Below are 72,089 nucleotides of genomic sequence, written 5' to 3' on the forward strand. Positions count from 1 at the left end.
GGCCACAACAACACCTAAGGCCCAAATTTCTGCTGAGTATATAGGGCAGCCCCTACTTTCAAACATCCAACTTACAAAGGACTCCTACTTGCAAACGGAAGGAGACAACAGGAAGTGAGATGAAATCTACCCCAAGGAAGGGAAATTCTCTCCTGTAAGAGTTAATATGGGAAAAACGTTTCTCCTTTCCACTGATGCTTTATCACCAAATTTTCAAAAAACATTTGTCATTGGGACAAAAAATGAAGTGAAATCTTCTGAAGAGGAGCACAGACAGTAAAACAAATGTCATAGGGGTGATAACCCTTCCCTATGTTTTCCAAAAAGCTTAAAATAGATTTTTTGGCTGGAGCTAAACACGTTAAAAATGTACCAGTTCAAAATTACAAACAGATTCTACTTAACAACAAACCTACAGTCCCTGTCTTGTTTGCACCGCCTGTATACTGCTGTTCAGAGTATATAGGGCCTGGTGGCCCCACCACGCCTTTCCTTTTTTTAATTTAGGTGCGGGGTGCCCCCAAAGGGCCTGGTAATGGACTGGGGGGTACCCCTGCTGTTTGTCTCACTGATTTTCATCCATATTGCCAGGACCCGACATTACATTAAAGCCGAAAGCATTTTTAAATGACTTTTTTTCCTTTAAAAATAACATTTGTGCAGGGACTGTTCTAAGCACGGGAAACACGCGCCACTTTACAGGCATACTATAGACACCCCCCAGGTACGATATTTAAAGGAATATTTTACTTTTTTTTTAACTTTAAGCATCATTAAAATCACTGTTCCCGGAAAAATGGCCGTTTTTAAAAGTTTTTTTGCATTGATACATGTCCCCTGGGGCAGGACCCGGGTCCCCAAACCCTTTTTAGGACAATACAATGCAAATTAGCCTTTAAAATGAGCACTTTTGATTTTGAACGTTCGAGTCCCATAGACGTCAATGGGGTTCTAACGTTCGTGCGAATTTTCGGTCCGTTCGCAGGTTCTGGTGCGAACCGAACCGGGGGCTGTTCGGCTCATCCCTACTTGGGAACCTGAGGGCAATATTCATGCTGAGAGAGCAGCAAGTTCACCCCTCTAGAAGTACTCCAAAGTGCAGAAGAACACTTATTCCCTTTGCTCATAGGAAATGAGCATTGGTGCATAGAAGCGCGCATGCGCAAACCAGCGCGCAAACAGAAGCTGTCGCACATTGTGTGACGCTGGCGCCAAAACAGTCTATTTAAACCCAGCCAGTGCCTGCCTCCAGTGCCGCTTCATCTGCAGCTCCTGTGTACTTTGTTACCTGTGAAACCTGTGTACTGATCTCTGTGTTTACCCGCCTTGTTTTGACCATCCCTTGAACTCCACCTGCATTGACCTCGGCTTGTCCTGTGACCCTTCTCCTGCCTTCTGCCTTGGCTCCTGTTTGCACTCATCTGGTTCCAGACCTGGCTTGCCTCCTGACTACATTCCTGCCTGCACCCTGCATCTGACTGTCTTGCCGTGTATGACCCAGCCTGCCTGACCTTGCTATCTGTTGCTGTCACCTGCACCAGCTGCCAAGACCTTCCAGTGTCTTCTCCAGCCATCCAGGACATCCACCCTGCTGCCTGCAAGATTCCTTGGCACTCGTGCAACTCTGCACTCCGACGCTTTCTGTTCACATTATCAGAGGCCCTGAGTCAGGAGGTGTAAGGGAGGCCTTCCTCGTCCAATCAGGCTCTACTACCAGGTACGTGATAGCAGGTAGGCAGGTTATTCAGTTAGCTGCAGTGTATTTAATATATACAGTATATACAGACAGTCTCGTGTGTATATATATATATATATATATAGACACAGACACACAGACACACACACACACACACACAGTCTTGTATATATATAGATCTCTCTCTCTCTCTCTCTCTCTCTCTATATCTATCTATCTATCTATCTATCTATCTATCTATCTATCTATCTATCTATCTATCTATCTATCTATCTATCTATATATATATATATATATATATATATATATATATATATATATACAGTAGATAGATAGATAGATAGATAGATATCTATAGATATATATATCTATAGATATATATATCTATAGATATAGATATATATATATAGTCAGGTCCATAAATATTGGGACATCGACACAATTCTAATCTTTTTGGCTCTATACACCACCACAATGGATTTGAAACGAAATGAACAAGATGGGCTTTAACTGCAGACTTTCAGTTTTAATTTGAGGGTATTTACATCCAAATCAGGTAAACGGTGTAGGAATTACAACAGTTTGTATATGTGCCTCCCACTTTTTAAGGGACCAAAAGTAATGGGACAGATTAACAATCATCCATCAAACTTTCACTTTTTAATACTTGGTTGCAAATCCTTTGCAGTCAATTACAGCCTGGAGTCTGGAATGCATAGACATCACCAGACACTGGGTTTCTTCCCTGGTGATGCTCTGCCAGGCCACTACTGCAACTGTCTTCAGTCCCTGCTTGTTCTTGGGGCATTTTCCCTTCAGTTTTGTTTTCAGCAAGTGAAATGCATGCTCAATCGGATTCAGGTCAGGTGATTGACTTGGCCATTGCATAACATTCCACTTATTTCCCTTAAAAAACTCTTTGGCTGCTTTTGCAGTATGCTTTGGGTAATTGTCCATCTGCACTGTGAAGTGCCGTCGCCGAGTTCTGAAGCATTTTGCTGAATATGAGCAGATAATATTGCCTGAAACACTTCAGAATTCATCCTGCTGCTTTTGTCAGCAGTCACATCATCGATAAATACAAGAAAACCAGTTCCATTGGCAGCCATACATGCCCACGCCATGACACTACCACCACCATGCTTCACTGATGAGGTGGTATGCTTTGGATCATGAGCAGTTCCTTTCCTTCTCCATACTCTTCTCTTCCCATCACTCTGGTACAAGTTGATCTTGGTCTAATCAGTCCATAGGATGTTGTTCCAGAACTATGAAGGCTTTTTTAGATGTTGTTTGTCAAACTCTAATCTGGCCTTCCTGTTTTTGAGGCTCACCAATGGTTTACATCTTGTGGTGAACCCTCTGTATTCACTCTGCTGAAGTCTTCTCTTGATTGTTGACTTTGACAAACATGCACCTACCTCCTGGAGAGTGTTCTTGATCTGGCCAACTGTTGTGAAGGGTGTTTTCTTCACCAGGGAAAGAATTTTTCGGTCATCCACCACAGTTGTTTTCTGTGGTCTTCCTGGTCTTTTGGTGTTGCTGAGCTCACCGGTGCGTTCTTTCTTTTTAAGGATGTTCCAAACTGTTGATTTGGCCACAACTAATGTTTTTACTATCTCTGATGGGTTTGTTTTGTTTTTTCAGCCTAATGATGGCTTGCTTCACTGATATTGCCAGCTCTTTGGATCTCAAATTGAGAGTTGACAGCAACAGATTCCAAATGCAAATAGCAAACTTGAAATGAACTCTTGACCTTTTATCTGCTCCTTGTAAATGGGATAATGAGGAAATAACACACACCTGGCCATGGAACAGCTGAGCAGCCAATTGTCCCATTACTTTTGGTCCTTTAAAAAATGGGAGGCACATATACAAACTGTTGTGATTCCTACACCGTTCACCTGATTTGGATGTAAATACCCTCAAATTAAAGCTGAAAGTCTGCAGTTAAAGCACATCTTCTTCATTTCATTTCAAATCCATTGTGGTGGTGTATAGAGCCAAAAAGATTAGAATTGTGTCTATGTCCCAATATTTATGGACCTGACTGTATATATATATATATATAGATATAGATATCTATATCTATATATAGATATAGATATAGATATAGATATAGATATAGATATAGATATAGATATAGATATAGATATAGATATCTATATCTATATATAGATATAGATATATATATATATCTCCACTGCATACAGTTTAGCTATATCTGACTGCAGGCCATTCCTGGTGTACTTTTTCTAATATACTTCAGGCGGTGTACACAGTACACAGTATCGTGCACCCCTAGTGCAGTTGCTACTACTTTTCTGGTGGTGTACACAGTACACAATACAAACAGTGCACCCATAGTTGCTTTTAGACTTCTGCTGGTGTACACAGTACCGTGCACCCCTATGCAGTTGCTACTACTTTTCTGGTGGTGTACACAGTACAGTACACCCATAGTTGTTATTACACTTCTGTTGGTGTACACAGTACCGTGCACTCCTATGCAGTTGCTACTACTTTTTTGGTGGTATACACAATACAGTACACCCATAGTTGTTATTACACTTCTGTTGGTAAACACAGTACCATGCAGCCCTAGTGCAGTTGCTACTACTTTTCTGGTGGTGTACACAATAAAGTACACCCATAGTTGTTATTACACTTCTGTTAGTGTACACAGTATAGTGCAGTTGCTACTATTTTTCTGGTGGTGTACACAGTACACAATACAGTGTAGTGTGGTGTTGCAAAACAAAATCCCCATCATGTCCGGAAGGCCAACAAGGAGAGGCAGACGCTCACAGGCCACTAAAAGAGGGCAAGCAGGCCCTGTGTCTACAGTCCACAGTGCTGGTCATGGACATGGTGCATCTTCTGCAGCTGGCCGTGGGGCATGCTTGTCCTTTTTTCTGCTGCTGGGACAGGGGCAGAAAAATTGGACCTTTGGTGGTGGTGGTGCCACAACACTGTAACCCCTCACAGATACTCTTGTTGGGCGCAGGAACGGGCCCTGCTGTGAAATATTAAATCAAAAATTGTAATTACATGCCCCAGTTAAACAGGGACAGAAAAATTGGGCCTTAGGCAGTGGTGGTGGTGCCCTAAACCAAAAAAAATTGTTGGAAGCAACCGAAGCATCATCAAGATTGAGGAGGAATAGGATAATCACTCAGCATGGACAGTCTTCAAGGGATCCCACATCCATAGAAAAATCAGTTACGTCAGCATTAGGTGCTTGATAGCTGCTGCTGATCCAAGACTGATTCATTTTTATGAATGTGAGCCTATCAACAGAGTCTGTGGACATGCACACTTTATGATCCGTTACAAACCCTCCAGCAGCACTGAATGTGCGTTCAGAAAGAACGCTGGATGCAGGACAGGCTAGTAGCTCAATCGCATATTGAGCTAGTTCTGGCCAGTGGCAAGACCCAGTAACCCGATGGATGCTCTGTTGGAAAGGTCTCCAAGTCTGCTCTTGCCCTTAGATATTCCTGCACCATGTAATACAGACTCTGGCGATGGTTGCTTGAACCGATCAGACCTTGGCGCTGAGGACTGAAAAATTGTCTAAAGGCATTGTCAGCTGGCTACCTTCTCCACTGCTCTTCCTCTGACTGAACGAAGCCTCAGCAACTCGTTGTCAAGCACCAGTATATTGTAACCTCACAGGGTCTGGAAATGCATTGCACAAACCTTTCTTCAAGGCCTCCTGAAGATGTTTCATCCTCTGCTCCCTCTGCGAAGGCAGGATGAGTTCTGCAACCTTACCCTTGTAATGTGGATCAAGAAGGGTTGCCAGCCAGTAATGATCCCTCGCTTTGATACCACAAATCCTAGGGTCCTTACGCTGCATGGCCTTCCTGATTCTGCAAAGCCTGCGAAAGTTGGCAGAGGCTTTTGATTCTGAGTCCTCTGGGTCACTAAGGATCACATGATCCGTAACAACCTCCTCCCAGCCACTTACAACACCTTGGCTTTCTGGGGACTGAAAACCATCCCTTGAAGACTGCTGCTGAGTGCTGAGTGTTATCCTCCACATCCATGCTGATACAATGCTCCTCCTCCTCCTCCTCTTCTTTCTGTGTATTTGGTGGGCCTGCAGGAATAAGATATGGATAAAGGGGGCCTTGAGAGGTAAGGAAGTCCTCCTCTTCCTCCCGCTGTTCTGCTCTAGTGCCCTGTCCATTATTCCATGAAGAATGTGCTCCAACAGGAAGACAAGAGGGAGAGTATCACTGATGCATGTATTGTCGCTGCTCACCATCCTTGTGGCCTCATCAAATGGTGACAGGACAGTGTATTCATCCTTGATCAGTAGCCACTGGTGTGGAGAAAAGAAGCCAAGCTCCCCTGACCCTGTCCTGGTGCCATACTCACACAGGTAGTTGATGGCCCTCTGCTGCATGTGCAGTCGCTGCAGAATTGCCAATGTTGAGTTCCATCTGGTGGACATGTCACAAATGAGGCGGTTGGTGGGCAGGTTGCATTCTCTTTCAATGTTAGCCAGCCGAGCACTGGCATTGTATGACCATTGAAAATGACCACAGACTTTTCTGGCCCACCTCAGGAGATCTTGTAAGCCTGGGTACCTGCTCAAGAACCGCTGCACCACCAAATTCAGGATGTGTGCCAAACATGGAACATGGGTCAAGTGTCCCTGTAGGAGGGCGGAGAGAAGGTTGGTGCCATTGTCGCATACAACCATTCCTGGCTGAAGCTGGTGTTGCGTCAACCACCTCTGAGCCTGCCCCTGCAGAGCTGACAGAATCTCTGCCCCAGTAGGGCTCCTGTCCCCTAAGCAGTGGTTTAACCTTAAACTACGTAGAGGGTTCTTTATAGTAAGAGCGGCAAGGATGTGGAATTCCCTTCCACAGGCGGTGGTCTCAGTGGGGGGCATCGATAGTTTCAAGAAACTATTAGATAAACACCTGAATGACCGCAACATATATACAAGGTAATACTGACATATAATCACACACATGGGTTGGACTTGATGGGCTTGTGTCTTTTTTCAACCTCACCTACTATGTAACTATGTAACTCATGCAACGCACGGTATCTTTTTGCCTGAGTGCTTGCATAGACCCTTGAACACTTACGGAGCACCGCTGGTTCAGAGAACAAATTTGCAGAAGAGGCCATAGAGGAAGAAGAAGAGGAGGGGGTGGAGGAGAGAGCTGTGGCAGAATCACCGCTAGCATTTTGGAGGCATGGGGGCGGAACAAGCTCCAACAATGCTGAACCCTGTCCTGCATCCTTCCCAGCTGCCAGCAGAGTTACCCAGTGCGCCATGAAGGAAAGTTAACATCCCTGCCCATGCCTGCTCAACCATGAGTCTGCGGTAATATACAGCGGGGACAGAAAGTATTCAGACCCCCTTAAATTTTTCACTCTTTGTTATAGTGCAGCCATTTGCTAAAATCATTTAAGTTCATTTTTTTTTCCTCATTAATCTACACACAGCACCCCATATTGACAGAAAAACACAGAATTGTTGACATTTTTGCAGATTTATTAAAAAAGAAAAACTGAAATATCACAAGTATTCAGACCCTTTGCTGTGACACTCATATATTTAACTCAGGTGCTGTCCATTTCTTCTGATCATCCTTGAGATGGTTCTACACCTTCATTTGAGTCCAGCTGTGTGTGTGATTATACTGATTAGACTTCATTAGGAAAGCCACACCTGTCTATATAAGACCTTACAGCTCACAGTGCATGTCAGAGCAAATGAGAATCATGAGATCAAAGGAACTGCCTGAAGAGCTCAGAGACAGAATATGTGGCAAAGCACAGATCTGGCCAAGGTTACAAAAAATTTCTGCTGCACTTAAGGTTCCTAAGAGCACAGTGGCCTCCATAATCCTTAAATGGAAGACCAGAACCCTTCTTAGAGCTGGCCATCCGGCCAAACTGAGCTATCGGGGGAGAAGATCCTTGGTGAGAGAGGTAAAGAAGAACCCAAAGATCACTGTGGCTGAGCTCGAGAGATGCAGTCGGGAGATGGGAGAAAGTTGTAGAAAGTCAACCATCACTGCAGCCCTCCAGCAGTCGGGGCTTTATGGCAGAGTGGCGAAGCCTCTCCTCAGTGCAAGACACATGAAAGCCCGCATGGAGTTTGCTAAAAAAACACCTGAAGGACTCCAAGATGGTAAGAAATAAGATTCTCTGGTCTGATGAGACCAAGATATAACTTTTTGGCCTTAATTCTAAGCGGTATGTGTGGAAAAAAACAAGCACTGCTCATCACCTGTCCAATACAGTCCCAACAGTGAAGCATGGTGGTGGCAGCATCATGCTGTGGGGGTGTTTTTAAGCTGCAGGGACAGGACGACTGGTTGCAATCAAGGGAAAGATGAATGCGGCCAAGTACAGGGATATCCTGGACGAAAACCTTCTAAAGATTGTTAAGGACCTCAGACTGGGCCGAAGGTTTACCTTCCAATACAATGACCCTAAGCACACAGCTAAAATGATGAAGGAGTGGCTTCACAACAACTCCGTGACTGTTCTTGAATGGTCCAGCCAGAGCCCTGACTTAAACCCAAATGAGCATCTCCTGAGAGACTTAAAAATGGCTGTCCACCAAGGTTTACCATCCAACCTGACAGAACTGGAGAGGATCTGCAAGGAGGAATGGCAGAGGATCCCCAAATCCAGGTGTGAAAAACTTGTTGCATCTTTCCCAAAAAGACTCATGGCTGTATTAGCTCAAAAGGGTGCTTCTGCTAAATACTGAGCAAAGGGTCTGAATACTTAGTATCATGTGATATTTCAGTTTTTCTTTTTTAATAAATCTGCAAAAATGTCAACAATTCTGTGTTTTTCTGTCAATATGGGGTGCTGTGTTTACATTAATGAGGAAAAAAATGAACTTAAATGATTTTAGCAAATGGCTGCAATATAACAAAGAGTGAAAAATACTTTCCGTCCCCACTGTACACCATACTGCTGACCGCCCTGTCCAACAAGACAAAAACATTGCCTTCCACATGCTGGTAGAGAGCTGGAATGGCCTTCCGTGAAAAGAAATGGCATTTTGGAACCTGCAACTGAGGTAAAGCACATTCCACAAATTCACGAAAGGGGGCAGAGTCAGCTGAAAAGGCAGTAGTTGCAGTGTTAGCAATTTGGCCAAGCTAGCATTCAGACGCTGAGCATGTGGATGTCTGGGATCAAATTTCTTTTTACAGTTTAGCAACTGGGGTAGGGAAATTTGCCTGCTAAAATCACATGGTGGTGTACTGCTAGTAGATTGGCTGCAAGTACTTGGGACACCTATTGCTATACCTTCATTCCTCTCAGTGCAGGTTTTCGAGAGGACTGGAGGTATAGTAGGGTTGGAGATCCCAGATGAGGAGCAAGGAGAAGTCCGCCTTTTTCTCTGATGTGGGTCTTTCAAATGCTGTTGCCAACGGACTTGTTGCCTTATGAGTTTATGTGAAATCTACATTAATAGCTGTAAAATATTGACATTATGAATATATTTAATATAGATTTTATCTATGTAGGGCGGAACATATTATCTTCACAGAAATCTCTGGTAGACCAGACAAGTCAGTGCCTAGGCTTGTGTATACAAACAATGGGATCCAAACCTCATTGTTTTACACATACTCACTTCAAAGAATCCCATGATGGGATATGCAATGAAGGGAGGCCAACCCATAATCAAGACTTAACTTCCCGGGAAAATTCAAGCTAAGCTCCTGCTCAGAATAGTCACAGGGATTTGCATTAAAGGGGACTGCCTTATGCAAAGTATAGGGATTGGAGATGTAGCCAGTCTTTAACCAGGAATAGGGAAGCTCACCAATCAGAGCCACGCTATGCCAACCAATTAGGTATCAGTATGTAATGACACACAGACTAGATGGGAGGGAAACACACACTTTTATGGGAGAGCAACCATCAGAATGGAACCTTGGTGCAAAGGGTAATTATGGGAAAGGTCTGCATTTTACTTGTAACTAAATATGTTTGTAGATTAATGTTTTCAGGCATATACTCTGTATTCCTTCATGTAATTCTCTTATTTTAACCTAATGTTTTCTTCCTTGTGTAGACTATATATAGATTAGATAGACTTTCAACTACTCACCAATAAATGTTGTTATTGTGTTAAAGCTTTCACTCATGGTCAAAGAACTCTCATTTAACCCAAATCATATCTGAGTGATATTAAATCTCAAATATAATATATGGGAAAAAGACTGCATGGGAGGTTGTCATATGTCTGGTCAAGCATGTGGTGCCCAAGCGGCTGCTGTTGTGGCCACACTTGATCCACTGCAAACAGCAACGGTGAGGTCTGCTGCACACATGTCCAAAAAGGCCCACACAAAGGAACTTTTCAAAATCAGCGGGGAGTCAGCAGCACCCTGCACCTGCGGAGCTCTGCGGTGTGATGCAGTAGGGTGGCTGCCCTTAAGCTGCCCCCTAGAGGACATCCTGCCTCATTGGAGTTGTGCCTCCTCCTTCTCCTCTATTCTACCAGGCACCCAAGTAGAGTCAGTGACCTCATCATCCCCTCCCTCCTCGTCACTGAAGAAAATTTGGCACTATGCTGCAGCTGGGGGAACATGACTGCAAGTTTCTTGTCCTTTTTGGGCACCCCCGCTCTCTAGGCTCACAGTACTCCCTTCCTCAACCTGGGAACCAACATCAGAGCCTTCAAATCGCTGCGCATCCTCCAGCAGCATGTACCCGACACTGTGGTCGAACAGTTCGGGGAATTCCTCCGTGCATGATGGTGGGGCTAGAGAAGGAGTGACTGTGGACAAGGAGCCAGTGGAATAGGCCGCTTTGGCAGCTGCATAGGAAAGAGGATGAGGAGGGCTTTGTTATTCACTCCAAAAACTCTTTTGCATGTTCTGGCTCAATAACACGGCCAGCAGCAGAAAAAAAGGGCAATTGTGCCCCAAGGCCACCGGCAGAGGATGCACCATGTCCATGACCAGCACTGTTGACTGTAGACACAGAGCCTGCTTGCCCTCTTTTAGTGGCCTGTGAGTGTCTGCCTCTCCTTTGTGTCCTTCTGGACATGATGTATATTTTGTTTTGCAACACCGCACTACACTGTATTGTGTACTGTGTACACCACCAGAAAAGTAGTAGCAACTGCACTACGGCTGCACCGTATTGTGTACTGTGTACTCCACCAGAAAAGTAGTAGCAACTGCACTACGGCTGCACTGTATTGTAATTACAATTTTTGATCTAATATTTCATAGCAGGGCCCATTCCTGCGCCCACCAAGAGTATCTGTGAGGGGTTACAGTGTTGTGGCACCACCACCACCACCACCACTGCCTAAGGCCCAATTTTTCTGCCCCAGTTTAACAGGGGTGTGTAATTACAATTTTTGATCTAATATTTCACAGCAGGGCCGTTCCTGTGCCCACCAAGAGTATCTGTGAGGGATTACAGTGTTGTGGCACCACCACCACTTAAGGCCCAATTTTTCTGCCTTTGTTTAACAGGGGCATATAATTACAATTCTTGATATGATATTTCACAGCAGGGCCCGTTCAGCGCCCACCAAGAGTAACTGTGAGGGCTTACAGTGTTCTGGTACCACCAACACCTAAGGCCCAATTTTCTGCAGAGTGTATAGGGCAGGCCGTATAGTATATACAGGCGGTCCCCTATTTGCAAACATCCGACTTGCAAACGGAGGGAGACAACAGAAAGTGAGAGGAAATCTACCCCTAGGAAGGGAAATTCTCTCCTGTAAGAATTAATATGGGAAAAAGGTGTCTCCACTGATGCTTTATCACCAATCCTTGTTTCCCTAATAACCCAAAATTTTCAAAATTAAATTGTCATTGGGACAGAAGGTGAGGAGAAATCTTCTGAACAAGGACACAGACAGCAAAACAAATGTTACAGGGGTGATAACCCTTCCCTATATTATCCAAAAAGCTTAAAAATAGATTTTTGGGCTGGAGCTACACTTAAAAAATTGACCTGTTCCAAATTACAAACAGATTCAACTTAACAACAAACCTACAGTCCCTATCTTGTTTGTAACCAGGGGACCACCTGTATACTGCTGTTCAGAGTATATAGGGCCTGGGGGCCCCACGCCTTTATTTTTTATTTAGGTGCGGGGTTCCCCTTAATTACCATACCAGACCCAAAGGGCCCGTTAATGGGCTGGGGAGGGGGGGGTAACATTACATTACAGCCGCAAGCAGTTTTAAATGACTTTTTTCTTTGGAAATGTTATTTTGTGCAGGGACTGTTCTAAACATGGGAAAAATGTGCCACTTTACAGGCATACTATAGACACTCCCCAGGCACGATATCTAAAGAATTATTACACTTTTATTGTTTCACTTTAAGCATTCTTAAAATCACTGCTCCCAAAAAAACGGCCATTTTTAAAACTTTTTTTTGCATTGATACATGTCCCCTGGGGCAAGACCCGGGTCCCCAAACACTTTTTATGACAATAACTTGCATATTAGCCTTTAAAATTAGTACTTTTGATTTTTCACGTTCGAGTTCCATAGACTTTAACGGTGTTCGAATGTTCGCGCGAACTTTCGGCCCATTCGCATGTTCTCCCGCAAACTGAACCGGGGGGGTGTTCGGCTCATCCTTAGTGATTATATGTCAGTATTACATTGTATATCCCTGTATGTTTCGGTTGTTCAGGGCTTATCTAATAGTTTTTTTTAAACTATCGATGCTTCCCGTTGAGACCACCGCCTGTGGAAGGGAGTTCCACATCCTTGTTACTCTTACAGTAAATAACCCTCTACGTAGTTTAAGGTTAAACCGCTTTTCTTCTCATTTTAATGAGTGCCCACGAATCTTGTTAAACTCCCTTCTGCAAAAAAATGTTATCCCTATTGTGGGGTCACCAGTACGATTGAAACCATATCCTCTCTCAAGCATCTCTTCTCCAGAGAGAATAAGTTCAGTGCTCGCAACATAACTAATATCCTCCAGACACTTTATTAGCTTAGTTGCCCTTCTTTGTACTCGCTCCATTTCCAGTACATCCTTCCTGAAGACTGGTGCCCAGAACTGGACAGCATACTCTAGGTGTGGCCGGATGAGAGTCTTGTAGAGCGGGAGAATTATCATTTTATCTCTTAAGTTGATCCCCCTTTTAATGCATGCCAATATTCTGTTTGCTTTGTTAGCAGCAGTTTGGCATTGCATGCCATTGCTGAGCCTATCATCTACTATGACTCCCAGGTCCTTTTCCATCCTAGATTCCCCCCAGAGGATCTCCCCCCAGTGTATAGATTGCATTCATATTTTTGACATCCAAATGTATTATTTTAAATTTTACTACATCAAACCTCATTTGCCATGTAGTTGCCCACACCGTTAATTGGTTCAGATCTTTTTGAAAGGTTTCCACATCTTGCGGAGAAGTTATTGCCCTGCTTAGCTTAGTATTGTCCGCAAATACAGAGATTGAACTGTTTACCCCATCCTACAGGTGGTTTATGAACAAAATAAATAGGATTGTTCCCAGCACAGAACCCTGGGGGACCCAACTTTCCACCTCTGACCATTCCGAGTACTCCCCATTTATCACCACCCTCTGAACTCGCCCTTGTAGCCAGTTTTCAATCCATGTACTCACCCTATGGTCCATGCCAAGGGACCTTACTTTGTACAGTAAACGTTTATGGGGAACTGTATCAAATGCTTTTGCAAAATTAAGATATACCACGTCTACAGGCTTTCCTTTATCTAGATGGCACCTCACCTCCTCATAGAAGGTTAATAGATTGGTTTGGAAAGAACGATTCTTCATGAATCCATGCTGATTACTGCTAATGATACCTTCCTCATTACTAGAATCCTGCCATATAGTCCCTTATCATGCCCTCCAAGAGCTTGTATACAATTGATGTTAGGCTAACTGGTCTGTAATTCCCAGGGATGTATTTTGAGCCCTTTTTACATATTGGTGCTACATTGGCTTTTCTCCAATCACCTGGTACCATTTGTTTTTATTTATTGATCCTTTAAAAAAAAAAGGTTACAGATAGCAAAGTGAATTGATCGCTTTGTTTGTCTTAAAGTGATTGTAAAGGTATTATTTTTTTCATAAAATAATAAAGATGTTTATTTATTTACCTGCTTGTGTAATGGTTTTGCACAGAGCAGCCCCAAACCTCCTCTTCTGGGGTCCCCACTGGTGCTCTCTGCTCCTCATCCCTTCTGAGTGTCCTCATAGCAAGCCACTTGCCATGGGGGCACTTGTGCAGACTCGATCCCAAGCCGAGTTGTAAGTGTCTATTAGGGATGAGCCGAACACCCCCTTGTTCGGTTTGCACCAGAACATGCGAACAGGAAAAAAGTTTGTTTAAACACGCGAACACCGTTAAAGTCTATGGGACACGAACATGAATAATCAAAAGTGCTAATTTTAAAGGCTTATATGCAAGTTATTGTCATAAAAAGTGTTTGGGGACCTGGGTCCTGCCCCAGGGGACATGGATCAATGCAAAAAAAAGTTTTAAAAAGGGCTGTTTTTTCAGGAGCAGTGATTTTAAAAATGCTTAAAGTCAAACAATAAAAGTGTAATATCCCTTTAAATTTCATAGCTGGGGGGGTGTCTATAGTATGCCTGTAAAGGGGCGCATGTTTCCTGTGTTTAGAACAGTCTGACAGCAAAATGACATTTCGAAGGAAAAAACCCATTTAAAACTACTCGCGGCTATTGCATTGCCGGTCCGACAATACACATAGAAGTTCATTGATAAAAACGGAATGGGAATTCCCCACAGGGGAACCCCGAACCAAAATTTAAAAAAAAAATGACGTGGGGGTCCCCCTAAATTCCATACCAGGCCCTTCAGGTCTGGTATGGATATTAAGGGGAACCCCACCAAAATTTTTTTTAAAAATGACGTGGGGGTCCCCCTAAATTCCATACCAGACCCTTCAGGTCTGGTACGGATTTTAAGGGGAACCCCATGCCAAAAAAAAGAAAAAACGGCGTGGGGTCCCCCCAAATATCCATACCAGACCCTTATCCGAGCACGCAACCTGGCAGGCCACAGGAAAAGAGGGGGGGATGAGAGAGCGCCCCCCCTCCTGAACCATACCAGGCCACATGCCCTCAACATTGGGAGGGTGCTTTGGGGTAGCCCCACAAAACACCTTGACCCCATGTTGATGAGGACAAGGGCCTCATCCCCACAACCCTGGCCGGTGGTTGTGGGGGTCTGCGGGCAGGGGGCTTATCGGAATCTGGAAGCCCCCTTTAACAAGGGGACCCCCAGATCCCGGCCCTCCCCCCTGTGTGAAATGGTAAGGGGTACTTACCCCTACCATTTCACTAAAAACTGTCAAAAATGTTAAAAATGACAAGAGACAGTTTTTGACAATTCCTTTATTTAAATGCTTCTTCTTTCTTCTATCTTCCTTCATCTTCTTCTGGTTCTTCTGGCTCTTCTGGTTCTTCCTCCGGCATTCTCATCCAGCATCTCCTCCACGGCGTCTTCTATCTTCTTCTCCTCGGGCCGCTCCGCACCCATGGCATGGGGGGAGGCTCCCGTTCTTCTCTTCATCTTCTTCTCTTCTGCTTTTCTTCTCTTCTTCTCTTCTTCATTTTCTTCTCCGGGCTGCTCCGCATCCATGCTGGCATGGAGGGAGGCTCCCGCTGTGTGACGGCGTCTCCTCGTCTGACGGTTCTTAAATAATGGGGGGCGGGGCCACCCGGTGACCCCGCCCCCCTCTGACGCACGTTGACTTGACAGGACTTCCCTGTGACGTCACGGGGAATGCCACAGGAAAGTCCCGTCATGTCCTGTGCGTCAGAGGGGGGCGGGTCACCGGGTGGCCCCGCCCCCGTTATTCAAGAACCGTCAGACGAGGAGACGCCGTCACACAGCGGGAGCCTCCCTCCATGCCAGCATGGATGCGGAGCGGCCCGGAGAAGAAAATGAAGAAGAGAAGAAGAGAAGAAAAAAAGAAGAGAAGAAGATAAGAAGAAGATGAAGAAGATGAAGAGAAGAGCGGGAGCCTCCCCCATGCCAAAAGAGGGGGGACGAGAGTGCGCCCCCCCCTCCTGAACCATACCAGGCCACATGCCCTCAACATTGGGAGGGTGCTTTGGGGTAGCCCCCCAAAACACCTTGTCCCCATGTTGATGAGGACAAGGGCCTCATCCCCACAACCCTGGCCGGTGGTTGTGGGGGTCTGCGGGCGGGGGGCTTATCGGAATCTGGAAGCCCCCTTTAACAAGGGAACCCCCAGATCCCGCCCCCCCCCGTGTGAAATGGTAAGGGGGTACTTACCCCTACCATTTGACTAAAAAACTGTCAAAAATGTTAAAAATGACAAGAGACAGTTTTTGACAATTCCTTTATTTAAATGCTTCTTCTTTCTTCTATCTTCCTTCATCTTCTTCTGGTTCTTCTGGTTCTTCCTCTGGCGTTCTCGTCCAGCATCTCCTCTGCGGCGTCTTCTATCTTCTTCTCCTCGGGCCGCTCTGCACCCATGGCATGACGGGACTTTCCTGTGGCATTCCCCGTGACGTCACAGGGAAGTCTTGTCAAGTCACCGTGCGTCAGAGGGGAGCGGGGTCACCGGGTGGCCCCGCCCCCCATTATTTAAGAACCGTCAGACGAGGAGACACCGTCACACAGCGGGAGCCTCCCTCCATGCCAGCATGGATGCGGAGCGGCCCGGAGAAGAAAATGAAGAAGAGAAGAAGAGAAGAAAAGAAGAAGAGAAGAAGATGAAGAGAAGAACGGGAGCCTCCCCCCATGCCATGGGTGCGGAGCGGCCCGAAGAGAAGAAGATAGAAGACGCCGTGGAGGAGATGCTGGATGAGAATGCCGGAGGAAGAACCAGAAGAGCCAGAAGAACCAGAAGAAGAAGATGAAGGAGGATAGAAGAAAGAAGAAGCATTTAAATAAAGGAATTGTCAAAAACTGTCTCTTGTCATTTTTAACATTTTTGACAGTTTTTTAGTGAAATGGTAGGGGTAAGTACCCCTTACCATTTCACACAGGGGGGAGGGCCGGGATCTGGGGGTCCCCTTGTTAAAGGGGGCTTCCAGATTCCGATAAGCCCCCCGCCCGCAGACCCCCACAACCACCGGCCAGGGTTGTGGGGATGAGGCCCTTGTCCTCATCAACATGGGGACAAGGTGTTTTGGGGGGCTACCCCAAAGCACCCTCCCAATGTTGAGGGCATGTGGCCTGGTACGGTTCAGGAGGGGGGGATGCACTCTCGTCCCCCCCTTTTTTCCTGCGGCCTGCCAGGTTGCGTGCTCGGATAAGGGTCTGGTATGGATTTTTGGGGGGACCCCACGCCATTTTTTTTTTTTTTGGCGCAGGGTTCTCCTTAAAATCCATACCAGACCTGAAGGGTCTGGTATGGAATTTAGGGGGACCCCCACGTCATTTTTTTTAATTAATTTTGGCCGGGGTTCCCCTTAATATCCATACCAGACCTGAAGGGCCTGGTATGGAATTTAGGGGGACCCCCACATCATTTTTTTTTTTTTAATTTTGGTTCGGGGTTCCCCTGTGGGGAATTCCCATGCCGTTTTTATCAATGAACTTCTATGTGTATTGTCGGACCGGCAATAGTTTTAAATGGGTTTTTTCCTTCTAAATGTCATTTTGCTGTCAGACTGTTCTAAACACAGGAAACATGCGCCCCTTTACAGGCATACTATAGACACCCCCCCGCTACAAAATTTAAAGGGATATTACACTTTTATCGTTTGACTTTAAGCATTATTAAAATCACTGCTCCTGAAAAAACGGCCGTTTTTAAAACTTTTTTTTGCATTGATCCATGTCCCCTGGGGCAGGACCCAGGTCCCCAAACACTTTTTATGACAATAACTTGCATATAAGCCTTTAAAATTAGAACTTTTGATTCCTCCCATAGACTTTTAAAGGGTGCTCCGCGGATTCGAATTTGCCGCGAACACCCCAAATTGTTCGCTGTTCGGCAAACTTGCGAACAGCCAATGTTCGAGTCGAACATGAGTTCGACTCGAACTCGAAGCTCATCCCTAGTGTCTATTACCACACATAACATGGCTCAGCCAACACCCCTGCTCCATCACAGGTGTCACGTACCTTACAGCGGAGTCCGAAATGAGGAGGGCGGCCTCTTGCATGGACATGCCAATTTCAGATTTACTATTGAGAGCCACACATGGTGGCCAACCTTCAAATCCAGTTCCCCTCTCCTCCTCCTGTCGAAGAATCTTTTGTTGTCTTCTTGTACCCTAGATATGGTCTCTCTCAGCACCTGGTTATTGGTAGCAAAGAAGTTCAATTTGTCTTGGACAGCTGGTAAAGGAGAATCTGGAATTAGTGTTGGTAAGAAAGAGGGATGAAACCCATAGTTGGAGAAGAAGGGTGATTGGTTGGTGGCTGCATGGGCAGAGTTATTAAATGCAAATTCTGCCAAAGTTTGGTAACCTGGACGGGTAGTCAGTACAAGCCAGAGAAACAGGAGTCCAGAGATCAGTGAAGTCGGGTGCAGCAAACAGGATGAGGAACCAGAAGGGAAGTCAGCCAAGCAAAAGTCTTTCACAGGAAAACACAGCAGAGAGAGTCTGGATATGTTGACCAAGACAAAGGCACGGAAGATCTGATCCAAGAAGTTTATATAACCAGCAGCTCTAACTGACGAGCAGGAATCAAAGACCAGGTGAGTCACTGTGGAAGGAAGAGTCTTTGGCAATTAACTGACAGCTGAGCACAGAGCTTTGAGAAGGAAGGGCTGGGCCCAGCCCTGACATCTCCCCTCAGCTTTTATGCAGCTGAGAACAGAGGGAATGTGATCACTTATAAAAAGGGAAAAAAAGGTATTTATAATGTTTTTTTTTATATCTATACAGAAATGTTTTTCCTTTCATTTCTATCTTAAACTTAATGGATTGTTTTACAAGGTTAAAAAAAACTTTAGCCTTTAGAACCACTTTATTGGTATTTCTGCTGGTCTCTTCGATCACTTGCGGATTTTAGGCTGGGGACTTTTGATAAATATTGTTTGAATATTGAAAAATGATTCAATGAACATTAACAACATCACAGCATTCCACTGTAGGTACAGAAATAGTCACTGATGATAGACAAAATTGTACTCATTTGTCAAAAACGATTTTCAAGCCTTAGGACTCCATGAAGATGTATTGTTTATATAATAGATTTATATTATGTGGACTCATAGTGGATATAGGTCGATACCCTATATTTTAGGAGGCGTATTGCAATTCTTTTTATTAAATAGATATATATTGTTTTGTACTGTTCCCCAAGTGGTTATTTGAAAAAAGTCTCTTTGTCTTATTGAATCTTTAATCATGTCAGAAAATTTGTTCTCTGTAAACCATCATTTATAGAAACATCATTGCAAGCAGGCATTTACTATATTATTTAACTACAGTGTAAAATATATTTGTGGGCTTTTAATAATATTGTGATTATAAATATTAAGTTAATCTACAACAAAGTGTGCTATTTATGACCATATTTTAAATAGCTTGGATTTTCCTTCACGGGCTTTATCTTTGCTAGAAACTTAGTTTTAGGCATAAATAGCAATGTAAGAAAAATAATAAAATTATCAATCAAAATATCTCCATAGTAGTATGGCAGATTGCAAGGAGCCAAAAAAACTGTAACAGATTCAGAAGTCAAATATCAGTAATTAAAACATGGTTAAAAAAGTAAAATGTTTAAAAATGTAATTCTCAGAATTTAGAGATGTACAGTATCTCACAAAAGTGAGTACACCCTCACATTTTTGTAAATATTTTATTATATCTTTTCATGTGACAACACTGAAGAAATGACACTTTGCTACAATGTAAAGTAGTGAGTGTAAAGCTTTTATAACAGTGTAACAATAACAGTGAAACAATCAGCGCCACAAGTAAAAAATATTGTGATGTTTAAATAAGATAACCTAATAATAAACGCGCACAGCTGCTAAACATTCCAAGTGGTACACCACACTAATTTCAAAATGGATAGTAAATAAATAAATGTAGCGCTATGTGTAAAATTCTAAATACAAAGGGTAAATCTCTAAAATAAATAAATCCTACATATAAATGAATAGTCCATAAAATAAAAAAAATGAAGAAACAAAACATGAAAAACTCTTCTTGTGACCAGTGTATCCACACAATTCCACCACAGTGATTGTTCATCCTCAAAAGGAATGTACACCACCACCAGTAAAAATGTGCGCTCACCTCCCAGATGAGTCAAAACTTATATGCGGATCTCCCCACAAGCTCTTTGCTCTCACTTCCTCTTCCCAATCAATGGTGGGTAATCCAGATGGCTCTTTTCTTAATGGTAACTCAGCTCATTGATATCCAAAGAAACGGATCATCTCCCAGCTTGGCTCAAGATTCCATGAGTTCAGGACATGTATATAATAAGTATAGAGACCATAGTGTTCTCCGTATACAAATTTATTCAAAGCCCCCAAACAGACAGGTTGCACTTACAAGATAAAAACTTTTAAAATCACATAAAAACCTCCAGAGTAGCACCGCTGTGTCCACATACACAGTGCCTGGCTGAACGTGACTATCAGCTCCTCCCTTCTAGACGCGTATCGGCCAATCACAGGCCTTCCTCAGTGGGCTGATCCCTCTAAGCTAATTTGTAGTGTATCGTTGCTATAGCAACCCTCTGGGTGTCACCACAGCTCAGTCTACAGTACAGAAAGAACCTCCCTCTGCTTGTGTCTCCAGGACACACAAATACCAAGACCAGGAAGTGTGTCTCTCTCACTGCTAACTTGCAGTAAGAAAAAAAAATTCTCTTGTATTTCCTACAAAGTTATGTACATGTCATGAAGGGTTACCTAAAATCACCCATGATAGATGAAACAGTTCAGATCGAAATCAATATTGAGCCCCCTGAGTGTTAAAACCTGGGTCTCATACATCCAAGCTGATTCACGTTCGCTTAATTGTCTTATGAAATTACCCCCCCTCCAGTGATGTTTTACCTTTTCTATGGCCCAAAACTTTAACTGACTGGAATTTCTATCATGGACTTCCCTAAAGTGTTTAGAGACACAATATTCTTTTTTTCCTTTTTTGATCGTGTTGATGTGCTCTCGCACCCTAACCAGCAGAGGTCTAGATGTTGGACCTACATAATGTAGTTTGCATGAACACTCCAACATATATACAACTACTTCAGAAGAACAAGTGTTAAAATCTTTTTTCTTGTGTACTTTACCCGTGGCCACAAATTCACATTTCTTTTTTGGATTACTTCCTTTAGTTGTTCTGCAGGCCAAACACTTCCCACAGGCATAAAAGCCCGTGAGGAAGGGAGTTAAGGTCCCTACAGTATTATTATGTTTGTTGGGGGGGTGTAGGGCTCCCGAAGCTAAAATATCTCTTAAGTTGGGTGCTTTTTTGTATACAAATGAGGGGTGCTCAGGCAGAACACCACCCAATAATTTATCTTGTAATAATACACTCCAGTGTCTCCTAATAATATTCTCAATTTTATTCTTTTGAATATTATAACTCAGCACAATTCTGTATTCATCTCCCTCCTTAGGTACCTTTTCTTTAGTAATTAGTAACTAATTTCTGTCCATATTTCTCACCTCTTCTAGTTGTCTCTTCACTAATTCACTATCATAACCTTTTTGTAAAAATTTCTCCTCAAAAATAGCAGCTTGTTCCTCAAAATCCTCCGCCTTGGAGCAATTCCTTTTGAGTCTAACAAATTGACCCCTGGGTATATTCAACAAACAGGGTCAATGGCTATATAGCCGTTTCTATCTGTGAGCTTACTATAATTTTTTGTGAAGATCTTCCCCTCTTGTACATATATTTCCACATCTAGGAATACCATTCTGTTTCTATCATAGTTCCAAGTTAATTTGATATTCTTCTCATTTAGGTTCAATCTATCCATGAAGGGTTCCAAAGAGGAAGTTTTAACAGAGGAGAATTTAATGCGAGAAGACCCTATAGATCAGGACAACAGGCATATGGGACATTATCTCCATATCATCCAGTACAATCTAATTATAGAACACCCCATTTTTATAATTGACCCAAACAGGGTTATAATAGACCGCAGGAGGGTTACTATGGATCCCAACAGGAAACAGGATGGCAGAATAGATATGCACCATTAGATGGATATGTGGAAGCTGACCAAGATTTTTAGGACTTTAGGACAGGGAGGTGCCCCGGGGAGGGGGTACAAGAGGAAACATACAATGACATGGCGGTGCTACTCTGGAGGTTTTTATCTTGTAAGTGCAACTTGTCTGTTTGGGGGCTTTAAATAAATTTGTATACGGAGAACACTATGGTCTCTATACTTATTATTTACATGAACTCATGGAATCTTGAGCCAAGCTGGGAGATGATAAGTTTCTTTGGATATCAATGAGCTGAGTTACCTTTAAGAAAAGAGCCATCTGGATTACCCACCATTGATTGGGAAGAGGAAGTGAGAGCAAAGAGCTCGTGGGGACATCCGCATATGAGTTTTGACTCATCTGGGAGGTGAGCGCGCATTTTTACTGGTGGTGGTGTACACTCCTTTTGAGAAATCAAATCACCAAAATCACTGTGGTGGAATTGTGTGGATACACTGATCACAAGAAGAGTTTTTCATGTTTTATTCCTTCATTTTTTATTTTATGGACTATTCATTTATATGTAGGATTTATTTATTTTAGTGATTTGCACTTTATATTTATAATTTTACACATAGTGCTACATTTATTTATTTACCCTTAAAATAACTTAACACAAAGCCATTAATGTCTAAACTGCTGGCAACAAAAGTGAGTACACCCCTAAGTGAAAATGTCCAAATTGGGCCCAATTAGCCATTTTCCCTCCCCGGTGTCATGTGACTCATTAGTGTTACACGGTCTCAGGTGTGAATGGGGAGCAGTTGTGTTAAATTTGGTGTTATCACTCTCACTCTCTCTTATAATGGTCACTGGAAGTTCAACATGGCACCTCATGGCAAAGAATTCTCTCAGGATCTGAAAAAAAGAATTGTTGCTCTACATAAAGATGATCTACTGTAGGCTATAAGAAGATTGCCAAGACCCTGAAACTGAGCTGCAGCACGGTGGCCAAACCATACAGCGGTTTAACAGGACAGGTTCCAATCAGAACAGGCCTCGTCATGGACGACCAAAGAAGCTGAGTGCACATGCTCAGCGTCATATTCAGAGGTTGTCTTTGGGAAATAGAAGTATGAGTGCTGCCAGCATTTCTGCAGAGTTTGAAGGGGTGGGGGGTCAGCCTGTCAGTGTGCAGACCATATGCCACACGCTGCATCAAATTGGTCTACATCAGTGGCGGCACATACACTGTGGGTGCACGGGCACTGCCCCCCTCATCCATGTGCCCAGCCCCTTTCAGAATGCCGGACGCATGAATTCCTATGGCGGGGTGGGAGGGGGTGGTGCTTTTTGAAGCACCTGGTTAGAGCCAGAGGCTCTAATAGGCTTTAAAATAGGGTGGGCTTGGGGTGCAGATTTCGATATTTTCACACTAACCTTCCTCCCCCCAATCAGGAGGCATGGTGTCAGACCTGTTTCTAGATTGGCCAAAGTGCAAGGCCACCCTATTGGATGCCTGGCTCTTAGGAAGAGGAGTGGACTCAGAGGAGGAGACACACGCCGCTGCTCTGGTGCACTCACTGCACTGAGAGGAGCTGCTGCCTGGCGGTAAGGGGGGTCTGTCAGAGCCGAAAGCCCCGCAAGTGGGGGGGGGCCGTGGGCACAAGTGGCTGCATATACTGGGCACAAGTGGCTGCATTTGATGGGCACAAGTGGCTGCATATGATGGGCACAAGTGGCTGCAATAAATTAGTTAATGCATAACACAGGAATTGGTGAACCAAGTCTGCAGTCTGAGAAGCCTGTTAAAATGACCCAGTCACTGTCTAGTTACTGGTAATATATATAATCTGAGCTTCTATTACCATAACTGTTAAGAAATGTCAAGTCTCAGACAAGGGAAATGCATATTTGAAATTTCAAATTGATGTTTAACAGTACTATTATTATTTCATGCCACCTCTCCAATTATTGTTTTCCCCCATAATTAATACCTTTCCTGCTGCCCATGCTGTGGAATGTCTCCCAATTCATGAAAAATTGTCCCCGGAAGTCCACTGGGAAACCAATACTTTCACATTTGTGGATCTCCTATGTCTATTGCAACTCCTCCTGCTTACTTCCATGTCACTAAATTAGACAGTGGTGATGTGAAGAGCTGAAACACACCCAGGAGATCAACACTCTTATGCCACGTACACAGGAGTGGACTGGCCAACGGGCTAAACTCGGTCGGCATTTCCGAGGAAAAGATTTATAACATGTTCTATATCTGAGTCCGTTGGAAATGCTGACAGAAAAAGTCCGATGGGGCATACACACAGTCGGAATGTGCGACCAAAAGCTCCCATTGGACTTTTTCTCTCGAGAAGTCCGGCCGTGTGTACATGGCATTAGAAGTTTTGGCTTCCCTGTAGAGGAGGAGATAATTTATCAGAGTCAGAGTGGTATGGACAGTAGGAAAGGTGAGTATTTAGTCTTCTTGTACAGGTGTTGTATGTTGTGTCTTGAAAATCCAAATAATAAAGAGTCTATTAAACAAATATTTTTTTTTATTTTACCTTGTGTATAATATTTTTATTTCTCCAATAATACAGGGTACACATATGCCACATGATTCATACGGTATGTATGGGCTTTCTGAATGTAAAACATTGCAAAAGCATTGTTTGTCTTTAGACTTGTACTTCCAGGGCTGATCCTGGGCGAGTGCGTGGGGTGCAGCGCACCTGGACGCCTCAGAGGTGGGGGCACCGAAGCTCCAGAGTGCTCCCCTCCCTCCTCCTTTCCTTGTCTGTGTCCAGAGGCGGCTCACTCAACTGACAGGAGCAGATCAGAAGAGGAGAGACTGTGCCGCCGATGCCACTGTTAGCAACAGAAAGGGGGCTCTCTGTGTTTTCTGCCCAAACCCATCCCCCTCCCTCCTCCTGTCAGAGGAGGAGAGCGAAGCAGCCGGAGATCGGAGTGGCTGTCTATGTGTGGAGAGAGACCAGCCACCAGCTCTTCTTTCCTCCCCTCCCTCGCCCTCGCCCTGCTGTACTAGTGCGCGGCGCTTGCCACCACAGCTGCCCACTATGTTTCTTCCCCCGCCTTCATATCGGCCAGGGAAGAAATAGAATAAAAAAGGAGCAGAGAAGAGGATTGTGGGACATATAGTCCTGAGGACTGGCGACCCCACTGTAACACGGAAACTGCAGCCCACACGGAATGCCCAACTGAATGGTGGCAATTCAGAGTGAGCTGACTCCTGATCAGAGGAACCGTTGTTTCTGTATCGTTGGGTCAGGTGAGAGAGCCAATCTGCCATCATCTACTAATGTCCATAGGAACTGCAGTCTCTGATCATCTTCTGTATTATATCTGCAGTCTCTGACCATCTCCTGTAATATGTCTGCAGTCTCTGACCATCTCCTGTTAAATGTTTGCAGTCTCTGACCATCTCTTGTATCATGTTTGCAGTCTCTGACCATGTCTTGTATCATGTCTGCAGTCTCTGAACATCTTCTGTATCATGTCTGCAGTCTCTGACCATCTCCTATGCTATGGCTGGGGGCTCTTTCTAACAGACTCTCTAACAGAAGCCCTCTCTGTGTGCATCAGAGAGACTTCCCTCCAGGTCTCAGTGTACGCTCTTCCTGTATTTTCTTTATTGTTAAAAGATCATGGAAGGATCCCAGGGTAACGAAGACCTCTTAGGGGAGCATCTCTGTGTTTGAGTCATTGCCATAGAAACATTTGTAAAGGGGAGGAGTTGGTAAGATAACCATGCCCGTGTAGGGGCGCTAGAAATATTTCTGCACCCAGGCATCTGTGACCCTAGGATTGGCCCTGTGTACAACCCCATGTGAACACAGAAGACCAGGAGTGAAGGGAAATGACTCACTTGGTTGACTCACACAGTTGTGTTTTCATTTTCCCTTGAGCTCTTTAAACAGATTTTTTTTAACAAAACCAGTGAGTGAGGGAGATGATCTGAATCTTTGCTGTGCATGACGCAGGTATAGGTTTCAGACGCTTGGCCACTGTGTCAAACTTTGCTCAGGAACTGACAAACATAAGCTCACACACATAGAAAGCCATACGAATATTTGAAAATCTCAGCTCTGAAGTCAAACCTCAAGTGATGTATATTTAATAAACATCATCTTATGTGTATAAAGCCAAACAATATAACTTCTACTGCGCATTTATATGGGAATATGACACGGTACAATAATATGCATTATGACCGTTAGCAGTACAGTGAGTTATTTATTATCCCTCTATAAAATATTAACCTTTTGAAAATTCACTTACTATGTAGATCAGCAGTCTTGGGTTGAGTAATGCCAGCAGAGAACACAGAGAATAACAGAAAAAATAAGTGTATTTTTGTTGTAATTCGACTGAGGGTCCATGAAAAAGTGCTAGTCATTAGTTGCAGAGACACAATCAATAACAATCAGCAGTGGATGTTTAAGCAAACATGATGGATTAGAAGGGAAGTACTTTATCTAAATGCTTAAACATACATAATGTTTCTGTCTCTGTTCCAAATTGCACTTTGCACTTTAATTTTTAATTGTGCATATTTTTGCAGTAAACAGAAAGTACAGACTATTCCCAGGGTATTTCTTGTGTAAGATATTGCTAATGTGTTGGAGACACCTAATGCAAGTTTGTATACAATACCGATTGAAGGAATATATTTTTAAATTATTCTTTAGCATTCAGAATTAGGATTTCATTCACAAATATGAGTATAATGATTCAAGAATTTTTATTCCTTAGTTAAATGTGGTCAAAAATAAAGTATGGGCACATTCGACAACAATGTTCTAATTATACATTTATCTTAAAACTTGATTTGAAGAAATGCAATAATGCTTTGTTTGTAATGTTAGAAAAACAATTTAAGAAAACTATTGATGTAACAGAAACTGACATATCTAAAATATATATTGATTGAAATATAATTTGAATAAAAAAGGAACCACCAATCCAGCAACTAATGTGCTATTAAACTATTATCACGACCCACACATTAGGACTCTGGGACAATATTAATAGAGACAGTACCTTAGCACCTTCATTATCTCCTCTTCTCCTCTTGGGTGGATCCCTATGTTTCCTCTTAGGTGAGTCTTTAAATTGCCTCAAGAACTGGACAACACAAGCTATCTTAAATTTCTTAACAATGGTAAACTACGCATCTTAGGATAATTCAGAGAGGCATTTGGGGCTTTTTCCATGAATACAACAAATGATAAAAAACAGTGGTACACTCAAGATAATATCTAATTATAGCAAACGACTCACCAAAGCTAGTAGGAGGTGTTCCTGGAGCCTGTAGTTAATGGAAAGAAAGAGAGGATGAAAGCACAGAGCCTCTAGGTGCAGAATGTCCTCCCGATATTATCCTACCTGGTTCTATGGTGACTCAATCTCAAATTGCTCGAGAGGGGTCACTATTGGTTTGGACAGGGCCACTATGTTTACAGTAGAAAGGCAGCTAGCAGACCCAGAAGAACGATTTTTATTCATCAAAGGAAGCTTATTTAATATGGCGTGCACATTTGCTAATATCTATTCTCCTAATAGGGAACCAAATAAGTTCCTGAAAAAAATATTGAAAAAGTTAGAGGGTATTTAACAAAGGGAAACTGTTTATAGCAGGGGATTTAAATGAATTCCTAGACTTACAGATAGATTCCTCAGGGGACTCTCCCTGATTATCTTGACATAGTCAGAACAAGATTAAGAAGCTACTCTCAGAATATCAATTAGTTGATATATGGAGAATTAGATAATACACGTATTATTCAGCAGTAGGGATGAGCTGAACACCCCCCGGTTCGGTTCTCGGCAGAACATGCGGACGGACCGAAAGTCTATGGACTCGAACGTGAAAAATCAAAAGTGCGCATTTTAAAGGCTAATATGCAAGTTATTGTCCTAAGAAGTGTTTGGGGACCCGGGTCCTGCCCCAGGGGATATGTATCAATGCAAAAAAAAGTTTTAAAAAATGCATTTTTTTCGGGAGGAGTGATTTTAATAATGCTTAAAGTGAAAAAATAAAAGTGAAATATTCCTTTAAATATCATACCTGGGGGGTGACTATAGTATGCCTGTAAAGTGGCGCGTGTTTCCCGTGTTTAGAACAGTCCCTGCACAAAATTACATTTCTAAAGGAATAAAAGTAATTGAAAACTGCTTGCGGCTGTACTGTAATGTCGGGTCCCAGCAATATGGATGAAAATTATTGAGAAAAATGGCATGGGTACCCCTCCCCCTCCAGCCCATTACCAGGCCCTTTGGGTTTTGTATGGGTATTAAGGGGAACCCCCCACCAAAATGAAAAAAAGATAATGCGTGGGGCCCCCAGGCCCTATATACTCTGAACAGCAGTATACAGGCGGCCCAAACAAAACAGGGACTGTAGGTTTGTTCTTAAGTTGAATCTGTTTGTAATTTGGAACAGGTACATTTTGTAAGTGTAGCGCCAGCCAAAAAAAATCTATTTTTAAGCTTTTTGGATAACATAGGGAAGGGTTATCACCCCTGTAACATTTCTTTTGCTGTCTGTGTCCCTGTTCAGAAGATTTAACCTCACTTTCTGTCCCAATGACAATTGGATTTTGAAAATTTTGGGTTATTAGGGAAACAAGGATTGGTGATAAAGCATCAGTGGAGACACCTTTTTCCCATATTAACTCTTACAGGAGAGAATTTCCCTTCCTAGGGGTAGATTTCCTTTCACTTCCTGTTGTCTCTCTCTGTTTGTAAGTAGGAGTCGTTTGTAAGTCGGATGTTTGAAAGTAGGGGACCGCCTGTATATACTATAGGGCCTGCCCTATATACTCTGCAGAAAACTGGGCCTTACATGTTGGTGGTACCAGAACAATGTAAGCCCTCACAGTTACTCATGGTGGGCGCTGGAAAGGGCCCTGCCGTGAAATATTACATCAAGAATTGTAATTACATGCCCCTGTTGAACAGGGGCAGAAAAATTGGGCCTTTGGTGGTGGTGTGGTGGTGGTGGTGCCACAACACTTTAAGCCCTCACAGTTACTCTTGGTGGGTGCAGGAACGGGCCCTGCGGTGAAATATTACAGCAAAAATTGTAATTACACGCCCCTGTCAAACAGGGGCAGAAAAATTGGGTCTTAGGCAGTGGTGGTGGTGCCACAACACTGTAACCCCTCACAGATTCTGTTGTTGAGCGCAGGAATGAGCACTGCTGTGAAATATTAGAGCAAATATTGTAATTACATGCCCCTGTTAAGCACTGGTGGTGGTGCCACAACACTGCAACCCCTTACAGATACTCTAGTTGAGTGCAAGAATGAGCCCTGCTGCTAAATATTACAGCAAAAATTATAATTATACACCCCTGTTAAACAGGGGCAGAAAAATTGGGCCTTAGGCACTGGTGGTGGTGCCCTGAAACAAAAATGTTCTTAGAAGCTATCAACATGAACATTGAGAAGGAATAGGATAGTCACTCAGCATAACAGGATAGTCAGTCAGCATAGGCAGTCTTCAAGGGATCTCACATTCATAGAAAAATTAATCGGTTACATCGGCATCAGGTGCTTGGTAGCTGGTGATCCAAGACTGATTTATTTTTATGAAGGTAAGCCGATCAACTGAGTCTGAGAACAGGCGCACTCTGTGATTGGTTACAAAGCCTCCAGCAGCACTGAATGAGCGTTCAGAAAGAATGCTGGATGCAAGACAGGCCAGTAGCTCAATTGCATATTGTGCAAGCTCTGGCAAGTGATCCATCCTCAAGACCCAGTAACCTAGTGGATTTTTGGTTGGAAAGTTCTCGGTGTCCAAGTCTGATCTTGCCCCTAGGTTTTCCTGCACCATGTAAATCAGACGCTGGCGATGGTTGCTGGAACCGATCAGACCTTGGGGCTGTGGACTAAAGAATTGTCTGAACGGATCGGTCAGACGGCCACCTTCTCCACCGCACCTTCTGTGACTGACCGAAGCCTCAGCAACACGTTATCCAGGAGGACCAGGAAATTGTAACCTCCCAGGCTCTGGAAATGCATTGCACAAACCTTTCTGCAAGGCCTCCCGAAGATGTTTCATCCTCTGCTCCCTCTGCGAAGGCTGGATAAGTTCCACAACTTTACCCTTGTAACGTGGATCAAGAAGGGTTGCCAGCCAGTAATGATCCCTCTCCTTGATACCACGAATCCAAGGGTCCTTTCGCAGGCTTTGCAGGATCAGGGAGGCCATGCAGTGAAGGTTTGCTGAGGCATTCGATCTGAAGTCCTCTGGTTCACTAAGGATGAAATGATCCACAGCCACCTCCTCCCAGCCACATACAAGTCCATGGGTTTCTGGGGACTGAAAACGATGCCTTGAAGACTGCTGCTGATGCTGAGTGCTAGGCTCCACCTTTATGCTCACACAATCCTCCTCCTCCTCCTCTTCCTGTGTGATCAGCGGGCCTGCAGGAATACTGTCTGGATAAAGGGGGCCTTGAGAGGTGAGGAAGTCCTCCTCTTCCTCCCTCTGTTCTACCTCAAGTGCCCTGTCCACTATTCCACGAAGCATGTGCTCCAACAGGAAGACAAGAGGGACAGTATCACTCAGTATCATACTCACACAGGTACTCATTGATGGCCCTCTGCTGTGTGGGGAGCCACTGCAGCATTGCCAACGTTGAGTTCCATCTGGTGGGCATATCACAAATGAGGCGGTTCTTGGGCAGGTTGTATTCCTTTTGAAGGTCAGCCAGCCGATCACCGGCGGAAATGCCCACAGACTTTCCTGGCCTGCCTCAGGACATCCTGTAAGCCCGGGTACCTGCAGAAGAACCGCTGCACCACCAAATTAAGGACGTGAGCCAAACAGAGAACATGGGTTAAGTGTCCTTGTCGGAGAGCGGAGAGGAGGTTGGTGCCATTGTTGCAAACCACCATTCCTGGCTGAAGCTGGCGTGGCGTCAACCACCTCTGAGTCTGTCGCTGCAGAGCTGACAGAATCTTTGCCCCAGTGTGGCTCCTGTCCCCTAAGCAGACCAACTCAAGCACCACATGGCATCTTTTTGCCTGAGTGCTTGCATAGCACCTTGAATACCTACAGAGCACGGCTGGTTCTGAGGACAAATCTGCAGAGGAAGAGGCCATAGAGGAAGAAGAAGAGGAGGGGGTGGAGGAGAGGGGTGTGACAGAATCACCACTCCTAGCATTTTGGAGGAGTGGTGGCGGAACAAGCTCCAACAATACTGCACCCTGTCCTGCATCCTTCCCAGCTGCTAGCAGAGTTACCCAGTGTGCCATGAAAGAAAGGCAACGTCCCTGTCCATGCCTGTTGGACCATGAGTCAGCGGTAATATGCACCTTACCACTGACTGCCCTGTCCAACTAGGCCAAGACATTGCCTTCCACATGCCGGTAGAAAGCCAGAATGGCCTTCCGTGAAAAGAAATGGCATTTGGGAACCTGCCACTGAGGCACCACACATTACACAAATTCATGAAAGGGGGCAGAGTCTATCAGCTGTAAAGGCAGCAGTTGGAGTGCTAGCAATTTAGCCAAGCTAGCATTTAGCCACTGAGCTTGTGGATGGCTGGGACCGAATTTCTTTTGACGGTTTAGCAACTGGGGTAGTTAAATCTACCTGCTACAATCGGATGTTGGTGTAGCAATAGCAGATTTCCCGCAAGTACTTGGCACACCTAATTCTACACCTTCATTCCTCTCAGTGCAGGTTTCTGTAAGGACTGAAGGTATAGTGGGGTTGGAGATCCCAGCTGATGAGGAGCAAGAAGAGGTCCACCTTGTTCTTTGGTGTGGGTCTTTTAAGTACTGTTGCCAACAGACTTCATGGGAGGTGACATATGTCTGGTCAAGCATGTGGTGCCCAAGCGGCTGCTGTTTTGATATGCTTCAGACATATGTTGCAAACAGCAACGGTGTGAACTGCTGCACACATATCAAAAAAGGCCCACACCAAAGAACTTTTCAAAATACACAGGGAGTCAGCATCGCCCTGCACATGCAGAACTCTGTGGTCTGATGCAGTCGGGTGGCTGCCCTTAAGCTGGCCCCTGGAGGGCATCTTGCCTCATTAGAGATGTGCCTCCTTGTCCTCCTCCTCCTCTCTTCTATCAGGCACCCATGTAGAGTCAGTGACCTCATCATCCCCTCCCTCCTCATCACTGGAGCAAACCTGGCAGTATGCTGCAGCTGGGGGAACATGACTGCCAGTTTCTTGTCCTTCTTGGGCACCCCCTCTCTCTGGGCTCACGTTACTGCCTTCCTCAACCTGGGTACCATCATCAGAGCCTTCAAAACGCTGCGCATCCTCCTGCAGCATGTACCCGACACTGTGGTCGAACAGTTCGGGGGACTCCTCCGTGCATGATGGCGGGGCTAGGGAAGGAGTGACTGATAACATTGAGCCCCTTTGGCAGCTGCATTGGCAGGCAAACTACTCTGAGCCTGGGTGACAGAGGATGAGGAGGATGAGGACGGCTTATTTATCCACTCTTCTTTATCCACTACCAACTCTTCTGCATGTTGTGGATCAACACGGCCAGTTGTTGAAAAAAAGGACAAGCACGCCCCACAGCCACATGCTGAGGATGCACCGTGTCCATGACCAGCACTGTTGACTGTAGATACAGAGCCTGCTTGCCCTCTTTTAGTGGCCTGTGAGGGTCTACCTCTCCTTGGTGGCCTTCCAGACATGCTCTAGGCTTGGCTAGACTGGAATGCCGTGGATATATATATATGTAGGAGACTTTTTATATTTAATGCACTGCAGATCACTAAATCACCAGCCTGCCTGAAAGTATTTTTGAAAACGTACACCAGGAATGGCCTGCAGTCAGATATAGGCTTGGCTAGACTAGAATGCAGTGGATATATATGTAGGAGACTGTATATATATTTTATGCACTGCAGCTCACTGAATCATCTGCCTGCCTGAAAATATATTTAAAACTTACACCAGGAATGGCCTGCAGTCAGATATATATATATAGATATATATATATATCTATATATATAGATATATATATATCTATATATATATATCTATATATATATATGTAGGAAGGCCAGTATGGTGGCCTGAATTTATGGGAGGAGCCCGGGGGGTATTTAAGCAGCCCGCTCACCTGTGGTGCTTGTCGGTTTCCTGTGCGCGATATACGTCACTAGGCCGACTATTTGAATACCAGCGTCCGCAAGTTCTTGTCGTGCAAGTTCCCGCATTCGCAATTTCCGTGCTCGAGAGTTTCGAAGCCCGTGTTTACCGATTCGTAGTTTCGTACCACGCGTCTGGCTTGGCTGTCGCAGGTAGGGTCCCGTCGGACTTTTGTTTTCACGCATTATAGATATCATGTCACTAAACCGTGATATCAAACTTACGAATCACAAATTTCACAAACGTAACCGCAATGTATATCACTCGTACTATCGTTATGTTACCATTTCGCGTTATCTGAGAAACCACCGTGACGCAGGCGTCGCTTCATTTCAGGCATGTCTAAATTGTTAAACATGTGTCAGTAGACAGCCATAGCGATTCGCAATTCGCAAATCTTATCGAATCACGTCAGTTCGATACCAATCATTTCGCATTTCTGAACATTTCTAAATACATTTCTAACATTTCAAACCATTTCGAATCATTTCTCATTTCAGTCACATACCGCGCTCCGATTCAAATCCAGTCGCACCTAAAGATGCACCGATTCGCTCCGGTGTGCCCCAGTAGTTACGGCCTCATTTCAGTACATGCTCCAGAGTCACGTCATTATCAGTCGCTTTCGACTCACCGATTCGTACCTCTGTCATGGTTATCATGCCACGTATCACGCTCCGTTACGAATTCAGTCGCATGGAAATGCACCGATTCGTCTCGGCGTGCCCCAGGTATTGGCCACATTTCAGTACATGCTCCAGAGTCCGATTCGCAGTCAGTCGCTATAGCGGCATGATCGATTCGCGCCTCTGTCATGGCAACAAATGTTACACCTGCACTTACCGCGCTCCGGTTCGAATCCATTCGCATCTTCGATGCACCGATTCATTACGGCGTGCCCCAGGGCCCGGCCTCATTTCTGGACATGCTCCAGAGTCCGGTTCGTTGTCAGTCGTAGTTTGCGGCTCACCGATTTGTGCCTCTGTCATGGGAATCATTTCAACTGTCACGAATCACGCTTCGATTCGAATCCAGTCGCATCCATGATGCAACGATTCGTCCCGGCGTGCCCCAGGTATTTTCGGACACATTTCAGTACATGCTCTGGAGTCCGGTCGTTGTCAGTTGCAATCGCGACATGATCGACTCGTGTCTCTGTCATGGCACGTGCTTCTACCATGACAAATCATTTCATTCATTTCATCATTTCACTCATCTCACTGTCACGTACCACGCCCCGATTAGAATCCAGTAGCATCCGAGATGCACCGATTCGTCCCGGCGTGCCCCAGTTGTCTTGGCCTCATTTCATTCGTACTCCATAGTCCGACTCGTCATTTGTCACAGTCGAAAAAAAAAAAACCATATATGTATATATATATATATATATATATATATATATATATAAATAAAGTAGTATAAATAAAACGTTTGGGCCTCAGCCAACACCTGCATCAGAACTTGGTTAGCTATCAGTTGCGGCATAACCAATTCGTGCCTTTGCCAGGGCAAACATTTCACGGTTACATACCACACTCCAATTCAAATCCAGTCGCATCCGTGATGCACCAGTGTACTCCGGCATGCACCAGCGTTTCTTTTGCCTCATTTCAGTACATGCTCCAGAGTCCGGGTCGCTGTCAGTTGGAGCTGCGGCACGACCGATTCGTGCCTCTGTCATGGCGAAACGTTTTTCATTCATTTCACTCTAAGGCAAACATTTCATTTATTTTGTTGTCGCATGCCGCACCCCGATTCAAGTTCAGGGCATCCGTCAGACATCGATTCATCCTGGCAAGCCCCAGTTGGCGCGGCCTCATTGGCGCAGTCATGGCAAACCGATTCGTGCCTCTGTCATGGCACAAACAGTTCACTCATTTATTTAATGCCATGCACCTGTCGCTTAAACATGTTACAATTTACCTTTCAAACCAGGTAGTCAAACCCTCCACCGGTTCTCATCTGTCATTTCCTCTAGGTCAGTCAAAAAAAAAAAAAAGGGGGGGCCACACCCCGTCTTCCTTCAAAGCTCAGTCATGGTCCCGATTCATTCGTTGAAACCTTCGCCTCGCTACTATACCCCCTCATAGTCACAGCACATCCAAGTATAACTTTTTGCAATCGTCGCAAATACGCATCCAAACACAACTTCTTGCATTTCATTGCAAGCACACATCGAAACATAACTTCTTGCTATTGTTGCAAGCACACATCCCATCATGACTTCTTGCAATCGTTGCAAGTACGCATCCAAACAGAACGTCTTGCAATCGTTGCAAGCACACATCCAAGCACAATTTCTTGCAATCATTTCAAACACGCATCCAATCATAAAACTTCTTGCAAACGTTGCAGGCATGCATTCAAGCATAACTTCTTGCAGTCGTTGCGAGTACGCATCCAAGCTTAAACTCTTGCAGTCTTGCAAGCACATGCAGCAATGCGAACTTTTCACAATCACTACAAACACATCTCCACCGACAGAAACTCCCTTGCAATCGTTGCAAGCACACATTCAAGCACAAATCTTACAATCATTACAAGACACGCATCTTAGCATAACTTCTTGCAAACGTTGCAAGCACGCATCCAGTCACAACTTCTTGCAAAATGTTGCAGGGACACACCCAAGCATAATTTCTTGAAATCATGGCAAGCATGCATCCAAACACAACTTTATAATCGTTGCAAACACGCATCCAAGTATAACTCCTTGCAGCCCGTGCAAGCACATGCAGTAATACGGACTTCCCGCAGTCACGGCAAACACATCACCATTGACACAAACTCCCTGGCAATTGTTGCAAACACGTATTTAAGCACAACTCTTGCAATCATTGCAGGGCTCGCATCTTAGCATGACTTCTTGCAATCAGTACACATTTCCAGTGGCACACAATCAGTCACACATCATTCTTCAGTGGCACTTAATCGGCCACTTGTCTCCAGTGGCATTTCATACGAGCCACTCATCAATTTCTGTGTCATTTCTCGCTTAGGTCAGTTGAGTTCAGGTTCCACCCCGCACCAGGTATCGTATTGCCACACACAGCTGGCTCCTCATAACATTATCAGGCTATACCTAGCCAACATCCAGCATTTCTTGCCCTCACAGGACCCCAGAGAGTCATCCGTGTTTACGGCTCATACAGTAGGATCCTTTCTATGTGGCGTCCAGAAGCATCAGCCCATAGCTAAACAGCAAACGCTTGCCCATCACAACTGCCATCTTCAGGGACATGTCAAAACCTCAGACATTCCCCAGTCTAGTCATACAAGCAGCCATCTACCTGGCCTCTGTGGTTTTCTACAGCCTAACAAATTCACTTTACTTGCACAGGCAGCCAGGTACTACGTAGACACAACTTGACTTGCTGGTAATACCATTATGTCCTTCAGCTTGTAGTCTCAAAAAACTCAATAATCCGGAACCGAGGTCTACAATAACCTCCTCCGAATTAACGAATACCACGCAGGCCAGCCTCCCCCTTGACAAACTGACCCGTATCAGGTTAGTTCTCCAAGACTTCACCCATACACGGGTGTGTACTAACAAGTAGCTGCAGTCTTTCCTAAGAATGTGGACCTATCAATGTCGGAAGGTCCCGTACTACGTGGATCGGTGTATCAATGATTATACCTTAACTCTAGGGTCTTATCACCTACGTCGCCCTTGTCACCCCAGGTAGCGACAGATGCCACAGCCACCACAGGCATCGCGGCAATTTTTGGCCATCATCGGTTTACAAGTACATGGCCCCCAGAGACACTCCTAAAACCCCGGGTTTACCCGGACTTCCTCCCTCTTCAAGTTACACCCGGTCATGGCAACCGCTTAACTCCAGGGTCTTATCTGGACAGGACAGGCCGTGGCTTTGCCACCGACATCCGGTCCGAGGCGAGCCTCTTAATGAAGCCAGGTCCGCATCGCTCTGTGATGTCCTTCCTGCGCACGCTGGTGTAATTATCTTGGCAACACCAGTTTAATGTCCACTGCATGTTCGTTCCAGGCTGCCATCTTCTGGGACATGTCTACTATATTAACCAGTACGCTATTGGGCCTTCTCCCCAGTTTGGTCATACAAGCAGCCATTTACTAGGCCTATCACGGGTTCTGGCGGCCCAGCGAGTTCACCCGCAGCAATCCCGCAGGCCAAGTTCTGTGTAGTTGGCTCGCTGCCAACACCATTTCATCCTCTACCCTGCAGTGTCCAAAACCCAGCAATCAAGCTCCAGGATAGACATCCATCTCCATAAAGTAAACAACGTCCGGTGGCCAGTAACCATACTCGACCACCTACTGTCACTCCTACCGGAACACTCAAACTCTAGTCCCCTATTACCTTTTCGGGCAACCCTCGAGTGCCTGCCAGTTCATCAAACACCTGGGGTTCTTCTACGCTGCCTACACCTCGACCCCAGTCAGCACTCCAGTCACTCTTTAGTATTGGGGCAGCCTTGGCAGCATGTCGGCATGGGTCCCAGACCACGTCATCAAGAGACTTAGCAGGTGAAACTCTGCCTACCTCGCCCGGTACGTCCCCACTCCTTAGGTGGAAACGGCACAAGCATTCAACAAACTTGCTCAAATAAATAAAGCCAAAACTAATAAAACTACACCCCTACCTGAATGTTTTTGCCCCCTTATTCTGGCATACCGACCAGCAGACCAGGGCACACTTTCATGTCCATTTCATATGGTAAGTCCACACTTCCAGGTCTATTTCCGATGGTAAGTTTTATGTTAACTACAAATGTTATCTATGTCCATATCGGACATAGGGCTCCACCCATAAGTAGGAAGGCCAGTATGGTGGCCTGAATTTATGGGAGGAGCCCGGGGGGTATTTAAGCAGCCCACTCATCTGTGGTGCTTGTTGGTTTCCTGTGCGCGATACCCACCCTCCCATCACCATTTCAAGGCATTCATTTCATTCATTCATTTCATTCATTTCTCTCTACAGAATAATCATTTCTTAAACTAGGGTATGCCCCCTTATTCTGGCATACCGACCAGCAGACCAAGGCACACTTTCAGGTCCATTTCATATGGTAAGTCCACACTTCCAGGTCTATTTCCGATGGTAAGTTTTATGTTAACTACAAATGCTATCTATGTCCATATCGGACATAGGGCTCCATCCATAAATATATATATGTAGGAGAGACTATATATATATATATATATATATATATATATATATATATATGTTATGCACTGCAGCTCACTGAATCACCTGCCTGCCAGAAGTATATTAGAAACAGTACACCAGGAACGGCTTGCAGTGGATATATATATATATATACCGTATTTATCGGCGTATAACACGCACTTTTTCACCCTGAAAATCGGGTGTGCGTGCTATACGCCGATGTATAAAAAAAAAGCATTGGTACATACTGTGTATATCGATCGAATGGCGAGCGGACGCGATCGGAGTAAGCCTGGGGGACCTGCGAGTCCCGGGACACATCTTAAGCATTGCAGAGCTCCGGCAGCCTTCCCCCACCGCAGCACACACAGAGGAAACTTTCTCTCTCACTAACTCTCGCGGCCATGAGGTCGCATCCATGGTAACCCCTCTGCACGGCTCGCGAGAGTTTAGCTCTGACTGGAATTACAACACGAGCAAGCAGGTACACATGGATTTTAAATGGCAGCGTGGGAAAAAAGTCTCCGGCGGGGGGGGAGGGGGGAAGAAGGTAGCGCAAAGACAGTATACACACTGCCTGACATGACACCCTTGTCCCAGCCCAGAAATACAGCCCTTACAATAAATGGAAAATGAAACGGAAATAATGTAAAAGGGAATTGTTAGTTAGCAATAATGGAGAATCTTTCAATGAAGGATAATCTGGAGAATCTGTCATTAATGAAGCGAGAATGTTAAAAATCTCAGTGCTGGTTCACACTTGTGCGCTCTGCGATACTGCATGTGATTTAGACTGCACTGTAGTCTAAATCACATGCGATGTCAGTGCGATGCGATTTCAGCCAAAACTGATAGTATGACTGATATCGCATCACAATCTGGCCAAACTCGCACAGGACCCTTTTTGTGGTCCGCACCAGAATCGGATCACACTCTTGCGATCCGATTCATGTCCGAACTGTCAGTTTGCAGTGCGATATGTGAGCTGAAATGGGGGTGTCATTAACTTTGTATTATCGCATATGGCAGTGTGAACTGTTGTGCAAGTCAGGTTCCATGCGAGAACCCGCAGTGGATTCGCAGGGTTCCCGCATCGCACAAGGGTGAATAAAGCCTTAATCAAATACCGGTATGAGGGAACCCTGCGAATCCACTGCAGGTTCCCGCATCATACCTGACTCGCACAGCAATTCACACTGCCATATGCGTTCTGCGGGCATGTCAATACATTGTTAATGACACCCCCATTTCAGCTCACATATCGCACTGCGAACTGACAGTTCAGACATGAATCGGATCGCATAGGTGTGAACACCCATGCGATCCAATTCTGGTGTGGACCAAAAAAAGGGTCCTGTGCGTGTTTGGTCTGAATGCATGCAAATTCAGCAATACTATCTGTATGACTGAAATTGCATAACTCGGACATTGCATGTGATCTGCAGTGTGGTTTGAATCGCATGCAATCTCGCAGAGCACAGTAATGTGAACCGGCACTAAGCATACCTTTCAAATACCAGTAGTTCAATTGACAGTGTACAGGGCAGGCAGCAGTCTGTGCACTGGTCTTAAAGGGAACCTGAGTGACAAGATGACTGCAAGGAGGGGGGCAAAGAATTACATTGCCTGACAGCAGGGAGGGGAGCTAAAAGATGCACACTCCCTGCTCCCCCATCCCTACAAAGCAGAGTGTGTGTCTATTTGCCCCCTCCCCATCAGGCACTGTGGGGATGTCCTGAACGTGTACCCTTTTAGGTACAAATGTTTTAAAGGCAGACAAAGTAACAGAGAGCCTGATGGTGTGTGTTTTTTCTTAGCCCCCCTCTGCAAAGTGACACACACTGCCTGACGGGGGGGAAGCAAAGAGATGAGGGGGCAGATGACACAGAGGGGCTGGGGTTTTTAGCCCCTACTAGTCCACTAGTGATCTTACACCAGTATGATAATAACACCATTATTACCATATTACCATACCATACTACACACAGCCATCCTGCAACACACAGATAGTACAACAGAGTACTGGTAAATTTACACACCCAATACTACCTTACTTTTTTTATTTAAATTTAGGTAAAAAGAATACCACGGACTCATCCAGACAATGCACTCTGCACTATCATAAGTGCCTCCTCAGTTAAACAACTGCATTCACTACTGTACTTACAGTATTTCACTACTACTGGTATCCAAAATTGCATCAAAACAAAAGCGTGGAGCATATACAGCTGCTTTCAAGTTAAAGGTTGTGGAATATGCCAAACAACATGGAAATAGGGCTGCAGCAAGGCATTTTGGAGAGCCACCAACAGAATGCACAATACGAGAGTGGCGAAAAATGGAAGAAAAGCTAAAGACATTAGCAAAAACAAAATGCAATTTTCGCAGCGGTACTGTTAAATGGCCAACATTAGAAGAAAAAGTGAAGGAATTTGTACTAAATCATAGAAAAGCTGGCATTGCTTTATCAACAAAAATGATCATCATTGAAGCAGTGAAAATCAGTAAACAGTTGCAAATACAGGATTTCAAAGGGACAACATCATGGTGCCAAAGATTTATGAGAGGCATGAGCTTCGGATGCGAACAAGAACCAGGATTGCTCAGCGTATGCCGGATGATTATGAAGAGAAGATAATACAGTTTCATCGCTTTATTATCAAACAAAGGAAAAGACACAATTTTTAAATTGGTCAAATCGGCAACATGGACGAAGTACCCCTCACTTTTGATGTTCCTTCAAATAAAACTGTGGAAGCAAAAGGTGCCAAGACCGTAACAATCAAAACTTCAGGTCATGAAAAAAATCGTTATAAGATGGGCGGAGCCTAGCGGAGCAGACATGCATTGTTAGAGCTCCACACCGCTGAGGAGAGAAGAGAAGGACAAAGCGGAGCCTGCAGGCTCAAAAGGTATCCATTTGAACCTTTTTGCCCCAGGGAACAAACTGTGAAAGTTTGGGCAGGAAATATGGTACTGGGAGGAAACCGTGGCAGAAATAAAAATCACCTCACAGAGAGCTCACAGGCACTCACTGCAGCTGAAGCAGCTCCAGTCACCTCACAAGATACAGCATCGGGGCGCTCTCACAGACAGAAAATGTCACAGCAAGATTCTCCATTTGAGACAGATACAGAACAAATCCTCTCACAAACTTCTCCACAAGCCTCCTCAGCACCCCCAGTAATATTATTACAATTTGAAAAGATGCTTCATAAGGCTTTAAAACAAACCTCAGACCAAATAACAAAAAGCCTAACCAAAGAAATAAGAGAGCTGGGAAACCGCACCGCAGCCTTAGAAATAAAAATGGATGAAATTGAAATTACAACCCAAGAAAATATAACAGAATTGGAACAATTAAAAGAAGAGAATTTAATACTTCAAACTAAGCTCGAAGATTACGAAAATAGAGCCAGACGTTCAAACTTGCGCATAAGGGGAATACCTGAAACTGTGACAGACCTGCAATCTACTATTACTGCTCTATTACAAGAACTAACGCCAGATATCCCTATTGAACGTTTAGAACTGGACAGAGTACACAGAGCCCTCACAGCCAAAAAGAAAGATGGACCCCCCACGTGATATAATCACAAAATTTCATTATTACAGAACAAAAGAACAAATACTAATTGCTGCAAGAGAAAAAAAGGAACTTAAATTTCAAGGACACAATTATCAAATTTTTGCTGACCTATCCTAACTTACTATTACTAAAAGACGATCCATGAAACCCCAACTAATGGAACTGCAATGCCACAACATTATGTATCAATGGGGCTTCCCCTTTTCAGTCAGATTTAAACACCAAGGCACAATTTACAGAAGCAGATCAGCAGATGAACTACAACAAACCCTTTTAAAATTAAATCTGACAGAACCCACAAGCAGCAACTCTCCCACACGCAGAAGAATGGCATCATCTTCACCTTCAGGCAGCACCCAGAAAATTCCAGAACAAAATGGGAATCATCATTCTCACAAAAGAGGCCGTTATGCCACATCATCCATGGACCAAGAAGATTCAATGGACTGACATCCTAATTCCTGATATCTCTTCATTTATTATACTAAGAGATGGTTCTCTATAAAAAACCTGTATTTATAACTGAATGTAACTGCATTCTGATAGTCACACACTGTGTGGGATCATGTTACATTCCAGTTATATTTCTTATTGCTTCTGATTCATATAGCCTTAGAATATATAAGTGAAATAAGGAAATTCTTGTTCAGTTATATATTATCAGGTAATAACAATAGATTTATTACTTTTTAGGACAAATATGTTCAATAATCCAGAAGTAATGGAAGCTTTTTCTTTTTTTTCTTAAAACAAATATATTATTACCTAACTAGTTCCTAGAATTATGTTTTTGTTTATTCTAATCTGAAGCAATACAACCTCAATTTTATGAGTTAACATATCTAAACAGTTACATATGAATAAAATATGTAATTGTTTACTCTAAAAGGGTTAAAATCCCAAAATAATTCAAACTATCTTCATCAATACCAAAGTTATTAACAGTACCTTTCTAACTGAATTATTTAGCCTAGGGCAAGACTAACCATATACAACCACCCTGGAATAAATAATTTCAATAAAAACTATATTCTGCACTCCAATTAATGAAACATCATTTTGATGTCTTTTGACATAGCACTTCTCTCCTGTAAGCGGAAGATCCGTGTACCCCCTTTAGCCCTCCTCATTCTCCCAACCATATTATGTGGGAGTGTGACAAAGGCACTTATTCCCCTGAGAGAGATATTTATTCTCTTTCATGGGTAAATTGTGATTACTTGCAAAAAATAATTTATACAATGTATCATCTAATCTCATATGTTTTTTGTTTACTCTTTACTCCAGAATTCACTGGTTTCTTTTCTATCTTTTCATCTCTTCAGTCCACACAGGTTGATCTGCGCAGTCAGCTCTGCATAACAAAAAGTAAGTCAAAACTATTTGATCTGTTGCCATGGCACCACTGAATATACTTTCCCTGAATGTTCAGGGAATAAATGTCCCTCAAAAAAGGACCAAAGCCTTCCGTACTTTCCATAACAAGAAGGCTCACATAGTATGCCTCCAAGAAACACACTTCACCAAAGATTCTACTCCAAAATATATTTCTCCTTTTTATCAACAAATTTACACGGGTTCTGCCTGTACCAAGCAAAGGGGAACTCTAATTGCATTTCACCGATCCACACCATTCACCTTATCATCAGAAATTAAAGACCCAGAAGGTAGATACCTGATACTCATGGGTTATATAATGGATACAGCAATGACAGTGATTTCCTACTACGCTCCTAACAAACAACCTACACCATTCCTCTCACATATATTACAAGTGATTAATACACACAAAATAGGAACAGTGATAATGTATGGGGATTCGAACCAGGTCCTCCTCCCATTTCTAGATAAATCACCTTTTACACCATCCAAAATAACCTCTAGATTACCTTTTTCTCAATTTCTTTCCAAATACAATCTGGTAGATTCGTGGAGAGAAAGTAACCCAATGAAAAAGAAATTCACTTATTTCTCGCACCCTCATCAAACCTTCACCGGAATAGATCATATTTTTCTAACAATAGGAATGTTACCAGAAATTATTGCATCAGATATAATTCCGATTCCGTGGTCTGACCATAATGCAGTATACACTACTATAGCCTCAGCCATACCAAAAGCGCATGACCCAACGTGGTACTTACCGGACATAATGCTCAAACACCCACTACATCAGATGGCCATTGAACAAGCTTTAAAGGAATACATATCAATTAATAATACAACAGACATCTCCCCAATAACACTGTGGGAAGCTCATAAGCCTGTCTTGCGTGGTACAATACAAAGACAAATGGCACTATTTAAACGGGAACGCAAAAATCTAGCAAAAAAACTAGAACTCAATTTTAATGCAGCCTACATATCATTCCAAGATAATCCATCTCAGAGTACAAAATCTCATCTGGAAAAATCTAGATTGGAATACGATCTATTTCTCACTGAGTCAGTTGATAAATCCCTCAAACGCTCCAAACACAATTTCTACCTGAATACAAACAAACCAGGTACGTATTTGGCTCGGGCATTAAATTCAACTAACAAATCTTTCAAACCAATACGTTTGAAATTATCAAAAAATGTTTATACTTGTAATCCAGTTAAAATAGTCCATAAATTTCACTCACATCTCGCAACTTTATACAAGACAAACAATGAATTTAATCCTACAGAGGCTGAATCCTTCTTCTCAAAAATAACCTTACCTGAGTTATCTCAGAATCAAAAAAGCAGTTTGGATGAGCCTATAACTATAGATGAAGTTGCTAACGCCATAAAAGACCTAAAACTTAACAAAAGACCAGGCCCAGACGGCTACTCGGCTTTATTCTATAAAACATTCTCAGAAATACTCTCTCCCATTCTCACTGAAACTTTTAACAAACTTCTAGATGGACATTCTTTTCGGCAAGAAACACTAATGGCAATTGTTTGTATGATCCCAAAACCCCTTTCTGATGATACTTAATGTGTGAATTATCGGCCTATCTCTCTGTTAAACCTTGATATTAAATTATTAGCAAAAATAATAGCAAAACGCCTCAATAGCATTATAGGAAAATTAATACATAGAGATCAAGTAGGCTTCATGCCAAATAGACAGGCAGGCGATAATATACGCAGGGCAGTGTTATTGGCACATATTGCTAAAAAACGGAAAATCCCTTTATGTTTTCTATCTCTCGATATTAAGAGGGCATTTGACACAGTATCCTGGCAATATATGCAATATTCATTACAAAAATGGGGTTTTGGACCCCACATTTTAACATGGATCAAAGCATTATATAATAAACCCAAAGCCTATATAAAATATGCTGGATACAAATCTGATGCCTTTAATATCGAAAGAGGTACCCGACAGGGTTGCCCATTATCTCCCTTATTATTTGCCCTTATACTCAAACCCATGGCCCAATACATCAGAACAAACCAAACTATAACTGGCATTGAAGTAGGAGGTATCACACACAAATTATGTATATTTACAGACGATATATTACTTTTTCTATCATCACCACAGGTCTCTGGTCCTAACTTAATACCAGCTCTTGATGGATTTGCAGCCCTATCCGGCCTTATGATTAATCCTAAGAAATGCCTAGTGCTTAATATTTCACTCACAAACATGGAATTGATCCCGGCTAGGGCTGCACTCCCATTCACACGGGCAGAAAAATCAATCCCATATCTTGGAATTCATTTAACAGCATCTCATTCTGACTTATTCTCAACCAATTATCCTCCTGTATTAAGACAGATCACAAATCTAATAAAACAATGGTCGCAACTTCCTTTATCCTGGATAGGGAAGATTAATGCAATCAAAATGACTATTCTACCCAAATTGCTTTATCTATTCAGAGTCCTCCCTATTCCAATTCCTTCCTATTTTTTGAGAATAGTACAAAAAAGAGCAACTTCGTTTATATGGGGCTCTACTAAACCACGTATACCTATACACACACTACATCTTCCCAAAAATAAAGGAGGCCTGGGATACCCTAATTTTACTAACTACTTCAGAGCAGCACATTTGGCCAGTCTGTCCAAATACCATGCAAAACAGGAAATCCCATTATGGGTATTTATAGAGGCTTCAGAAAATGACCCTCTATTAATATCAAACTTATTATGGCTTGATCCTAAAGACCGCTTTAAAATTCATAATCCCATAACTAAACACTTCTTATCTCTCTGGGATAAACTAAAAACCAAATATCAGTTACAATCTCCACACAATCCTCTCCTTTCTTTTATCAGAAATCAGGCCTTTTATCCGGCATGGATCTACTCAAATTCTTTTAAAGCTTGGACAACATCAGGCATTCAGACACTAAATGACTTCATAGCATCTAAATCATTCCTTTCATTCCCATCGCTTAGAGAAAAATATGATCTACCAAACTCTGAGATATTTAGATATCTCCAAATCAAAAATTTATATACACCATTCCTAAAGGGGGATACACCATTATCCCAATTATCCATTTTTTAATCAATCTGTACAAAAGATCCATTTGCTAAAGGTACAATTTCATCACTTTATTATCAATTATATGGAGTAGCAAATCTTAATAGACCCTCTTATGTTCAGAGGTGGGAGGAGGACCTGGGACGAACTTTAGAAGACACGGACTGGTCTAACATATGGCTCACATCTAAGTCATCTTCACCCAACATCTTAGCACTGGAGACAAATTATAAAGTCCTAACTCGCTGGTACCTTGTACCCACTAGAGTGGCAAAATATTCACCTAATACCTCAGCTCTTTGTTTTCGAGGATGCCCAGAAATAGGCACACATTTACACATATGGTGGACGTGCCCAGTAATCCAAACCTTCTGGAAGGAAGTCTTCGTGATTGCATCTAAAATATTTTAAAAAATAATACAACCAGATCCATATATAACTTTACTTAATCTAAAACCGGAATGGTTAACACTCTCTCAATTCAAACTTATGATCCAACTAATAATGGCTGCAAAACAAACAGTGGCCAAGGCATGGAAATCTCCTACATTGGTACTAGCAGAAACAATTCACAGAATGAATAATACAATGTCCCATGCTAAGATGGTAGCCATCGATCAAAATCAAATTCCAAAATTTGAAAAACTTTGGCATCCTTGGATAAAACAACAGTTCCTGTCAAACTTCAATGACTCTGTCCTGTTGCCATGGTAACAGATTAAATGACTTACAGAGACACTCATTCTAAGGCTTCAAAGAGAACTAAAAAGAATAATAAACTGACGAGCGGGACAACCTTGTGGACCATACCTCTACCTTTCTACCCTTTTTCTTCTTTCTCTTTCCTTTTCTCCACCTTACGATTAAAGCTCATTATCAGAATTTATTTGACCTATATACACTCTACCTGTAAACAATATGTATAGTAGGTATAAATCATTTAAATACCTACAAAAGTAACTAAGGAAATGATATATATCTTTAATTTAGGTTTACGTGAACCCAATGTTTAATATTTGAAATTTCATGATATTTACCTATATAAACCCTACTGTAAAACAATGAGCTTACTTTATAGATCCTTGTAAACTTACTTTATGTATCTTTATAATATTGTATACTCAATAAACTTCTTTTGACAAGGAAAAAAATCGTTATACCGTGGTCCTTGCCTGCACCGCAGATGGAAACAAGCTACCACCATTGGTCATTTTTAAAAGGAAAACTCTTCCAAAGGAGAAAATTCCAAGTGGCATAAATGTGCATGTTCATCCTAAAGGTTGGATGGATGAAGAAGGCATGAGGCTTTGGATTAGAAATGTGTGGGAGAAGCGCCCAGGTGCTTTGTTAAAGAAGCCATCCTTGTTAGTACTGGACTCATTTAGATCTCATCTTACAGAACCAACAAAGAAAGAATTGAAAATGTGCAAAACATTGGCCGTCATTCCAGGAGGACTTACATCACAACTACAGCCATTAGATGTTTCCATTAACAAGCCCTTCAAAGCTTTCATACGTGAAGAATGGAATAAATACATGTGTGATGAAAGCCAACACGAAGTTACCAATTCTGGGCGAATGAAAAGACCTGGCATTTCAAAAGTGTGTCAATGGATAAAGACTTCGTGGGGCGCAGTTAAAGAAGATATTGTTATCGAATCTTTTAAGAAATGTGGCATAAGCAATGCTTTGGATGGTAAAGAAGACGACCTGATTTATGAAGACAGTAGCAGTCAATGCAGCAGTGTTCAGTTCGATTTTGAAGATAGCAGTGAAGATGAAGAGTTTCTTGGTTTCCCAGACAGCAGCAATTTCTGATTTTAAACTTTTGTTAAAACATATACCATAAAATCCAAGTTGCTGAAGTATATTAGAAACAGTACACCAGGAATGGACTGCAGTCAGATCTAGCTGAACTGGATACAATATACAATATATATATATATAAATATATATACAAGCCAAATACACTGCAGCTAACTGAATCACCTGCCTGCTTATTCTAAATGAAATGACACTCTCTCTCCATCAATGCCAGCAACATACTACACAGGACCGATGTGCAGGCGGCCTTATATAGTGTGGGGTGTGGACTTAACCCCCTGAGCCATAATTGGCCAAAGGCACTCTGCCTTTGGCCAATTATGGCTCTCTTTGCTAATGGCGCTGTGATTGGCCAAAGCATGCGGGTCATAGTGCATGCTTGGTCAACCATCAGACAGCAATGCACTGCGATGTCGCAGTCCATTATGGGGCATGACGCGCCACTCGAATTTGGCGCGAACGCCCCATAATGTTGGTATTTCGATGAGTGATCGAACAGCCAATGTTTGAGTCGAACTCATGCTCGACCCGAACATAAAGCTCATCTCTATTCAGCAGTACATGGGTCCTATTATAGGATTGACTGTATACTATTAGAACATCAACTACTAGATCTCTTGAGGGATGTAACTATCAAATCTATCATTTTGTCCAATCATGCACCTGTAGTGACACCAAGGAACTATACCTGAAAACTGAATGATTCACTCATCCAGGATCCCTGGGCTATTTAAAGGATAGAATGTGAGCTAGAGAAATTCTTCTACATCAATGATACATCAGAGGTCTTTGCACCCATCTTGTGGGAATCACACAAGGCGTATATAAGGGGCATATTGATAAAAATAGGAAAGAAGTAGAAGAAATTTAAATCATATCCCCTTTCAAGTGTCTCTTCTCCAGAATTAGTTCAGTGCTCGCAAACCTTTCTTCATAACTAATATCCTTCAGACCCTTTAATAGCTTTGTTGCCCTTTTTTGTACTTGCCCCATTTTCAGTACATCCTTCCTAAGGACTGGTGCCCAGAACCAGTAGTGTATTTAGGTTTTGTGCTGCCCTAGGCCTGGCTAAACTCATGCACCCCCTAATTTAAATAAGACCCACCCTGACACTAGTTCTGAGGGCCTGGGGGGGGGGCAATGGATTCCCTTAATTTGCATAGATTTCCTCTCACTTCCTGTTTTGCTATGGGGCAGGAAGTGAAGGGAAATCTCTGCAATGGAACAGGGATGGTAAAAAATAAACTGACAGGGGCTATAACCCTCCCTTATTCTATCCAAATTTTAAAAAAAGGGTTGCCTATAGTAGTTCTACTTTAAGCACAAATTTCTGATAATTTTATGGAGAGGACTAAGAAGATATAACCATGCCAATGGTGAAGCAGAAAACATATAGCACAGTGAGGAAGGTTTGTGGTCCAGGATGATAGGACAGTCAAAATTAAAAGCGGCGCCCCCCACAGTTGCAGAATGCCGGCCCCCTGCATATCGGAAGCAGTGCGGCCCCTTTATGGGGCTGCAAGCCAGCAGGGACTCTTTCCGTGCTGCTCCCCCTACAAAGTGCTGCCCTAGGCCTTGGCCTTGTCAACCTAGGCCAGGACAGCATACTCCAGGTGCAGCCGGACAAGAATCTTGTAGAGTGGGAGAATTATCACTTCATCCCTGGAGTTAATCACCTTTTTAATGCATGCCAATATTCTGTTTGCTTTGTTAACAGCAGCTTAATATTGCATGCTAGGATGTCCTTTTCCATCCTAGATTCCCCCAGAGGTTCACCTGAGTGAGTAGATTGCATTCAAATTTTTGCCACCTAAATGCATTATTTTACATTTTTCTACATTAATCCTCATTTGCCATGTAGTTGCCCATCCCATTAATTTGTTCAGATCTTCTTGCAAGGTTTCCACATCCTGCATGGTTATGAAGGAGAAATATCAGTGGGGTAACAAACCTGGGAAGTGGCTAGTCAAAGTCTTGTGGGAAAATAAAAATGCATCCTTTTGTTTTAAAAATAAGGGATGAGAAAGGTGAAATGATGCATCCACCTTCGGAAATGGCCAAGGGTTTTCATACATGTTATAGTAAGCTATACAATGTGAGTCAGTCAGAAGACCTTGTGGGAGGATAAAAGAAAAACCTTGAAATACAACAGTACCTTCAGGGCCTAGACTTCCCGATTGTGCCAGAAAATGTTTTTAGAATATGGGATAGCCTGTGTAGGCACTATCATTGGGAGCACAATTCATCTTTGATTTCATTAATAGATACAAATTACTTCACACCCAGGAAAGAGGATTATTTATATTTTGTTAGATGGGCAAAAAAGGAGATAATACAGTTACAAGATGTGATGGTAGGGGACAGGATTTGTTCATTTTTTGAATTAAAGCAAAAATTAGGTAGTATGCCACTAGACAAATGGAGATATGCCCAAATAAAGCACTTTGTACAAACGTTGCCACAGCCATTACTCAGAAAAGATAAATTTAAGTCAATAGAAAAATTGTTCAGCTCCCCGTGTAGTGTCCAGCACAGCATTTCCAAAATATATAAGGTACCAGCGAAAGAAACAGAACCCGAGTTCCTGCCCTATTTGGGGAAATTAGAGCAGGATCTGGGGGTAAGTTTAAATGAGCACCAGAAGAGGAGAATACTAAAATTAGCATGTTTTTCTTCAAAGGATGCTAAGATGACAGAAATTAGCTTTAAACTCTTGGCTAGATGGTATGTGACCCCGCTGAAGGCGCAGAGCTTCAGGACGTATCTCCTGTATGTTGGAGGGGATGCGGCTCACTGGGAACCTTTGTGTACTTGTGGCTATCCAGGAAATAACCGGGGAGCATATGCAGGCCATACACCGAGGATGTCTATTTCATAATACTAATATTTTGGGAGGGGAAGGGGGGTAAAGGCTGTGGATGATATCTTTGCATAAGTCTGGCAATGTTTATGTTGATATCCTTTTCTTTTAAAATAACTAATAAAAACTATTGAATATTAAAAAAGAAAGCACAGAGGAGTGCCCATCAAAGAGGCTCCAAAAAATGAACAAACTGCAGTATCTCTTATAAAAATTCAAGTTTATTAATCACAAAATATGAAAAATATGAAAAAAGTTACCATACTTTCACCACACTAAGATATCTTATGCCGCGCACACACATCGGATTTTCCAACGGAAAATGTTCGATGGGAGCTTGTTGTCGGAAATTCTGACCGTGTCTAGGCTCCATTGGACATTTTCTGACGGAATTTCCAACAAACAAAATTTGAGATCTGGTTCTCAAATTTTCTGACAACAAAATCCGTTCTTGTAAATTTCGATCATGTGTACACAATTCCGACGCACAAAGTTCCACGCATGCTCTGAATCAATTACGAGATGAAAGTGCTCAGTCTGGTAAAACTAGTGCTCATAATGGAAATAACACATTCGTCACACTGCAATTTTTTAAATCTTTTAATGCAGCATATTTTCTTCTTTATAATGCTAGAATAAAGAAGTTATTTTGCTGCTGATATTCACACAGAGTTCTCACAAACTGATTTCTTTATTATTGCTCGTGATCTCCTGAATAATATTATTTATTTTTTTCGTCAAATCTCCATTATAAAGTTTTGCATTTATTTTTATAGTGTTTTTTTTAAGATTTCCTGTTTTTTTATTATTTTTTTTCTAGTGATTTCCATTTTTTTTTTTTGCGTTGTGTGTGTCAAGTTACCACAACACTATTATTATCTTGTATTTTTTAACCTCAAGGAGATTGGTTGGTGTCCCTGGTTAATTTGACATTGTATTTTGGAAATGTACCTGCCTACTCACAAACAAACTGTTCTTTTTGAAGTAAAACACATAGGCAAGTATTTGTGAATACAAAATAGACATGTATTATGGGTCATAACAAAATAAAGAGGAAGGCAACGCTGGAGAAACTGGTGAAATTGGCGAAGCCTCTTTACCCCAGGGCACACATCAAAACTATTTTACAGCCAAAATTGGTGGCCTGAGGAGTCCATATAATAGAGAGCACAATCTGGTTCAGGAGTCCAAGAGATCAGGAACAGCAGCAGATGACATATATGTCCCCAGGCTGTGGTCATACAACAGATACCAACAAAACCTGGGGAATGGCCAGGAAAAAATCCAAGCCTACTTACCACCAGCTCGCAGACAACCAATTAACCCGTCTAACAGTATGCATTAAAAACAGGGGTTTAGTCTGCATACATTTGCAAATGCATGCGTAAGCCACAGAGACTTGTCACGGCACTCTGATATCTGTGGTCCTAACACTAAAATATGAGTGTCCCCACAGTGGAGACACACTGGGCTCCTCCACATCTTCCTGCCTGGAAGGCCCAGGTTGGACATCGTAAGCCTCAGCTGAGATGGAAGGAAGCCTTGAAGGAAGAGTGGAGAGTGCTGGCCTGGGTTCACTCTGGTCTGACAGAAAATGCAGTTTGTCATAGTACCACAGCCTGGGTACATAAACGCCATCTGCTGCTCCTGATCTCATGGAATCCTGGACCTTCTTTTGCTCCCTAAGATAAGTACTCCTCATGCCACCACTTTTGGCCTTCAAATGGGGGATGTCTGCCATGGGGGTCATCAGCTTCACAAATTCAAGCAGTTTCTCCAGCGTTGCCTCCTCTTTCTAAGCTTATTTAAAAATGGGTGGTTCACCTGCCACAGACAGGGCTGAACATGTCAATAAATATTGGTATAAATTCCCTATCATTGAATAGATCCATTTTCTCTGCAAGACACAAAACAAGACAAACCCTAATGTCAGGCTAAACTCTTCTAATCTTGTCCCAATTAGGGATGAGCCAAACACCCCCCTGTTCGTTTCGCACTAGAACATGCGAACAGGCAAAAAATGTGTTCGAACACACGACCACCATTAAAGTCTATGGGACACGAACGTGAATAATCAAAAGTGCAAGTTTTAAAGGCTTATATGCAAGTTATTGTCATAAAAAGTTTGGGGACCTGGGTCCTGCCCCAGGGGACATGGATCAATGCAAAAAAAAGTTTTAAAAATGGCCATTTTTTCGGGAGCAGTGATTTTAATAATGCTTAAAGTGAAACAATAAAAGTGTAATATTCCTTTAAATTTCATACCTGGGGGTTGTCTATAGTATGCCTGTAAAGGGGCGCATGGTTCCCGTGTTTAGAACAGTCTGACAGCAAAATTACATTTCAAAGGAAAAAAAGTCATTTGAAACTACTCGCGGCTATTAATGAATTGCCGGTCCGACAATACACATAAAAGTTCATTGATAAAAACGGCATGGGAATTCCCCACAGGGGAACCCCGAACCAAAATTTTTTTAAAAAATGGCGTGGGGGGTCCCCCTAAATTCCATATCAGGCCCTTCAGGTCTGGTATGGATATTAAGGGGAACCCCGGCCAAAATGTAAAAAAAAAATGGCGTGGGGTCCCCCTCAAAATCTATACCAGATCCTTCAGGTCTGGTATGGATTTTAAGGGGAACCCTGCGCCAAAATGAAAAAAAAAATGTCATGGGGTCCCCCCAAAAATCCATACCAGACCATTATCCGAGCATGCAACCTGGCAGGCCGCAGGAAAAGAGGGGGGACGAGAGAGCGCCCCCCCTCCTGAACCGTACCAGGCCACATGCCTTCAACATCGGCAGGGTGCTTTGGGGTAGCCCCCCAAAGCACCTTGTCCCCATGTTGATGGGGACAAGGGCCTCATCCCCACAACCCTTGCCCGGTGGTTGTGGGGGTCTGCGGGTGGGGGGCTTTAACAAGGGGACCCCCAGATCCCAGCCCTCCCCCCTGTGTGAAATGGTAAGGGGGTACCCCTACCATTTCACAAAAAAGTGTCAAAAATGTTAAAAATGACAAGAGACAGTTTTTGACAATTCCTTTATTTAAATGCTTCTTCTTTCTTCTATCTTCTATCTTCCTTTCTTCTTCTGGTTCTTCCTTCCACACCGATCGTGTGTACACAGTTCCGACGTACAAAGTGCCACGCATGCTCAGAATAAATTAAGAGACGAAAGCTATTGGCTACTGCCCCGTTTATAGTCCCGACGTATGTGTTTTACGTCACCGTGTTTAGAACGATCAGATTTTCCGACAACTTTGCGTGACCGTGTGTATGCAAGACAAGTTTGAGCCAACATCCATCGGAAAAAATCCATGGATTTTTTTGTTGGAATGTCTGATCAATGTGTGTGTGTGTGCAGGGCATATGTGAAAAGAGTCCATATGTGATAGTGAAAAGACCATATCATGATAATAATTAGTCCATTAGAAATGGATGATGCTGGAGTGGTGATGCACTGCAGAATTTCCCAGACAGAGTGACAAGTGAGAAGATGCCTCCACCATATATAAACACTGCCGCTTACCAGAATTCGGTGGTCCCTTGATTATAGGGGACCACACAAGGCGGATAGCTGTAATCCCAGCCCGGGATTTCTCTAGCATAAACTGGTCACCTCAGCCTCAAAGAAAATGGTCCGCAGATGGATCGGTTCAGGTAAGTGATATGTTCCCCATAAAACAACAAGAGGGCTTCACATAGCATAAAATCCCTATAATTATTATATGTTAAATAAGACAAATGTTAAAAAAGACAAATCACATTCTCTCATAATTCACTAGCGGATGTGGTCATACCGTGACCACGTCCGCTAGCGACGAAACGACGTAGGGAAGAGGAACGATGCACTGACATCACCGCTACACGTCCAGTCCCAGAAGCTACGGGCTGTTTGGAAGCCAGCCAGCTTGTTTTTATGCCTAAATTGTCTAACTTTTTGTAAGAGTTCATTTGTCTTTTTTAACATGTAATAAATTTAAGGATTTTATGCTATGTGAAGCCCTCTTGTTATTTTATGGGGAACATACCACTTACCTGAACCGATCCAGCTGCGGACCGTTTTCTTTGAGGCTGAGGTGACCAGTTTATGCTAGAGAAATCCCGGGCTGGGGTTACAGCCATCCACCTTGTGTGGTCCCCTATAATCAAGGGACCACCGAATTCTGGTAAGCGGCAGTGTTTATATATGGTGGAGGCATCTTCTCACTTGTCACTCTCTCTGGGAAATTCTGCAGTGCATCACCACTCAAGAATCATCCATTTCTAATGGACTAATTATTATCATGATATGGTCTTCACTATCACATATGGACTCTTTTCACTTAGTCATGTGTTTTGGTATGCAATACATCACTTGATTTTTATATTTTTTATTTTTTTTTCATTATTAGTTTCATCTGGTATTTATTTAACCAGTTTATTACTTTGTAATGTCTACCTTTATATTACAGTATACTTGTTGTATTATGCAGGTTTTTTAATATCACTATTCAACCTAGTCATATATATATATTGTTCTTTGCACTGATTGGATCTGTTTATTTTTAGACCTACTGAGTGTGGTTTGTCGTCACACTATTTTGAGAGCACCCATCACATTCTCTCATAATTTACTATTTCTAGCACAACTTCCTATTTTTTATTTTTCTAGTTATGTTGTACAGTCTAAAATGGCAACTTTCAGGTTCGTGGGCACATTAATCATTCGTAGTACACAACGTTCGTTTGCCCACTAATACCATGTTTTTGGCAGATGCAGGTTAACTTAATTTGTTCTGGCCTATTTGTATTAAAAGAAGTTTATGACATTGTTGTCTAGATTGGTTTGTACTAGAATGAAATGTAAACTTGATTCAGTGTAAAGGAGAGGACACTCAGCAGCTCTTTACACATCTGGACGCAGGAGCACTAGTGTGGGACAACAGAACAAACTTTTTAGTGTGTCCCACGCAGGTGCTCCAGTGGATACTAGGGGTGTCTCTATGTGTGAAAATTGTACAAAAAAGGTAAGTATTCCAGCTTTAAAAAGGGAAACATATATGTCTTCAGCTTGGAACTCTGCCCAAAAACACAATTGTACATGACACTTCCAAGCAATGTTTCATATTCCTATTTCTGCCCCCAAATATCTGTGTGCTAAGTATACCTTTTTTTTATTCACATAGGGGAGAAAAGACTCGGGACATCTGAGGACACCAGGGACCCCCCCACCTCCTAAAGAAGGGGAAATACCACTGAAACAACCAGAAGATGTGGCGGAAGGAGAGGTTTATGAAGTGGGCAAAATAGTCATCACAACAGGTGAGTGTCTGAGACCACAGCTTCAGGTAATTGATGTATGCCTGCATATTTATAACACATGGTGTGTTTTTAAATTTTAGGTGATGTGGATGTTGCGGAAGAAGAAACTCACTTCACAAGTGCAAGTGCACACGTCCTCATCGGGGAGATCATGGTGTGCAATCGGGATTTACAGAAGATCAAGGAAGACATCAATGATGTGGAAAAAAGACTCAAAAACATCATTGATGTTTTAGCCAGAATCTAAAACACACCAAAATCCGTCAATTTGTTGATATTTTAAATATTTTGGTAACTTTTTGGAAGTATATTGAAAGCCAAATTTTGAAGATGCACACAGCGTGTCAACATGTGCTATGTGCCATCACGGGATATCAATGTACGCGTTTTGTGGGTGCAACCCCTTCCTCGCAACTCAAGTAGACGAGAGGAAGGGGTTGCACCCCCGAAACACGTCCATTGATCCCCCATGATGGGAGCTAGCACACGTTGACATTAGGCATTGGATCAGGAGGGAAATCCCCAGTTTGACTCTCAATTTGTGTGCATCTGGCTTTGGCTTTCACAGGGGTGACATCACCCCATCTGATGAAGGCGAGATCAACACAGTTTGGACATACTAATGTCTGATATTGCCTTTAATTTCTCAAAGTTAAACTTTGTAAGTTCCTGAGTTGTGTATTGTTTTATGCTTTTAAACATGCCTGTTTACCACAAAAAAAGGCTATTTTGTGCTGTCAAACGCAAAAATGTTATTCCAAAAATATGTTGGTTTGTTCAAAAACCCTTTTCTAACGTACATGTGAATGTGCACAGAGTAAAAAGTTTTAAAATCAACAATGTGTGGCTTCTTCTTTCAATGCTCAATAGCAGTTTTGGTACTAAGTTGGTGTTTACAGTGACAATGGGGTTATTTACTAAAAGCAAATCCACTTTGCACTACAAGTGCACTTTCATTGCAGTTTCAAGTGCAGTTTCAACTTTTCAAGTGCAGTTTCCACTTTGGAGTGCAAAGTGGATTTTCCTTTAGTAAATAACTCCCACAGTGCTTTTTAATTTGCCACAATCACGCCATTTTCGTAACTCCCAAAAATTCATTCATGGTGCTGAAAATGATGAATATTTTTTATCAGTGATGCATTACATACATTAACAACAAAAACAAGGTGTGTGTGTAGCAGACCCACAACATAATAGTTCACTGAAGAAGAGATTGTCACCTTATGTATAAAATAAATTAAGTTTGCACTGTTGAAGAAAATGGCAAAAAAAAGCACATTGTATAACCTAGGAGCTAAAAGAAACACAAGCAGTAAATCAAAGGAAATATTATTTCAGTTTCTCCCAAAAAAATGTATTTTAAAAATGTTTAGAGATTCTGTGGCATATCAATGGCCCCCCTACCCGCAAAGTACTCTAGATACTTTTGGCGAACTTCGCGGTCGCTTTGGGGGGCAAGCCAGGATGGCCAGCTTCAAGAGCCGTCAGGGTTGTTGTATATACGGTAATAAGCCGGCCTCAGTCCCAACTGAGGCCACATAGTTTGCTGCATTTTTGCGCAAAAAGTTATGTAAAATGCAGCAGGCAAGAATTATGTGATTGAGTTTATATTCCGCTATATTAAAAACTGTGAGAAATAGGCAGAACCAGCTGGCCATTATTCCAAACGTATTCTCCACCACTCTTCTGGCTCTGGCCAGCCGGTAATTAAAAACCCTCTGGTCTGGGGTTAGGGTCCTCATAGGGAATGGCTGCATAAGATGGTCCCCCAGCGCAAAAGCTTCATCCGTGACAAAATCAAACGGGAGTCCCGCCACATTGTCTTCCAGAGGTAGCAGGCCCAAGCTGCCATTCTGGAGCCATCTGTAAAACTCTGTCTGGGCGATGACTCCACCATCCGACATCTGGCCATTTTTCCCCATGTCCACATACAGGAACTCGTAAGTCGCCAACACCACCGCCAACAACACAATACTATTAAACCCCTTGTACTTATAATAATAGTATGACCCCGAGTTGGAGGGTGGGACAATGTGGACATGTTTCCCATCGATTGCCCCTCCGCAGTTGGGAAAGTCCCACTGCTGGGCAAAGTGGGATGCCATTCCTGTGGCATTGAAGGAAACTGTAGAGTCAAACAAGAATAAAAAAATTAGCACTTTTGCACATAACATAGCAAGCAGATTAGACACAAACATTCTTGGCCAACATCAGTATTAACATTTATTTGAAGGAGTATTTAAAGACAAAAATCTAAGGTCGACTTATCAGATTCCTTACCCCCTGTGATGGCCCATTGTAAAAAATTTAGGGGGGGTGTTTTGGACAGGTAACTCTCTCCTCTTCATTGAGAGCTGAATGCATAAATAATAAATAAATAATGTGTGTTACTTTGGCCAGCCCCTCCTTACTTACACTATTGGCAGCCCACGGGACAGGTAAGAAGTGTCATAATACAAAAATATGAATACACACTGTACAAACTGAAGCACATTTTTACATTCTGCAATTTACCTATCAAGATAATAGGAGAACAAAACTTTAAACAGTACCATTTGAAAGTATTCAGGCAGGCCCTTGCACTACTTGCTTTGGTGAATTCATCCATAAATCTGACCACAAAAGAGGTAGGTATAGTGTGTATGGGTTTGACAAAGTCAGCAGATAGAGGATCGGTATCGGTTGACTTAGTGGTTGGGGGGAGGGTTCCAGATGAGTTTGGGACCCTCAAAAAAACCTCTGGCACTTTGCATGAATTTAAAGACACAAATAACATTTAAACACATTATAGGGGGTGTTTAGGGTAAAGCACTACTATGGAGCTGACAAAATACATTGTTAAGTGACTAGGCTAGGTATGTATGGGCCCAGGATAGCATGCTGGGGAGGTTAGTGAAGGCAAATATGCATGAAGGACAAAAAAGAAGCATTAAAAGCTTCCTTCTGCAGGACCTGTATAATGGCAGAACAGGTCTCTGGAATAATGATCCCCAGAGCCTGGGGGAGATGCCTGTCGAGAATTTGATGTCCTGCAGACGTCTCCCTGTCGCCAAGTACCACAAGGTGGCGACTAGCCTCTGCTCAGGAGTGATGGCTTGCCGCATGCAGGTGTCCTGCCTGCTAATATAAGGGGATAGCCAACAAACGGTGAAAAACGGGGTCCGTCATCCATAGATAATTCCAAAAAATCTTCAGGATTATTTTCACGGATCTCCCGCAGCAAAGACATATGAGAGAATTGGTCACGTTGGAGCAACCAATTCTTTGTCCATGAACTCCTCCCCGCCCTGTTCATGGACTGGACTTTGGTCAAAGTAAGAACCCCAACACCAAGCCCCTGCACAGCACGAACTCTATGATGAGTACGTAACCGCAACATGGCTTCAAAACGGTCGTCTGGTCAAAAAGAACTAACAGAAAGCACTGAAAAACAGAAAGGCCTGAGAAGAGTGAGCTGAAAATCAGAAATGAGCGCACAAGAACGCACTGAAAATCAAATATGTACTATAAAATATGCACTGAAAAACAAATGCGAACTGACTACACACACTAAAAACCAGATACAAACTCACAAGCACAAACTGAAGAGCAGTAACGATCTGAAAAGCATGAGGCTGAAAAGCGCAAATTGTCTCTCACCAAACTTCTACAAACACGAGATTAGCAGAAGGAGCCCAAAGGGTGGTGCACTTGATATTGAACTTCCCTTTTCTAGTGCCGCCGTATGTGTTGTACGTCACCGTTGACGTTCTTGAAGTTCGGAATTTCCGACAAGATTTGTGTGACCGTGTGTATGCAAGACAAGTTTGAGCCAATATCCGTCGAAAAAAATCAATGGATTTTGTTGTCGGAATGTCCGATTGTGTGTACGCAGCATTAGTGTGGTGAAGGTATGGTGATTTTTTCATTTTTTTTTATATTTTGTGTTTAATAAACTTAAATTTTTCTAAGAGATACCACAGTTTATTCCTTTTTGGAGCCCCTTTGATGGACACTCCTTTGTGCTTTCATCCCCTTTTTCTTTCCATTTCCCATAAATGCCTGGAGACATGAGCAGATGCAACATTTTGTAGCCAGTAACTTGAAGGGTGGGAGGCCTGTAAATTCTTTTATTTGTATGCTTGTGGATCAAATGATCAACTTCTGGAAGTCTCATATCGAATACTCACAAAATTTTAAGTAAATGTTGTTCCCCTACTGACCTTTTTCATGGAATGGGAGAGTGGATGGAGTATTCTTTGTCTGAGCCCCAGAGAAATACCATCTTAAAATTGACACACACTTCCACCCGCTGCTCTAAATGACAAGAAACCAACTACAAATTACTAATGTTTATTTATTTATTTTTTAATAATCTTTATTTATTTTCTTTATGTTTACAAGTAAAAAAGGTAAATACATACATACATGCATCAATAATAGATAAAACAAGGACCTTTCTCTATGTTTTATTCCTTTATCCTCTTGTTTCTTTTGTCCCTCCCCACCCCCTACCCCCACCCCCTATCCTAATGTGTATTTTGGGCCTCCCTCGCTTTCAAAATTTATTTATTTCTACGGGGCTTTCCTTACTACTTACTACTTCCTTTTTGTACTTTACATAGGGTATGCCATCTTCTCCAACCATGGTCTCCACATTTCATTCAAATTCTTTGAGATTTCTTCTCTTTGTATAAACTTTTTTCTCCCTCCATATTGTTTCTGTAACTATACCAGCCCAGTCTCTTACTGATGGGGGCTTCGCTGCTTGCCATCTGTGTGCTATTAACTTTCTTGCCTGGAAGAGACATTTCAGCACTACCTTAGTTACTCCAGTAATCCATCTATTCCCTCCCCCAAACCCAAAATACAGAGTTTGGGGTCCATTTCCAGCCTGGTATTGTATATCATATTTATAGTTTCGAGGATCTCTGTCCAATATCAGAACAATTTCGGACACCTCCATATCATATGTAACAAGTCCCCCATACCCTGACATCTAGGGCACCTGGCATCTGCTCTCCACCCGAACCTAAACATTTTTTTAGGTGTATAATAAATGTACCAACATCAAAAGCGAGATCTTCTGTGTGGGTGAGACCGACACCAGATGGCCTCTCTCTAGTATCCTCTTCCATTGCTCATCCGATATTGTCCCTAGATCCTCCTCCCATTTTCCCCTAATTTTAAGTAATTCCAGTCTCCCAATACTTCCTTCACATATGTATGGATAGATTTCTGATATAAATCCCCCAGCCCTACTTGAATTAATTATTCTTTGGAACATAGTGGTATTACACCAAAGCGGGCCTTGTTTCTCAAACTGCACATTTAAAGCGTGTCTAATTTGTAGATATTTATAAAATGTATGTTTAGGTATATCATATTCCTCTCTCAGTTTTGTAAATGTTTTTAGCGTTCTTCCCTCATACAGCTGGGCCAGCGTATCTATTCCTTTCATTTCCCATTCTTTGATCTTTCCTATCATTTCCAGCTCCCGGAGATTCCTATTACCCCATAGAGGAGTATATTCTGTCACACCTCCTTGTCCCCTTAGTGACTTTACTGCTTTCCAAACTTTTATAGCTAGCCTTACTGTGGGGGTTCTATTAACAAAGGAATCAGCCTTCAATACTTCCACTACCGTCTTATGGGGTGCCCCTAGTATCATTAGTTCCTTATTTATTCCTCCTTCAGGATCTTTACTCCCTCTTAAGTGTTGCAGTTGGGCTGCCAGGAAATAATTCCGTGGATGTGGGACTGCCATTCCCCCCTCCCTTGTTGATAACTGTAGTGTTTGTAGACTTATCCTAGCCTGGCCTCCTTTTCAAAAAAAAAAAAAAAAAAAGGAAAAAAAAAAATACTAATGTGATGGCATAGCATCCCTAAGACATTAGCCTCAGATTACCCCTCTGCTTCAGATAGATGCTGGAGGGACTGCTGTGTTGCATTTGTTAAAATATGATTTTTTTTACTTAAGCAGACATAACATTACATGGGACAATGGTGGTTGCTCATAGATTTTTTTTGTCAGATTTTGGCTTGAGTAGATTTCTCAAACAAATGCTGTTGCATACAATGGGTACGTCGATACCATTGTTGTATTCAATTCACAGATTTTGAATAGGCTATTGTCTCTACAGTAAGCAGGTAAGAGGGGCTCTCAAACTGAAAGGATGACTGTTAGTCGGTTTGTAACCATTAACTTTTGTCAACAAATTTGTACAAATAAAAAGGATAAGTAGAGACTGGGAAGGGACACACATCATCATGCTTTAAGATCAGAAGCCACTCATGATACAAGAAACGTGCCTGGTCTCAAGGAGAATCGTTGCCAATGGAGATCACGAACATACAGTAACCAAAAGTTAAGTAACCTTTAAGTGTATTTGTACTTTTATAGACCATAGGCTGTTCATTTGCTAGGCATTTTCCTTGTTATAGATATCTGTCAGTCTTGTATTGTATTCCTAATATTGTAATAGTTTTGCATGTACAGCATCTTTGTATAGTAAAAGCACATGTACACACTGCAGAAGTCTCAGCTTCCTTGCTTATACCACAAATTAACCTTGCTAGATAGACGCAAGCAAAACAACTGCAGCCTACAAGATTCCCACCCCCTCATGTGGTGGGACTGTCCTAGAATCAGACCAGTTAAATCAGGAAGCTGACCTCCTCAATTACTGATTGGAATAAAAATGCTAACTCTATCACAGAAGCAGCAAAGTGTACACTTTTGCCAAGATAAATACATTTTATAAAATATAGGCAACTGGAAACAGTTTATGTCTACTCTAGAGCATCCCTAACCTTAAAGTGGATGTAAACCCAATGTCATCCTTTCTAAACTACTGCCATAGGGGTTATCTATAAGGATATACATGCCTCCTGCATGTATCTTTGCCTGTCAAATATCTCCCCCCTGTCTGTTATGACCAGAAAAACTGCATATTCTGTGGGTGAGTCTGTTGTCTGGAGCTCGGTGGGTGGAGTCGTGATGTCAGTAGGCTCCCCACCCACCTCTATACTCCCCTTGTCAATATGCATTTTTTCCTGTGTATTTCTTACACTGAACTTCTACTATGATCTCTAAAATCCAGTGAAAAGACAGGATTTTAACCACATGACTTCAGCATGCCAAATCATGCTGAGGTGTGGAACAGCCAATCCTTGCAGAGCTGCTGAAGAAAGGAGTGGGAGGGAATTAAAAAACAATGCATGTCTTAGGCTAGTGCACGAGATATGTAAATCACCTGTCACTGAAAGCAAGGGGGAGGATTTGACAAAGTTTTTCTCAGTTTGTCAAGATTTATCTCACTGAACAATAAAAGAGCATTGCTCAGAGCTAGATTAACTCTTTGTGGCAAGACTGGGCTCAAATGATAGGAAATCTTATATTCTACATTATGACATAAAAAAAAAAAAATTTCGGGTTTACATCCACTTTAAGGATAAAGAATCATTTGGTGCACCGCTTCACTCTGAACTAGGTGAATTATTTTACTGTATTTGTCACTAATCTCTATGTTCACCCCTCGTGTTACTACAAGGCTTGTCTACCTCACCCATTACTTTTAATCCAATCCCTCCTTTATCCATCCTCACTTCCATTCCCTCATTCTTATTATATTATTGCTAAGTCTGGTTCCAGTGGGGATAAATGGTAGCTGTCTGCGATAGACTTAATTAAACTCAAAATAAAAGGAATTTAGCTTTAAATTTGTTGGATGATAGATATTATATTATTAAGTGTTCTTGCATAGCAAGACCACTTACTGTTATCTCACATATATATTATTCTTATTATTATAGCCAAATTTACCACCCTAACTCCTCCCACAGTTTTTACACTACATAGACAAGTAATATACCGAAACGTGCGGATTGTTCCCAAATGGTGTGCTATTACTTTGTGGAACGTTTCGCCAAATGGTTCACAAAATATCGTCATTTTTGCGGCGAAATTGGTCTCATAGGAATGAATGGGGAAACTAGAGTGGGAGATGACAAAAGCTGAAAAATCAGAACATGATTTCTAAACTGCCGCCACTCCCTCATTTTCAAGCCCACCTACACAAATCTTATATCAAAACGTTCAGCTATCCCTGCTGCCACTAAACATGTCCACGGCTAAGCCATAGTCCTGATAGTTTTCACAATATGACCATTTGTTTGTAACTCACGCCGTCCATTGACATTCATTGAAACTACACTCTAGCCCCCTCCAAATTTGAAGGGCAATTTCTAAACTGCGACCGTGCCTTCATTTTTAATATTTCACAGACATACTATACATCAAAATCTAGGTCTGGGTCTTGTGATTCTCACAATATAAAGATCTTCGCTGTAGGATGTATAGTTTTTAAAATACGACCATTTGTTTAGAGGTCATTTCAGGAAATTTTAGCCATTAATCAGAGTGTACTGTTAGTGTTTGTTTTGTTGCCATGGTTACCAAAGCTTCTGTTATACACAGGGGGGGAAGGTGGCTGGAGCATCTCAGCTGATTACAGAGCCCGGGGGAGGGGACAGACACACCATGTACTGATTTATAATAGAGGAATATGATGGGGCAGTTTTGATGGGGTAATTCTGATGGGGCAGTTTTGATGAAGTAGTATTTGGGAAGCATAAACAGGGCATGAGCGTTGCTAGGAAACAGTGGTTGTAAACACAAGATGCTGAGACACCCCAAATGCATGTGACTTCATCTGCTAGACTTGATAATGCTTGTAGACTCCTCCCACAGTTTTCACACTACAGAGACAAGTAATATACCGAAACGAGCGGATTGTTCCCGATTGGTGTGTTATTACTTTGTGGAACGTTTCGCCGAATGGTCCACGAAATATCGTCGTTTTTGCGGCGAAATTGGTCCCATAGGAATGAATGGCAAAATGTTCAAAAGGAAATGTTGCTAGGAAACAGTGGTTGTAAACACAAGATGCTGAGACACCCCAAATGCATGTGACTTCATCTGCTAGACTTGATAATGCTTGTAGACTCCTCCCACATTTTCCACACTACAGAGACAAGTAATATACCGAAACGTGCGGATTTTTCCCGATTGGTGTGCTATTACTTTGTGGAACGTTTCGCCGAATGGTCCACGAAATATCGTCGTTTTTGCGGCAAAATTGGTCCCATAGGAATGAATGGCGAAATGTTCAAAACTAGAGTGGGAGGTGACAAAAGCTGACAACCCCATGATCAGCCAAAACATTATGACCACCCCATGATCAGCCAAAACATTATGACCGCCCCATGTAAAAAAAAAAATATTTTTGAAAAAAATAAAAATTAATTTTTGAAAAAAAAAATATTTTTGAAAAAAAAATATTTTTGAAAAAAAAATATATTTTTGAAAAAAAAATTACTTTTGAAAAAAAAAAATTAAAAAAAAAATCATTTTTGAAAAAAACAAAATTCATTTTTGAAAAAAAAAATTTCATTTTTGAAAAAAAAAATCATTTAAAAAAATCATTTTTGAAAAAACAAAAAAAAAAATCATTTTTGAAAAAACAAAAAAACAAAATCATTTTTGAAAAAAAAAAATCACAAAGCTCTGAGGGGAATTATAGCTCCTCTCACACAGCTCTAAGGACAATTATAGCATTATAGCTCCTCCCACACAGCTTGGAGGGAAGTTATAGCTCCTCCAATACAGCTTTGAGGGGAATTATAGCTCCTCCCACACAGCTCAAAGGGGAATTATAGCATTATAGCTTAGCATTATAGCTCCTCCCACACAACTCTGAGGGGAATTATAGTTTCTCCCACACCGCTGTGAGGGGAATTATAGCTCCTCCTACACAGCTCTGAGGGGAATTACAGCTTAGCATTATAGCTCCTCCCACACAGCTGAGGAGAATTAGAGCTCCTCCCACACAACTCTGAGAGGAATTATAGTTTCTTCCACACCGCTGTGAGGGGAATTATAGCTCCTTTTAAACAGCTCTGAGGGGAATTATAGCTTCTCCCACACAGCTCTGAGGGGAAATATAGCTTCTCCCACACAGCTCTAAGGGGAATTATAGCTCCTCCCACACAACACTAAGGGGAATTGTATCTCCTCCCACACAGCTCTGAGGGGAATTATAGCATTATTGCTCCTCCCACACAGCTCAGAGGGGAGTTATAGCTCCTCCCACACAGCTCTGAGGCGAATTATAGCTCCTCCTCCAACACAACTCTGAGGGGAATTATAGCTCTTCGAACAAAGCTCTGAGGAGAATTATAGCTCCTTCCACAAATATCATCATGCCATCTAAAGGAAAGAGATCTAAAGCTGCAAAGATACGCTGGACTAAACTGGATCCGGAGCCCCACAGCAGCATAGTGGATATGGAGGTTTGTGACAGTGAATGTGCCCAGGAGGTACATAGTGAACCTGTGGTGTCATTTTCATGTTCAACTCAGTGTCAAGTTCAAGAGCACAGTGACAGTGTGATGGGCACTTCTGAAAACCATGGCATGCAAGAACCATGTGTACCAAGTGAGATTTCTGTGCAGGCATCATTTCATCAGGGTCATCATGGCTATGGAAGGTTAAGGAACAAACAGTGTACATGCATGGCTCTGACATTTTTGGCATACCACAGTGAGCTTGATGATGTGAGAAAGGGTGATCTTGATCAAATACTGAAGAAGGGCAACAGCTTGTATGGCTCAACAATAAAACAGCTAAAACAAAGAAATGTCTATCAGCATCAACACTTGACAATGGAAGAAGTGCCCCTCAGAGTCAACACTGACAAATATGAGTATAACGTTGTTAAATCTCCAGTGTTATCGGGATGTATGAGAGACACGGTAGACGGTGACAACCAAGGTTGGTTTGTTGACCTCTCCACAAGACTTCAGTGCCTCAATGCAGATGTTACGCATGCACTTTTTATAGTAGTGCCATATTGCATTGCATTGTTCAGAGACAAGTCTGGGAGATATGGACTGTTTGATTCTCATAGTCGAAATAAGGATGGACTTCCTGCCACTGGAAAAGGAAAAGCTGTTATGATCACTTTTACACATTTGAGTGATATGGGGGCAAGGATTTATAAGTTGTATGAATTGCTCCTTACAGACACCAGAGGCCCTATTGATGGACTGCAGTATGACTTCATGCCAGTCTCATTTCATCGTGCAAGACGTCTGTCAGATGGTTTGCTGTCCCCACTGGTGCAATCTGACAAACCACATAATGCAAAGCATGTGGAGAACAAAGTGACACAGATGACCAAAGATGTAACACACACTGGATTCCCAGCCAGCAAGCATTCTCCACGGTCAGTTGATGGGAAATCCTCACAGGGCATATGGAAGGACAGTAAGGCATTGTCCAAATTAAATGCACAGAGACGACAAAAACTGAAGACAAGACACAGAAATGAAAGAAGGCGTGATTTCAAGGCTACAAAGATGTCTGTCACCAATAAGAAAAGGACATACATCACCAGCCGATACAGAGCAGATGCTGATTTTAAGTTGAAGCAGAAGCAATATATCATTCGCAAATATGCAACAGATGCCAATTTCAACTTGAAGCAGAAGCAATACATCACCAGAAAATATGCGACAAATGCAGATTTCAACTTGAAACAGAAGCAGTACACCACCAGAAAATATGCGACAAATGCAGATTACAACTTGAAGAAGAAGCAATACATCACCAGAAAATATGCCACAAATGTCGATTTCAAGTTGAAGCAGAAGCAATACATCACCAGAAAATATCATAATGATCCTGCTTTCAGAAAACGTCACTTGCAACATTGCATGAGTTACATGAAAATGAAGCGTCAAACTCAAGCAGATTTTCGCATAACCCATAAGATGCAATGTGCCTTCAAAATAAGAATGAAATACAGACGATGGACTCGTGTCATGCGGGAATGCAGTCAACCAGTGGACAACAGCCTAATGCAGACAGCTATATCCACTTTCCATGAATGCATTAAAGCTGGGCCAACATTTGTGTGCACGATGTGTCATCGCACCCTTTTCCCTAACCAAGTGAAACATTGCATTCACAGCAATTACAAGAAGAATCTACACATTGTTGCTGCCTGTTTGACAGGGAAATATGTCCATGTGTGCAACAATCACTGTCAAGGACCTGAACAATGCACCGTACCAGATGAAAGGACCAAAGAATGGATTTGTCACAACTGTGATTTACATTTAAAAGCAGGACACAAATCATCCATCGCTGTAGCTAACAACATGGAGCTGGCGCCCATTCCCCCAGAGCTCTGCGATTTGAATGTGCTGGAAAGACAACTTTTGGCCAAAATACTGCCATTTGCCAAGATCATCACACTTCCCAAAGGTCGACAGGCAGCTATACATGGCGCTGTAGTGTGTGTGCCATCCGAGGTGGAAACCACGGTCAATACTCTACCAACATCGCACAGCAAATCCCAGTTACACAGAGTCAAGCTGAAAAGACGTCTGACTTACAAAGGCCACCAGCTGTTTCATTATGTCAACATGGGAAATGTAGTAGCAGGTCTGTCAAAACTCATTGACACACACCCCGACTACAGTGACATTTCAATTAGAGTGGATGAGACAATCGCTCATGATGATGATAATGATGATGGGATGGAACTCGACAGTTGTGACGAAACTGAAATGATGGAGATACTTGAACGCATCGAAAATTGTGATCCATCAGAGGTACAGTCTGCATGTTTACCGGCTGCTTCTGAGCAACAGGAAGGCCATGACCAACAACCTCCCAATGCAGAGGATGAGAAGGATACACTAAGACCTGGAATTGGCCTAGACAGTTGTTTGCAGCCATCTGACCTTGGAGAGGAAGCACTGACACACGGTGATGGAATATTCAGCATTGCACCTGCACAAGGAAACACACCTGTCAGCTTCTTTAAAGTTCCTAGGCTTGAGGCAATGGCTTTCCCTGTTCAGTTCCCTACTGGACAGAATACATTGGACCAGGCAAGACAAGTCAAACTGTCCCCGAGCATGTATTTCAATGCAAGGCTTTTTTGTGTTGATACTCGTTTTGCAAGAGACACAAGCTACCTCTTCTTTGTGCAGTTTGTCACAGAAACACACATGGCCAAAAGCAGCATGTCCATCCAGTTAAGGAAAGGAAAACCCAATACCAGGGATGGACGGAAAATATCCAACAAGCTGCTACAGGACAAGTGTGAGGTTGAGAGGTTGGTGCGAAACCGAGATGCCACAAGGTTCATGTAACCACTGAGAGGGAGTCCAGCTTACTGGGATAAAAATCTGAAGAATTTGCTAGCCATGGTCAGACAATTGGGTAAGCCAACATTTTTTCTTACCTTCTCTGCTGCAGAATTCAGATGGCCAGAGGTAATAACGGCAATAAAGGCACAACAAGGTCAAAAGGTGGATTTTGCGGGGCTAGACTGGGCTGAAAAGTGTGACATTCTTCGAGGCAACCCAGTGACCACCATGCGCATGTTTGACAAACGGGTTGATGCTCTGATGCGAGAGCTGCTGTTGGGTCCTGCACAGCCAATTGGTGAAGTTATCGATTACTTTTACCGGGTTGAATTTCAGGCGAGAGGGAGCCCTCATATACATTGTCTCTGTTGGGTAGCAGGAGCTCCTATATTTGGACAAGACAGTGATGACAAGGTGTGTGCCTTTATAGATCATAACATCTCATGCCAGCTGCCTGATGAAGCCAAACAGGCCTTACTTCACAGATTTGTAACAGAACTTCAAATGCACAGCAGATCTCATTCAAAATCATGCAAGAAAGGTAACAGAGTATGCAGATTTGGATTTCCAAAGCCACCTATTAGAAAAACGAGGATAACTTACCCGATGCCAGAAGAACAAGGAGATTGTGCAATGAAACCACAAGCAGCCAAAAACAAACTGAAACCAGTCTGGGATTTGCTTAATAACCCAAAAGTGCAGCTTGAAGACATGTCACAGCTACTGGCACAGTGTGATATGACTTTGAATCAGTACAACTCCTACATTCAGGCATTGACCTCCTCAAGCGTGATTCTAATGAAGCGTGATGTCAAGGACTGCTGGGTGAACAACTATAATCCACATTTGCTGACGGCCTGGAACGCCAACATGGACATCCAGTACATTCTTGATGAGTATGGTTGCATCATGTACATGTTGTCCTACATATCCAAGCCAGAACGGGAGCTGAGTGACTATCTCAAAACAATAGTCAAAGAAATGAGCCCAGAAACAGCGACAGAACGAGAAGAAATGAAAGAGGTTCTTCAGGCTTATTCAAAACACAGAGAGGTCAGCGCCCAGGAGTCTGTGGCCCATACGTGCAGCCTGAAAATGAAGTCTTGCTCACGTGAGGTTGTTTTTCTGCCAACTGGTGACAACGCACTGAAAATGAGTCTCCCGCTCAGTGCATTGCAGAACAAACCAGCCGATTCTCTTAATGTGTGGATGACGAGTTTTGTCGACAAATACAGAGCCAGACCTGAAACACCAGAGTTTGAGTCCATGTGTCTGGCAGACTTTGCATCCCATTACAGGGTTGTCTATGGCAAGCAGAAGGAAGATGGCAAGCAAAAGGAAGACAGCAAGCGTGTCAGCCTATTGAATGAAATGGGAATGATTCAAAAACGCACGAGAGGGAAGCCTGCAATCATCAGGTACGCACGCTTCTCAGAGAAGAAGGACCCTGAGAACTACTACGGCAGACTGCTTAAACTGTACCTCCCCCACCGTTCAGAGTCATCACTGAAAACTGTAAGGTTCCCAACACACCAGGATTTTTACAAAGGCGCCTGTGTGAGCTTACCAGGAGAAGAAGCAATCCAAGCAGTGTCTGCAATTGTTACCAGCAACCAAAAGAAGTTCGAACAACACAACAAAATTGTGGAACAAGTCTTGGATGACTTTGTAAAAAACGGACCTGTTGAAGATGCTTGGAACACCTTTGCCCCAGAAGCTGAGTTGGATAGGTTGGAATGTGTAGAGGAACGCAAAGAAGGGGAGCTACTTCATGAGAATGAACAAGATGATGTTCCGGAGTATACACGTCACAAACAAACAGGTGGAATTGCGCTTACTGTGAAAGCCCCACAAATGTGCCCTGATTTCCTTCGGAAAATGTACAGAAACCTTAACCGGACACAAGCTCAGACATTCTACTCAGTTTGTGACTGGTGCACTAACCGTGTGCGTGGCCTAAATCCTGACCCATTCTATTACTTTGTCACTGGTGGTGCAGGGACAGGCAAATCACACCTGATAAAGTGCATCTATGCTGAGGCGACAAAGATACTCTGTAAACTTACCAGACTACGTGAGGAAGCAGACATATCCATGCCCAGCGTTTTACTAACTGCATTTACAGGAACAGCAGCTTTCAACATTTCAGGCAACACATTGCATTCTCTGCTGAAGTTGCCAAGAAGCTTGAAGCCACCCTACCAAGGACTTGGAAATCTAATAGATGAAGTGAGGGCACAGCTGTCAAATGCGGAGATCATTGTTATTGACGAGGTGTCAATGATTTCAAAGCCCCTGTTTGCCTACATCAACTGGAGATTACAGCAAATCAAAGGCAGTAAGAAACCTTTTGGTGGTATGTCAGTACTAGCAGTAGGAGACTTTTACCAGGTCCCCCCGCTGGGAAAAAGTAAGCCACTCTGCGTGTTTGAGGAAAATACCAATGACGTCTGGAAAGACAACTTTCAGATGATCACGCTGACAGAGATCATGCGACAGAAGGAAGACATTTCATTTGCTGAGCTTTTGAATAGAATCAGAGTCAAGCAGAAGACTGGCACCTTAAGCAATGATGACAAAGCTCTGCTTGCTCAGGCTTTTACAGATCCCACCCACTGCCCTAATGACGTGCTACACATATTTGCCACCAACAAAGAGGTTCACAAACATAATGCTGCAACTGTGTCTGTTCTCCATTCAAACGTCACCAACATAGATGCCGACGATTACAGAAAAG

Source organism: Aquarana catesbeiana, linkage group LG05 (assembly GCF_042186555.1).
Source record: "Aquarana catesbeiana isolate 2022-GZ linkage group LG05, ASM4218655v1, whole genome shotgun sequence".
Lineage (NCBI taxonomy): Eukaryota > Metazoa > Chordata > Amphibia > Anura > Ranidae > Aquarana > Aquarana catesbeiana.